Genomic DNA, 68425 nt, shown 5'->3' with positions numbered 1-68425 from the left:
GAGAGGATTTCCCCCTTTTTCCCAAAATGGGTTGGGCGCCGAGGAAAAAAGGGAGAGTACAAGGGGAAAAAATGTTCCCAACTTTTTGGGATTTGTTACTATAAATTTGAAAAACATATTTTTCCAAAATTGAAATTTTTAAAAATCTCTTTTTTCCGTAAGGGGAATTTTGAAAAAATATTTTGGTTGGGCCCCATCCTTTGGGCCCCAAAAAATTCCCCCAAAAAGGGAATGTCCCGAAAGGAAACCGGGGTCAAATACTTCCCCAAAACCCTTTATAAAAATATGTATGTAAATGAAAAAAAAAAAAAAAAAAAAAAAAAAAAAAAAAAAAAAAAAAAAAAAAAAAAAAAAAAAAAAATTTTTTTTTTTTTTTTTTTTTTTTTTTTTTTTTTTTTTTTTTTTTTTTTTTTTAAAATATTTTAAAAAATTATAATTTTTATAAAAAATATAAAAAATTTAATAATAAAAAACAAATAAAAATTTTCCAATTTCAACCACAAAAATTGTCATACCCAGATTGTTCAAAAGGGGGAAATGTGGAAAAATATCAGTTTAATCAATCTGGTGTACGTGACAAAAGCCACACAAGGCCTGTCATGTCTATAAGTTCATATGACAAATGTAACTTCCTGTTTTTGCTAACAGACAAAAAACCACAAGTGACCAACTGATGAACTTTAAAAATGTTGTAAATGCTGATCCAAGCAAATTGTTGTAAAGATGTAATGTTTTGAAATTCTCGTGCAACTAAAGTCATAAGACAAAGCTTTGCCCTATAAAAGATTTGGGACACCGACCCCTCGGGGCAGATGAAGGGCAGGTGTCCTAGGACTGTGCTTCTCTGTCATTTTACCCTTGCCTGGTGTGTATTAATAAAAGATTTTTTACTAACTTTAATTATATCTCTCTGTCTTCAGTCACAAGAAACGATACTATAGAAAAAGTGTCCACACCTTGGAGGTCAATCATCATCCGAAAGTGGACCGTAGTCGTCACATAGTATGTGTATGAAATTTCAGGTCAATAGTTCAAACTGTTTGCGAGCTACAGGGGATTTAAAATCCTGGACAGAAACGGACAGCCACAGTAGCGTATTATATAAGATGATAATTAAATCGGCCTTTATCAAATGTTCCATTCATATAAAAAATTCTTGAAGATAGTTGCCTCAACTTCAGTCCCATCTTTCAAATAAACTGTCTGAACAATTTGGGCGGCACGGTGGCCCAGTGATAGTGCTGCTGCCTCGCAGTTAGGAGACCCGGGTTCGCTTCCCGGGTCCTCCCTGCGTGGAGTTTGCATGTTCTCCCGTGTCTGCGTGGGTTTCCTCCGGGCGCTCCGGTTTCCTCCCACAGTCCAAAGACATGCACGTTAGGTGGATTGCCGATTCTAAATTGGGGTGTGTTTGTGTGTGTCCTGCGGTGGGTTGGCACCCTGCCCAGGATTGGTTCCTGCCTTGTGCCCTGTGTTGGCTGGGATTGGCTCCAGCAGACCCCCGTTACCCTGTGTTCGGATTCAGTGGGTTGGAAAATGGATGGATGGATGTCTGTCTGAACAATTTCAATCTGGTTTTCATCCTAAACACCGCACAGAAAATGCCCTGGTCAAAATTACAAATGAGCTTCTCCGGGCAGCTGATGTGGGACTCTCATTGATTCTTGTATTTCTTGACCTCAGCTCCCCATTTGACACTATACATCATCAGATGCTTTGAAATGACTAGCTAGGCCTTGTCCTCTAATGGTTTTCTTCCTACCTTATAGATAGGAAGCAGTTTGTTCAAGTAAAGAGCTTTCAATCCGAGAATGCACTCGTTACTCCGGGATTTCCACAGGGCTCTGTTTTAGGGCTGCTTTTTCTCATCTACATCTTTCAAATTGGTAATATCTTTCGACACCATGGTATTAACTTTCATTGTTATGTTGAATACAAACAGCTTTATCTATCCACTAATTCCACCTCAGTTTTCCCTGCAAATACTCTTTACAGCATGTCTCCAAGACAAAGTCATTGATGACTCACAATTTTCTCCCATTAAATAGCAGTAAAACGGAGGTGCTCCTCATTGCTTTCAAATATGCACTTCAACCATTCTTCCATTTTCATTAACATTAACACAAATATCTATTCCCAAGTTAAGGGCCTGGGCTTCATTCTAAACAGTACCCTCTCTCTTTTTCTTCCCATATAAGTAATGTTTCTCTGGCTGCCTTCCATCTCTGAAACTTTGCAGACTTCGTCCTGTTCTTACACAACGCAGTACTGAAGTATTGGTTAACGCCTTAGTCACTTCATGTATAGATGACTGTAATGCTATGCTATCTGGTATCTTTAAAAACTTATCGATCTCTTATAACTTATTCAAACTTCTGCTGCTAGAATAATTACCAGATCTAAATCCACTAAACATATTACACCTATTCTCCCACAACTTCACTAACTCCACGTTTACTAACAATATAATATAAAATCCCGCTCTGAACATTTAAAGCTCTCCACAACCTCACTGATCTCCTACAGACTTGCACTCCTCTCACTCACTCAGATCCTCCTCTGCAGCTCGACTTTGTTTCAGACTCGGTGCTATGGGAGCTCAAGCACCTCTCATAGTGCTCCTCAACTTGGGAATTCTCTTCCCTCTCATATCCATCCATTACATTCTACAAACGCAATTTAAAACTGCCTTTGCTACTACCTCTGTACTCTTATTGCTATTTGATGTTATCGTTCCATTTGTTTTTATATCTTTATTCATTGTAAGGTGACCTAGAGTGTTGAGAATGGTGCCTATTAAAATGTATTACATGAGCAAATTCATGTGTGAAAAATAGCTAACTATACGCAAAATAATCATTACTTTTATAAAAATGGATTTTACCCTTTATTGATTATTTCATTGTAATTCAATAAAAAATGAATGTTTACATTTTAAGATAAATAATAAGTTAAAATTTTTTATAACTTATTCTAAGTAAAAATACTGTACTGTGAATTGAACACATTTAAGTTAAATTTAATGACACGGCACTTCCTCACATCGATTTCTACAATGCCGCATTCAGCTGTAACATTTATCCATAAGAGAGATTTTACTACAAATGTGTAAGTATAAAGCATATTAATTCCATAATGAATAAATAGTATTTCAATTACAGACGTAAGCAGTTGTTTTCACAAAATCTTTCCCTTCATGTGGGAAACATGGCGAGCAAGGTAGCGTCTTTTTAACAACCTCCCTTGTTGGTTTGCTTTAAAAAGCAAGCACATTTCTCGGATAGTTACGTATGTTTATATATTTATCGTTTAAAACTATTTTACACAGACAAAGAAAATAACACCCTGAGAGAAGTTTGAGAACGATATGGCATTTGTCCTAAACTACGACCTGTAAACATCATAAAGAGACGTTTGCCTAACCGTCATGGTATTTGACTAATTTAGTGTTCTGCATAGGTAATGTATTTTCTGGTTAATTTTGAACATTGATTTATTTAGCGATGCAAAAAAATTGTTTTGATTTCCTACGTCTTATTTTATTTCAGGAATTTTGCTATCGCATACTGAAAAGTAGTGGAAAAGGCGGCCATTCATTTAACCGGATATGTTGCCGTAAATGCAGGAAGTGTTTAAAGAGTGGCATGTGCCTCAGGAATTCATTCTTTCAGTCCCTACATTTCTTTCCTGTTTACCTCTCATTCCTGGGACATTGGATTGAGATATACTTTTTGCGTAAGTTTAAAAAATAAATAAATAAAAACCATTTGCATTGACACTTGAATGTCAATAATTCACTAAAAATTATCCTCAGACATTTGATTTAATTTTCCTTTGAAAATACAACTACATTTTTGTTATACAGTCATTACTGTCCAGCATTGCTTTTTTTTTTAGTAATTGAAATGATAATCTGAATAAAATAAAACCATTTTTGCCACTACTTATATTTAATTTCATTTATTTTAGGTAAATTTGAGTAAATTAAGTTTACTCAATAGTGTAGTACTGTATAATTAAATCTACTCAAAAATATTGCTTGTAATTTGCTGCTTTTTTTTTTTTTTAACTTTAGTACTTTAACACATTTTCTACAGTGTGTGCTGAGCACCACAGTGGCTCGATTCACTGCTCTTTACAGGATTCTTTGAGGGGACATCTTTAAAAGCACTGCTTGCCTTTTGCCTCACTAATTGGATTAAAAAGGACATGCAGCAGTGCAGAGCTGCCATTTTTAGAGGCTCTCCTGCTACAGATGATGTCATGCCAGCTTATTCTTTTGGCGATTCATCCCTGGCTGATACAACTTGTCCAGCGCCACTGCAATAGCAATGTATGTGCAGTTGACCACTCTGATTACATTTGAAAAACCGGACGTTGCTGTGAATTGTGCTTTTGTTTGCTAGTTCAACCACAGCGCAAGAACATCTTACATGTACAAGCAGATAACACCATCTTATACAGCTGGCATGGCAGGACTCCGTGATGTTTGTGAAATACCTGATTGGTCAGCAAGTTGTTGAAAAGCTCCTGTGGCTAAAAACCAGAGATTGGACAGAATTTGCAAAGGAGCAGGTAGAGCAGAGTTCCTCAAAGTCAGCCCTTGTAAAGTTGTCATCATCTATAAATGCGCACTCTCTCCTATTTCTTCTAAAAATTCTAAAGTAGCTATGGCAGATGGAATTGTCTAGCCATTCCATGAACCATTATATTGTTACGGAATGATTACAATCAAGTGAATTAAAATTTGTAAATGATATACAAGTAATTTAGTGTATTTAATAAAGACTATGTCATGGATGCAAATATGAAAAAGGGAAATGACACAGAAATGGTGGCACAGCTTTGACGCTGGGTGCTGCCAGTTTGCAAAAACCAAGCAGCAACATGCGTACACAAGGAAGAGTGCTACCGTGAAAATGTGTGTGGCTTTACGGCAAGTTTATTTATTTTTTTATATATCTCTCTAAGTGTGCGTGGAATCGGGTGTACACAGCATTTGTGTGTACTTGCCGTTTATACATTAGGGCCTAGATTTGGTTTGCCTACAGGTGGTCAACAATCTATTCATCTCTTAGCTTTTTGCCCTCAGCCTCTTCCTGTCTCTTTAAACCACGGAACAGAGTGCAGATCTCTTTTTCTATGTAATGCCTTACTTTTCAGTTAGATTTAAGTAACTGCCCACCACCTTTATGGGCAGGCCAAGGCAGCAGTAGAACATTTAAGAGTTTCATTCTGAAATTATGCCTCCATGTGCCTGGTGTTTATAAAGCAGACAAACCCAGGTTGCAAATTGGGCAGGTACACCTTGTTGTGGTGCCAATGGCATACAGTTGCATTTACTAAAGTTTGCTAGAGCAAGTTCTTTCAGGTCATTGCCCATTTGATTTTGCGGTTGTGCTCCTGTAGGTCTGATTTTATTCTGAAGAATGTCAAAGCAGCTTGATTAAAAGTGCTCTTCTGACTCAAAACAGCACCTGTCTTATGTTTTTCAGCCCAGCTGTGGCTCTGCATATACAATACCAGGTCCTCCCTGGCACAAGCATCCAGCAAAGGTCTGTTAACTACTTTGGAATTTCACTTCATTTGGGGGAAGGAATTCAAGGTAACATACACAATTACACATTTTATTTGTTCAAGGAAAAATGCAAGAATGTTCACTCTACAGTGGCAGCCTGCATGGTGTCCAGTTTGGCCACAAAATATCAACTTGTGACTTTTTAAACAGATTACGGAAAGCAAGAAGTATGCTCAATATATCTCATGAAAAAAATTAGTAAGACATTGTATTAAAAAAAAAAAAAAAAAAAAAAAAAGAATTCAGTCATTTATACCCACCAGGCAGAGAAGTTGATGGTGAGAAGCAGCAAAGTCAAAAAACCATCAGACATGCAAGCACTGAAAGGCAACTGAGCAACTCTAAGTTGTTGACCACTTGATATTTATGGCACAGATACAGCCATATGAAGAAGTTTGGGCACCCCTCTCAGCCTTCATAATAATTGACTCTAATTTCAAAAAAAGATTACAGTGGCAGGTCTTTCATTTCCTAGGATCATCTGAGTACTGGGGTGTTTTCCCAAACAAAAATTTTTAGTGAAGCAGTATTTAGTTGTATGAAATGAAATCAAATGTGAAAAACTGGCTGTGCAAAATTGTGGCTCCCCTTGTAATTTTGCTCATTTGAATGCATGTAACTGCTCAATACTGGATTACTTGCAACACCAAATTGGTTGGATCAGGTTATTAAGCCTTGAACTTCATAGACAGGTGTGTCCAATCATGAGTGGTAAAAGGTATTTAAGGTGGTCAATTGCAAATTGTGCTTCCCTTTGACTCTCCTCTGAAGAGTGACAGCATGGGATCCTCAAAGTAACTCTCAAAAGATCTGAAAACAAAGATTGTTCAGTATCATGGTTTAGGGGAAGGCTATAAAAAGCACTCTGAGGTTTGAACTGTCAGTTTCAACTGTAAGGAATGTAATCGGGAAATGGAAGGCCACAGGGACAGTTACTGTTAAACCCAGGTCAGGGAGGCCAAAAAAAATACAGGAGTGGCATATGCGCAGGATTGTGAGAATGGTTACAGACAACCCACAGATCACCTCCAAAGACCTGCAAGAACATCTTGCTGCAGATAGCGTATCTGTACATCGTTCTACAATTCAGCGCAATTTGCACAAAGAACATCTGTATGGCAGGGTGATGAGAAGGAAGCCCTTTCTGCACTCACGCCACAAACAGAGTTGCTTGTTGTATGCAAATGCTCATTTAGACAAGCCAGATTAAATTTTGGAACAAAGTGCTTTGGACTGATGAGACAAAAATAGAGTTATTTGGTTGTAACAAAAAGCGCATTGCATGGCGGAAGAACACCGCATTCCAAGAAAAACACCTGCTACCTACTGTCAAATTTGGTGGAGGTTCCATCATGCTGGGGGGCTGTGTGGCTAGTTCAGGGACTGGGGCCCTTGTTAAAGGTGAGGGTCGGATGAATTCAACCCAATATCAACAAATTCTTCAGGATAATGTTCAAGCATCAGTCACAAAGTTGAAGTTACGAAGGGGTTGGATATTACAATACAATGACCCAAAACACAGTTCAAAATCTACAAAGGCATTAATTCAGAGAGAAAAGTACAATGTTCTGGAATGGCCGTCACAGTCCCCTGACTTGAATATCATCGAACATCTTAGTTGCAACTTTGAAAGCTCAGCAAATGATAAACAAAAATCCAAAGAATTAAGAGGGGTTCCCAAACTTTTTGATTTGTATTCACTTTGTATTACTGGGCACCATGAAGCAGAACTAAGACTGTGCCCCTCAAGAGCAGCCTTTCATATTACTCAGTACTTCACAGACCATTTCCTGGGAAGTGTACATAAAATGCAACAGAAGAGACTTAATGTCTCATGTGCTGCACAAAGGACTCTTTTTAGGGTGGTAGGAGTCATCCTGTGCTAAAAAACGTGAGGAAGACAATTTGAGAGTGCTGCAAGTTCTGCTACTGTCTGCCATCTTGGACAAAAAAAAAAAAAGAGGAGGAGTGGTACTTTAAGGGAGAAGGGTGGGCAGGTATGCCATTTCTCTAAACAAAACATGAAACTACAGGATTTTCAAAAATGAACAGACATTCAAAATAAGGCATATTGTGTAACCGACACAGTCGTTAAAGTTCTTGATTTGTTTCCAGAGTGATACACAGCACCACCATTATGTTTAAAAATGCATAGAAGCCAGACTAAAATGAAGTGCCTAAAATGCCTGCACCCCCAGTTATGAAATGGCATATTGAATGTGAGGTTAGACTTTTCAGTTTGGGGAGACTAGTCAGCATGCTTCCCAGAGACCGGAAGAACATCACATCAGCAAAATAATTTTTGCCACTTTTCAGATTAGAAGGAAAGTTTATTATATGCCTTAGATGACAAGAGACAGCAAATCCCCAACCCACAAAATGAATCAATCCAGGCATTCCTACCATGAGGATGGCCAGTCCAAAAGCAACACCCAAGACGATTATCATGTTGTTCTGCATTTGTTGAATGATGTAGTCTCCACAGGTCTGTCAAAGGAAAGTAAAATGAAACAGGTCAATTCATCACTCTGTGTAGCGTCTTTCAGAACAAACACCTCAGATTAGATAACAAAATGAAACTAATCTTAATGTTACACCATGCCACCTCCGCAATCCAAAGGAAACAAGATAACACAGGAGATTACAGAAGCATTGAAATTTGGATGGTAAACAGTTTGCTAGCAGAAACACTTGTGAATTTGCTGGGGCTGAAGTAACTATTTTTTTTTGGGGGGGGGCTGGGCCGGAAGTGTTGTTCACAACTTTATAGCTGTTTTTGAACATGTCAGCAAGCCAAAGCTTAAGTTAGGACTTTGGGATTTCAATTAGTGTACAGTATATAAAACAAGCTTTAAATGTGCAGAGACTAAGTATCACTTTCTAGTGAACATAAGGTATGTATATGAAATGTCAGTTACTTTGAATTGTATAATGTACAGTTCTGCAATGATAAAACATTTGAATCTAAGTACAATTAAATGCTAAACCTTATGATTGCTCATTTTCTTAATGTGGTGAGCATCTTACAAGAATTCTACCAGGGCTATGTAAACTTGTGAACTAACTGTGTAGACTTTAATTACACCAGTCCAGATCATCCAAATTTACTAATACCATTCATAAAAAGGTGAAAGTTAAAGCATCTGGATGTTTACTTTCCATCTGCTCTGCTTCTGGTTAATTTTGTCCTCCATCACCCATCTTAGATTCCTACTTAGTGCAACTTAATGCATTCCAGCTCCACACTTTCGGCTTCTCCCCTCTTACATTTAAACTCTACAAATATGGCTCTTTAATCTCTTAAGCTCTCAGGAGATAGTACCATATATAGAGGCACACATGTCCCTGTCCCACTTGGCACTGCCACTTTTACAAGGAGGCCTTTAAGTTTACTTCTGCTCCAACTCTTTGTGCATACCTGGGTCTGAAGGCATTAGGTGAGTAACACGGGGCTCTCGCCTTACACTCTCCACTTTCATAAATTTTCTGTCCCCTTCAAATCTTTTCTTCTTCCTTCAGCTCAGCCCAAAGAACATGTGGTATACTGTGGCCTTCCCGTAACAGTCCTCAACGACATTTCTACTGTCCACTCTAAACTTGGACCCTCAACCCTCCTTCTGCTCCCTCATTATCACAGAATTAAAGGTTCACTCTCTGGTTTCCAAAAAATCTTCCCCTCAACCAGTGTGGTTTACTTTTATATGACTGCCCTGCAAATGTTTTGCCATAGAACTTGCCCCTATGGCCTCCTGTAACCTATTCTGCTCTAAACATTCCTAGCACCTTGGTTCCCATGTTTTGAGACCATTATCCTGTCTTTTCCTTCTCGTTTTTGGTTTCCAACTGTAAGATTTTTTATCTGTTTTTCCGTTACAAGCTCATAGGTCTCTCCTCTTACATTTATTAGTGTTGTGTTTCCACACTACAGCCTAAACCAGCGTTTCTAAACCTGTATTTGCGACCCGAGTTTTCATAACAGTTTTAATCGCGCCCCCCTTTTTGAAATGTAGATGCATATTTTATTATACCTACTTAACTTTTATCGACATTTATCTAACTCTATATTTATTGTTCTAGTATCAGAATGTAGTTTAAGTTAATTTGTTTTGGTTTCAACAGATTTTTATATTTTTGATTCTTGCTTTCTTTTTTTCACATCTGCGCACCCCCCTTTTTGTTACTTCGCGCCCCCCTAGGGGGGCCCGTCCCACAGGTTGAGAACCACTGGCCTAAACTCTTATTTGCCACCATAGCACCAAATGGACTTAAAACTATCATTAGCAGTCACCCTATTCTCTTTACTTATATTATAGAAACCCTACTTTAACAAATTCATTTTAACATTATGTGTCCAGATCAACACATCATTCAGTGCTATGGATAGCAAGTGGTCAGCCAAACTCAGTTATTGGAGCGTTTGGTCTGTTAAATTTCTCCTCTCTTTTCCTATTCACAGGACTGATAAGTGCACTTTGGTAGTTTTATTAGAAAAATGGAAATTGAAATATGTGCTTCATCAAATCCGTACATAGAAAGCCATGTATATCTCACACATCTTCCGAACCTATAGGAATGACACTCCTAAAACACTTTGACATGGACTAGGAATGTATTAAGCTGAATTTACACTCCCCACACTGTGCATTTGCCCTCGAGCGACTGGTCATGGAAGTCCTGTCTGGATATTCAGATTCACTGCAGTGAATACAGACACTAGTTACATAAGTGAAGATACGTTCAAAAGGTCTTGATAGAAATGATTCAGTGCGTAATGGATTGTGCGGGTTTAAGGAAGACAAGCTACCACTGAACCAATCACCAAGCCCTCAACCGACTAGTTGGAGAGGTATGCCAATCTAAAGCATGTTCCTCCAGGGAGGTTCTATAGGCAATGGCTTCATCTCAACAGTCTAACTTACCAATGATTGAACTTTAGCAACCAGCATGTCTAATTCTACAGAACAGGAGGAATTTGGGAGTGTCCAATTTCACCTTCCTACTCCAAGTTTTGACACCTTATAAATGTTCTGAACCCTCCTCAGACTGATGCACCTTATTTTTCTCAGATTTTTAAGCCATTTGTAGGTTTCAAATAGAAAGATGGGGGTTGTGATAAAACATCAGGCAGATGAGGGGCCCTGATGCAAGCTGCAGCTCAGTTTTAAAAAGTGATCTCACAGAGGACCTAGCTATACCCAAACACAAATTAGTCTCAAAGAGGGTATACAAATCACTTTTATACATAATCATTCAGCAGGTCCAAATGCAAAGCAAGAGGTTTTAACAGGAGTCTGGGACATGACACTGTAACAATGTTATTGAAAGAGTGTTTGAGCAGCTAGTAAAGATGACCCCAGTACATATCGCATAGGGTCGGGTGTCCCACTAGATGGAAGCCTCAGGGCACACTGGAGGAACTGCACACAAAGTGAAGCCTTGGTACTGTCCAAAGAAACCACAGGCCACTTGACTCATTTACACTAAGAAATTCTTATAGACCAGGAGTTACAGAAAGTTAAACAATTTAAAAAACTTTTACCTCCTGGTCCTTCCCTTATCTTTTTTCCCCCCCCAAAATTATGCATTAACTCTGCTACTTCCGAGGTGCATTTACACAGGTTTAAAATGGAAGATTTTCATTGGCAAGCTAATGGACTTTGACATTTGCACCTCATTAACAACCTAGGACAGGATAAGAAAGCCGACAATTAAAACTTAAATGCAACCATTTAACACTGAAAACAGGCAACTTAAAATTCTGACTTGTAATAAGCAAGTTAACTAAAACTAAGCCTAGAGCAGCCCCTTCCTATAAACACATCACGCTGTACAAGTCAAAACCAGTCAGGAGTGCAGAACATGAAGTATGAAGCAGCAGCCTGTTTTGCAATTTAGAAATCTAAATTTGTCTAACTTCCAGTAAGCTAGCTAATGTTACATAAATAGCCAAGACGCTAAAGATAAGGTTTTGCTAGAGCAACAAATGGAGTAGCATTGTGTGAAACAGTCAATATTAAAACTATTAAACGGATGCTATCTGATGTTACAGTACCTTTTACATGGTTGGGGATTATTTGCACCATTAAGACCTCAAAACCACTATACGTTAAAGGATAACGACGTTAATACTCTGAGCACTTCATTTACCAACAGAGGACATTTTTGTAAATTTTACCATCACAGGCTCTGCTCGTTTACCATTTAGTTACTAACTAAATTGAACAAAAGCACGATGCAAGAAGTTTTGACATCCAAAAATTGCTCTCATCTTAGATTATCTTTAACTGTTGGTTTATTTTATTGGTAGCTAAAATGAACTAAAATCAGCAATTGCTTATTGTTATATGTGCCGATAGCCAAGAACAAAATAAATTAGATGAATTCAGAAGCATAGGGGATATATTCACATATATATTAAAAAAAAAAAAAAAAACTTTCTATATAATACGCTGCTGTAGCTGTTAGTTTATCTGTCCAGGATTTTAAAATCACCTGTAGCTCGCAATCCGTTTCACTATTGACCTGAAATTTGGTACACATATACTACGTGACGTTTACTATCCGCTTGCAGGGTAATGATTGACCTCCGATTTTTATTTTATTGAAGAATCAACTCCTGGCTGCGGCCAACAGCTGTGCCGCGCATGCATACAGGTTCCGTTCTCATTCCTACCACCATCACCGTCACTTCGCCTACCTCTTCATATCTTAAATCTGCCTTAAGAATGATTTAAGTGCCAGCTTAAGTGAAAAATGAAAGAAAACGTACTAAGTAATTGCAACACAAAACACTGATTTGATCAGTTTAAACGAGAAGAGATGCTGAAAAAAGGAGAGGAAGTGGGGCGCTAGGGTCGAGAAAAGAGCTGCTCAAGAAAGAGAAGCCATTAGAGTCCCAAAGAATAGGACAACCCCTAACAAATGTTGTAATGACAATAAAACAGGAATGAAAAAGATCCTCGAAGATTTGACAATGCAACTGCTAATGAAATTGCCATTATATTTGCTAATGAAGACAGAGCCGCCATTTGAAAGAGATTTACTGATCTATACTAGACCAACCGTAAATGATCACGCTGTGACCAAAAGAATAAATATCCTCAACCCAAAATTTAGATCCAATGACCTACCCTTTACTATTTCCAAATGGGGAAGAGGGATGGGGAACAGATTTCAAGAAGCAAAAATCATACAACGCATTACTCAAAGATTGTTACTGGCTTGCTGAAAGGTTTAACCCTATTCATAATGCTGGAAAACTGACAGCAATATATAGTGGATACTTATGTAAAGACCAAAGCAAATCGCCTGAATTATATCAGAATGAATTGGCCAAAATAAAAAGTTGACCAGTAAAATGTACTTCAAGATTATTTGGCAACCAAAAGGGAAAATGAAAGCTTATTACCAGGTAAGACTTGTATACTTCCTTCAAGTTTTGAAGGTAGTCCAAGGCAGATGGTACAAAGATACCAAGATGATATATGCATTGTAACTAAATACGGAAAGCCAGATCTGTTTATAACAATGACATGTAACCCTGAATGGATAGAAATAAAGGAAAACTTGCAACACGGCCAAAAAGTTGAACCTGATTTAGTAGCAAGAGTTAACAAAATTAAAAAAAAAACTTTGCTTGATGATTTAATTAAGAATCATGCCTTTGGATTAGTGGATGCATGTGCATGTCATTGAATTTCAGAAATGAGGACTTCCACATGAGCATATTTTACTCATTCTTGGAAAAGACCAAAAACCTAATACAGAAGACGACATTGACAAAATTGTATGTGCTGAAATACCCGATATAGAAAAAAATCCACGACTGTGGAAAGTCCTCACAAGCTACATGGTACATCGACCATGTGGAAAAGAAAATCTGAATAGTCCATGCATGTTAAATGGAAAATGCACCAACAACATTTATTTATATAGCACATTTTCATACAAAAAGTATCTCAAAGTGCTTTACATAATGAATAGAAAAATAAAAAGACACAGTAAGAAAATTAAATAAGTCAACATTAATTAACATAGAATAAGAGTAAGGTCCAATGGCCAGGGTGGACAGAAAAAACAAAAAAAACAAAAAAAAAAACTCCTGACAGCTGGAGAAAAAAAAAAAAAATCTGTAGGGATTCCAGACCATTAGACTGCCCAGTCCCCTCTCATTTCAAGAACACACTTTGCGAAAATATTGACAAATATCCTATATATAGAAGACAAGCAAGCACATTGGCTTTAATAAATGGCAGAGTAATCGATAACTCACAAATTATACTTTAAACTTAAAAATGGGTTGTCATATAAACATTGAAATATGTTCCGATTGTTAGTGTCAAATATCTGTAAGTATGTTTATAAAGGCCATGACTGTGTGAGTGTGGAAGTAAATGAGAGACATCCACAAACATCTTAACGCACGATGAGATAGACATTTGTTTACTCACGCTACATGAGTGCCCCAAAAGCTAGCTAGAGACTACGCTGTATGAAAATGCATGGTCAATCTCATACTATAGAACGACTTCCAGTTAATTTGCCCAATCAGCAACCTGTTTACTTTAATCCAGACGATGCTGGGAATTTGGAAATTGCTGTTACACGATCCGAAACCAAAAACACTAAACTCATGGCTTGGTTTAAACTCAATAGAAAAGGATCCCTCCTCACGAAAATGTAACTACATTGATATTCCAAAACATTATATGTGGAACCAAAAAAAACTAAGTGGCAGAAGAGGCAGAAAGGTAGACATTGGAAGTAATTGGAAGAATGTATACAGTAAGCATAAGAGAAGCTGAAAGATATTTTTTGCGTCTTCTGTTACTGCATGTTAAAGGCGCGACAAGTTACAATTACCTGAAGTCATTTAATTAAGCTATAAGTTCCAGTTTCCGGGAAGCTGCAATGCAACGGGGGCTTCTCATAGATGACACAGTGTGGGAAAACACACTAACTGATGCAGTTGTGTTTAATATGCCAAGACAGATAAGAGATTTGCTTGCATATATTTGTCTGTTTGGAAAACCAACTGAACCAGAGAAGCTGTGGGAAAAGTTTAAGATACATATGACTGAAGATTTTTGCATGCCATTACATAATGGAGATAGTGAATGTACGCAATGTGTAATGTATGCCCTTAAGGAGAAGCATGATATTTTTTGAAGTCATGGCCAAGAGAGTAATTTGAATTTTAATTTGCCTGATTCTCCTAGAAGTCTTTCCGCCTTGACTAGGGTTGTATGTAATGGTGAAATTGAACAAACAGCAGCAGAACAAATGATAAAACATTAAATCAAGAGCGAAGATTAGCATTTGACGAAATAGTCAGAGCCATGTCTAACGAGAACAATGCAAAATGCTATTATTTGGATGGTCCTGGGGGAAGTGGTAAGACTTATTTGTATAAGATGCTGATGCATTACATTAGAGGAAGAAATTAAATTGTTCTTCCTGCTGCCGCGACTGGAATTGCAGCTAATTTATTTATTGGAGGGAGAACTTCCCATTCTCAGTATGGACTTGGTCCGAATATTGTAGACTAGTCTATCCCTGACCATCTCATCTTTGTTTGCATAAGCACAGTACTTCACCTGTGAATATTTAGCGGCAGCGTGTCTATTGGATTGCTGCTGACGGACGGCCTTATATGGGCAGGTACTCAATTACGTGGGAGGCGTGATAATGAGGGACGCAACTCCGCCTCACACGGTGACCGAGCTGCAGGCTATGGCCATATACATGTACGTAAGTAGGTTCCAGTTATGACCGTTACATGTAGAATTTCCAAATGAAACCTGCCTAACTTTTGTAAGCAAGCTTTAAGGAATGAGCCTGCCAAATTTCAGCCTTCTACCTACACGGGAAGTTGGAGAATTAGCAATGAGTCAGTCAGTGAGGACTTTGCCTTTTATTAGTACAGAAAATACAACTTCAACTATAACCTTGAATTTGGACTTGCTCTAAATTCGATTGAAAGAATGCTACGGGAAACAGCAATGAAAAATATTCCTTTTGTAAGGTTTTGCTGATGGGAGGTGATTTTCACCAGTGCCTCATTATAGTTAAACATGGAGCAAAACAAGCAATCCTACAAGCAAATCTGCATGACAATAAGTTTTTCAAAGACTTCAAAAGGCTCACTACAAAAAATAACATGAGATCAGTTGATCCACAGTTTACTGAATGGCTAATGAAGCTTTGAAACTGAAATCTTACCAATGATTGTGACTTTGATGAATATATTATAGAAATACCAAATGAGTATTTATGTCATGGTTCGTTAGTAACTGAAATCTTTGGAGATAGTGTTATTCCTAACCATCTGTTATTAATACTAGAAAGGCAATTTTATGCCCTAAAAATTCTAAAGTCGATCGATTAAACGAGGATGTTCTTAATAAAATGTCAGGCAACATTGTAATACACTTGAGCAATACAAAATAATTTGTACAAAATTTGTACTCAATACAAAAACTGACAATGATGGAGATAACTTTCCTGTTGAGTTTTTGAATACCCTTTGCTCCACATACTCTAAAATTGAAGATCAGAGCTATTATTACGTTAGTGCGGAATTTAAATAGTAAATGAAGTTTGTGCGATGGAACACTACTTATTGTTAGAGATCTAAAACCCAATGTAATGGAGGTGGAGATTATTACTGGCTCGAGTATAGTCGATGTTGTGCTTATACCAAGGATAGATTTGATTAGCAAGGATACTGATTTTCCATTAAGCTGAGAAGACAAACAATTGCCCATAAAACTTGCTTTTGCTATGACAACAAACAAGAACCTGTTTTTCGGACATGTACTATTGAAAAGTACAGTACAGTTGTCCGACGATCACAAGAGGTAAAGGTAAAAATCCTAGATTCACAATCGCAGGGGAAGTGGATTGAGGTGTAGCGCTTTCTTTACACTTTACCCAAAGGATAGCGCCCTAAGTTCACAAACTCTATTTCCCTAAACTGATTTATGGAAACCCCATTACTTTTAAATATGTGTTTTATGGGATAGATTCCCTTAACTAATACCTACTCCCTAGTAATAAGCTGCCTGCTGTTTCACAATTAGTAACTTGTTAAACAATTCACAATACAAATATGTTCCCAAAATAACAATTTGACTAAGTTGTAAAAATAGCTAAATACCTGCGCTTGGCAGTGGAGAAGTAAAAAGAAAAGGAAACATTTTAAAAATAACGTAACACGATTGTCAATGTAACCTTTTGTAAGTAGTGCCTGGAGGATTCAGTGTGGAGAAACTGTAGAGACAGCGTGTGTATTAACTTGTTTTTCTGTGAGTATTTGGTGGCAGTGTCACAAAGTTGCTTCCGTAACACTGCGTGCGGTAGCTGCGCAGATGATGCGACTCCCCCAGCCGCCTTAACTGTCAATCCCCCACAAACACAGTCTCTCGAAGTTTGTATAAGCACAGCCCTTCACGTGCAATTTTAACTTAATTTTAAGTTACCAAGTGATCAAAACTCTCGTTTATATCCTGCGTCCTCTCATTAAACTTGTATCCTGCATTATCCGTGGGCATGACAAATGCCAGCAGCAGCCTGTCTATGAACTTAAAGTTTAGGTTTACATTTTGCTTTGTTTCTGAAGTAGCAGCACTCATGAATATGGTTGTATATGTCTGTCGCTCGCTTATTGTTTCACTGCCTTCTCAATTATATAATGCATGTTTTCTTCAGCACTTTTTGGACGTCTTCCTGGTTTTCTACGCACTGCGTTGACAGTCAGTTCACGTGATTACGTGGGAGGCGTGATGATGTCACATGAAACTCTGCCCCCCCCGGGCTTTCAAACTCAACTCCATTACAGTAAATGGAGAAAAATACCTTCCAGTTATGACCATTACGCGTAGAATTTCGAAATGAAACCTGCCCAACTTTTGTAAGTAAGCTGTAAGGAATGAGCCTGCCAAATTTCAGCCTTCTACCTACACGGGAAGTTGGAGAATTAGTGATGAGTGAGTCAGTGAGTGAGTGAGTGAGTCAGTGAGGGCTTTGCCTTTTATTAGTATAGATTATCAAGAGTTAGAAGTTTTCCAGATGTTGTTGTCAAGGTTGTACAGATTCCTGAACAAGGCAAACTGTTGCCAAACTCAGACAGAATATTTACAAGAAATGTGGTCTATAATGAAATTGTACAGAAAAATTTTTAATGAGGTAAAAAAATTGAAAATTTTACCTAAATATCTTCTTCAGATATTGTGTCTTACAGATTGTTACACAATAGTTTTACACTAAAGCAATATTAATTATACTTACTGTATTGTCATGTACGTGTCTATTTTATTTTTATTATTTTACTTTAGGCTTGAAAAAAATATTTTTGACAAAAAAAAAAAATTAAGACAAGAAACAGAATGAGGTCAAGGTCAAGTTATTGTAACGTGCTTAATGTCTAGTGTGTGATGTGAGATATCTATCGATATCTATCGAAAGAGACAGATATATAGAGATAGATAGATATATATATAATATATAATATAATATAATATAATATAATAGTGTGTGTGTGTGTGTGTGTATATATGTATATAACTGCATATAGTGAAGGCGAATCAAAATTCCCACAAATAGATTACAGAAATTAGAAAACTCACAAATTGCAGTATATTTACCCTTTACAACAAATACCTATAGGTTCAAGCAGTGCACTTAAACCTTACAAATGTACTTTTAAATGTTTGCTTTTACCAGCACTTAAAACATCCCACTGTTAAAGAACACAATAACCAAACCTATAACATGAGCAAACTTAAATCACTAAAACCTCAACTTTAGGGGCCCACAGACACACACACAAGCCAGCGGCCACCAAAATAAAATATTAACAAACTCCCCTCGTAGGCCTGGTTGACGCTCGTGAATGTGGTGGCCAGAAACGTTAAGGCTCATTCACTGTAACGTGCCAACATAAAAGGTCACAGTTCTCACAAATTAGCGGAGTGAATATTGTCCAAACACAGCTCTTCCAAACTGTGGAAAAATGGAGTTGCACTGCAGGCAGGCAGGCAGGCTCACGGCAAAACGCTGCAAACGAAATGGACCTAGTCCGTCCAAAATGGGGTGAAACTTGCTGTTTTTCCTCCTTGCCCGAGGAGCTGCCAGGCTTTCCTTTGGTCACCTGGAGCACTACTCAAAGTATCCGGTGCCTCTTCGCAGACTAACTCCGCTAGTTCGCTTCCGTCTCGCCACTCACAACCACCTTTACCCACCCCTTCCTGTCCTTGCGTCCAACAGGTTCTCGCATGAACACCACCCAGAGCTCTAAAGCCTCCGGAAACCACGTAAAACTGTTTTTAAAAAAAAAACCAACAACAACCAGTAATTATTAAGGGGGATATTATATTATATGAGCCTAGGGCTACAGAGGGAAGTGATAGAGTATTTACTAGAAACCTCGTTTATCATGAGGTTATTTGTCGCCAAGACACACGAGTGTTTACATTTAACACTGTAGCTCCCAAACCATTTCACCTATTGATCTACTGTATTTAATTTATATTTGGTATACATATTATGTGACCTCTACTGTCCACTTGGAGTGATTGACCTCTGATGTCAAAGGTCAACTGAGTAAAGTCAAATCACGTGTATTCACTGCATGGTTGTGTGTAATGTTTACAATCACTTGCAGCTCCCAAACCATTTGACCTGCACACCTGAAATTGCATACACATATATGGTCAACGAAGGTCAAGGGTCAACAGAGTATAATCAAGTCAAGTGTATTCACTGCATGTTATTGTGCAGTGCGCCGTTACTGGTATCTAAATATTTAGCTTCATTTTGACCCAGTACTTACTACATGAAGTAAAAGTTTATTAAACACGTGTAGTAGTAATGTTGTATCACATGTCACAATCAATACTGTTGGCTATATCTAGTAATGAGTAACAGCACACTGATACCCTGGACCATAATAAGGCCTTCATTTATAAAGTAAACAAAAAAAAGTTATGAATAAGTCTATGATGTGTGCACCTTTATTTATAACAGATTTAATTTGAACAATGAATATACAAGAGATTCTAATCTAGTGGATTCAGAAAGGGACAGCTGGGGCACCCCAATGTGGTTCCGTTTAGGATCACCCTGTAGCCAGGGGTGACACCAATGAATTCTAAAAGTGTGCCAAATATTCAGGAGTATAAATGTTCAAAAATGCATTCAATTCGAGGCACATAAAATCCAATTGCCAAGTACTACTGATAAGTTTGACTCAACGAGACAACACAACATAAGCTCCTTGTGCTATCCCATAGTACTATGGTGTACACATAACAGTACTAGTAAGTATCCAAGATTTTACATAAATTAAGAGGAGAAAATGTGAAACTTACCAGTTTATAAACGGTGGTTGTACCCGACGTAGTACAGTTGTTAGGCAGTTGGCACTTACAAGAATCGGGAACAGCGTTTCCCCAGTCACTAGCACCATTGAAAATTCCACAGCACTTTGCCTTGAGGAAAAAAAGCAAACAAGAAAAAACACATAAAACCATATGGATAACAACTCCTACCTTTATACCCCATATGAGGGTGCACAGTGCCAAAACAAGGGCACCAATATGTGATTGAGTTTTAATGTAGTATGTAAGGATTCTACTGCACAGAAAAATTAAACAGCAATTCCAGACAGCAATAGGAACACTTTTAAAATGGCTGTACACACTCAAAATTATATTTGACCGCTGTATTTATCCAAGGCAAGTTCAACATACATCAGAGCTGTTCACATATTTACTGCTGGAGCGCAAGCAGGATAAGAGACCTCCTCAGGGTCATACAGAGTCACAGCAAGAAACAAACTGGTAACATTAAGAGTTAAACTCCAACACCATAGGCAGCTCCAGGAATAACTAGAGCACACTGCCAGGATTCTGTCTGTCCATAATTTCTCAGAAATGTATCTACACATTATAGTGTGAACTAAACAAAGCCATTAAGTCAATTTATTTAGATATAATTACGGTTTTGGTTACAATACATTTTATAAGTGGAAGACCAAGTCAACCTTACCTCGCTTTGTAAGCTGTTCATAGCATTCTGGATATCCTCGGTCTGGCTGGTTATTGGAACATAGCCCTTCAAAGCTTCCTTCACACCGTCTTCAACCTGAGAAGGAGAAAAAAAAAAAATGCTTCAGATAAAACAAGAGGTAGAAGAATAAAGAGAGGAGAAAATGATTCTCCGACTTTAAATGATTAGCTTTCACCATTTAGTATCACTTGCTTGATTTAGTAACCAATTGTGCCAGTATTGTCAGAGGCAGGTGCTGCACAGTCAGCACCCTTCAGTGGATATCACCTGTCCCCAAACAAACACTTAATGGTATCAGGCTTAATCTTCATTTTGTAAGCCCAGTTCTTAAAAACGAGTTAGGCGTTTTTCCAAGTTGAAGTTATTCCTTGACAAAACATGGTATACAGGTGCATTTCAATAAATTAGATCATCATTGAAAAGTTAATTTCAGCAATTCAATTAAAAAAAAAGTGAAACTCATATTATATAGATTCATTACACACAGAGTGATAGATTTGAAGTGTTTATTTTCATTTTGCCGATTATGGTCTACAAGTAAACTCAAAATTCTGTATCTCAGAAAGTTAGAATATTACATAATATTTTTTAAACACAGAAAATGTTGGCCTACTGAAAAGTATGTCCGTGTACGCACTCAATACTTGGTTGGGGCTTCTTTTGCTTGAATTAATGCACCAATGCAGGGTGGCATGGAGGTGATCAGCCTGTGGCACTGCTTAGCTGTTATGGAAGTCCAGGATGCTTTGATAGCTGCTTTCAGCTCATCTGCATTGTTGACTGTGATGTCTCTCGTCTTCCTCTTGATCATACAATACCTTATTGATTCTCTATGGGGTTTAACTCAGGCGAGTTTGCTGGCCAATCAAGCACAGTGATGCCATGGTCATTAAACCAGGTATTGGTATTTTTGGCAGTGTGGCCAGGTGACAAGTCGTGGCAGAAAAAGAAATCAGCATCTCCATAAAGCTTGTCAGAAGATGGAAGCATGAAGTGCTCCAAAATTTCCTGGTAGATGGCTGTGCTGACTTTATAAAACACAGTGGACCAACACCAGTAGATGACATTTACTTTCATCTGAAAAAGAGAACTTTGGACTACTGAGCAACAGTCCAGTCTGTTTTCTTCTTAGCCCAGGTAAGACTCTTTCAACGTCGTCTCTGGTTCAAGAGTGGCTTGACACAGGGAATGCTGTGACAGTTTTAGCCTATGTCCCGGATACACATGTCTGTGTGGTGGTGGATCTTGAAGCACTGACTCCAGCTACAGTCCACTCCTTATGAATCTTGCCCAAATTCTTCAGTGGACTGTGCTTCACAATCCTCTCAAGGCTGAGGTTATCCCAGTTTCTTGTGCACCTTTATCTGCTGTCACATTTTTTCTTTCCCTTAATATGCTTGGATACAGCACTCTGTGAACATCCAGCTTCTTTAGCAATGACCTTCTGTAGCTTCCCTTCCTTGTGGAGGGTGTCAATGACCGTCTTCTGGACAACTGTCAAGTCAGCAGTCTTCCCCATGATTGTGTGGCCTACTGAACCAGACAGAGACCATTTAAAGGCTCAGGACATCTTTGCAGGTGTTTTGGGTTAATAGCCAAGTGGAGTGAGTGGGACACCAGGGGCCTCATGTATAGCACAGAAAAATCCAGATGCACAAATCTGTGCATATGCAAACTTCCACGTTCTTCCGCTACATAAATCCCGGTCAGCGTGAAAAGTAACGCACGTGCACACGCCTGCTGTCTCACCCCGTCTCGTCCCAGAATTATGCCTCTTTGAATATGCAAATCAATATAAACAGCTCTTAAGCGCAGCTTTCCGTGAAAAGCACCGTGGAAAGTAAGAATTTCAGCGAATACCAAGTGGAGGCAAAGAAAAACCACTATTTGTTGGTTTAAACAGTAGTATAATCAATAAAAGGAAGCTGACCGAGTGACAGAGAAACTCAAAAGCTCAAGTTCAAAGTCGCACAGTGCCTGAAATAAAAAACGTCACATATCAAAGTCGCCGTGAAAAGGCAAGTCGTAGCCCAATGTCTGAATGTCATATGAAAGCTTATTAGGGTACAGAGAAAAAAAAAATAGGCACACAGTGGGGGGAAAAAAAGCACGAAATGTCAACTTTAATCTTGAAATTTCTACTTTAATCACGTAGTTTATTTTGTCATTAAAGTTGATCATCATATCTTAAAATCGTTTAATTTACTAGTTTCTCAAATCCCATCGTAACTAAAGTAGCACGTTAAAAGCTTTGTTTTGTATTTGATCTCCTATGTGCTCTGTGTGAGAGAATCACTGCGTGCTTCCGGGCTTTCTCTTCCTCCGACAGAACACAGAATCCATTACATGTGTAATATTACAGCTCTCTGAATAATTAACATGCTCAGATGTATACATGACATTTTCAGGACGATAGGAGTTCAATCTTGTTATTAAACATGGGAACACGGTGGCGCAGTGATTGTTCATGTCTCACTCAAGATGCTTGCTGCACCATGCGCGACCTTCAATGAAATACTTTATTACAGAAGTACTGTCTCTTTAAAAATGTACTAACCCCTAATTCCTGTCCTTACTTTTCTTTCTCCAAGTTACCAATCGCCATACAATCAGTTCTGTAAGCTTAAAATGCCGATTCTTCATAACTTTTAAGGGACATTGAAATATCTTCATAGTATGTGTTTAATTATTCTATCCATTTATCCTTCCAGTGTGGTGTCAGCACAAGAAAGAATACAGCGCGAGGCAGGAACAAACCATGAACGGAGCACAAGCTCCTAGCTAGCACTGCGGCACCGTGTCCTGGCATGTTTAATTATTAATAATATAGATTACTGCGGTGGGCTGGCGCAATGCCTGGGGTTGGTTTCCTACCTTGCACCCTGTGTTGGCTCTAATATAGATTTAAATGAAGTTAGTTTTATCTGTATAACATTTTGCTGCATTTCATCTTAAAAATAATATTATCATATGTAAATACACGCCTTATAAATTGGCTCAGGTTGTGCATTATTATAACTGTAGTGCAAGTTTACAGGGAAATAATTCTACAAGGAGCACTTGCTTGAGTGCGTTTATAGTTCTTGGGATGAAACTCTACGCGAGGTCCTACAGGAAAGGCTCTGAAGTGTTTGCCGTGTGAGAGCAGTTCAACAGACAGCATTGCTGAGAAGAAGCAGCTATTGTATTTAAAATTTGACCTTTCCGTGGACCATTATATTGTTACTGGTTAATTACAATCAGATGCATTAAACTAATAAACAATATGCAGTTAATTTCAGTGTATGTATAAAGCCACGTCAGGATGTGGATCTGAAAAAGGATAACCACAAAGGAACAGTAGCATTGCTTTGACGCTGGGTAACAGTCTGCAAAACCGAGCGGAGAACTTGCGTACGCCAGGGTATGAGGTACCGTGGAAATGTGCATGGCTTTACACCAAGTTTAGGTTCTATACATCATGATTTGAACGCGTAAACGTTCTTACGCAACATTTTTGTGCGTACGCATTGTTCACAAGTCCCCAGGAGTCTACAATATTGAATTTTTTCACAATATTCTAATTTTCCGAGATACTGAATTTTGAGTTTTTATTACCTGTAGGCCATAATCAGCAAAATGAAAATGCTTGAAATATATCACTCTGTGTAGTGAATCTATAGGAGTTTCACTTTTTGAATTGAATTAATGAAATAAACTTTACGATATTGTAATTTATTGAGATGCACCTGTATACACACACAACAAAAATTGTTTCAAAGTCCAGCAATTTTACAACGAAGACATGGGGGTGTGAAGCACCACTAGAAAATAAAAGCCTAACTTGCTGAATACGTCCTCAGTTTTGATAATGGAACACATGCCATACTTCCAGTGCAGGACTGTGACAAGAGGTCTGAAAGTTTTTCTCATATTCCCAGTACTATTGTTTGAGGTAAGGATACGTTGTCTATACTCTTCTACGAGTTCACACATAAATACAGAAATAAACCAAAACCTATCGCATGACATGAAGAGTTTACTCCAATTTTGAAATGGGTCTAGCTGCAGACCTTGATGATTTAGAAGCTCCGTTGGAGAGCCAATTGGATTGCAGGTTTTTGTGATCAAGTTTACTTGACTCGAGTCAGGCAGCTCTGTTGGTCTGCTCGTTTCAGGAGGTTGATGCCTTTTATGTCAGTGACAAACAAGGAATACTACTTCTTCTGAGAATATCCCCAAAATGCTTTAGTGACAGGCTCATAGATCTTACTCACATTTAAGTACTTATTTTTGCCTCCAATATTTAATTGAAAAGCACACGTGTATGAACACACAAATGCATCTGAAGAAAGATTGACTGAAAGACTCTAAGCAGACATTTTTTTGCTAGAAAAACAGGAACAAGGTGTGTGTGTGAAACTTCAAGAGTGTGGTTACAGGCTACATGCTGCAGTTTACAAGGTGTGAACAAAAGAGAGAGAAACATAGGAGCAAAGACACAGATATGCAGACCCAACCTTTAAGCTATACTACTAAATAACGTGCACACAGCATTCTTCCATGCATGTCACAGAAACCCTCCACGGACACTGAAGCAACCTGGACAAAACATCACCACTTCCTTCGTTTGACAAAATAAATTGAACAAGGAAGTACATTGCCACTTTGTACTTTGGCTCCAAGACTATACTGGTTGCATCATCATAATAGGGTAGAGCCAGGGAATGTACATGCATTTGTATTTCTGGTTATTGGTATTACTGTAATTTAAATAACTTGTGAAGGACAGGTCTTTAGCTATTGAAAGTTTCTCATTGTAATCTTTTTAGTTAGCCAATAAAAGGCGTCATTTTGCTTGACTTTTCATCTTAAACAGAAAAATGAAGTTCACAACAAGCACTTTTCCTCAATTTAGAGCAGCTGGCATCACACAATGTGCAACACAGACGAACTGAAAAGGGCAGCCAGACCTTGAGAAACTTCACTCGATAAAGAATGATCTGTCTAACAAACCATGAAAAAAACTCTTATAGAAGTTTTTGAAAAGCACGTCCTGCAAGGATTAACATTTCCTTATAAATGTTTAGATAAAAAAAGGAAGGAAAGGGAAATATACTTAATGCATGCGAGTCTGCATTACTGGAGAAAGGAATCTTAAACTCTGAAACACTTTAGACGGAACTTTTCCCCCCAAAGGGAAATTTGGCTTTTTGCCGAAGCTGTTGAAATATATAAATAGATGAATGCATAAACACACAAAAAGATCTGAACGCACACACCAGAATGACTACAAAGGGGGATAAAGATAAAAAGCACACCTGACTTGGCACTCCCAGTGAGGCGTTATGCAGACATATTGCTGTTGGTATAAAAGGAACCCCCATCACGTTTCACAATGATGCTCACACTGTGAAACTTTAAAGGGAACAAATCATGCAATACATACCAGCAGAAATATGATTATGTCTTGTTGTGTAATATGTTGTGTTTTGCGTTTCCACTTTTAGAATCTCTTATAAAATCAATCATATTTCTATATTTTTGTAGTGCTGATTTGTTGCTGTTTTGCATGGATAAGATGGCATCCAATTTTGTTGTACTTGTGCAATGACAATAAAGCTATTCAAATCAAACCTTGGCACACTTCTGAATAAATTTGTTTGCCAAAAGCCTTCAGTGTTAGTGTCACAAAGGATGTGCAGCATCCTCTCATAATGGCACTCAGTTTTGTTTCAATTCTCTCCTTTGCTATGACCTTCAGGGGGTTCAGAGTGCATCTCATAACCGACCTTGCCCTTTTATTTAGCTTATTGATTTAGTAGGCATCTCTTGAAGGGATGTTACCAGCACAGCACAGTACAGAACAATGGCCATCACACAGTTATAGATTTGAAGGATGTCTCTTTCTAAGAAGAAGAAAAAAAAAACCTGCTCTGCCCTCTTATATAGTTCCTCTTATGTTCTGAAAGCAGTCCAACCCGTCATTGGACCTGGACCCCCAAGTACCTGTAGGAGCAGACCGCCTCTATATCCACTACTTGAATAGTGACTGGACAGAGGTTCTCTAGTGTGGTGAAAGTTGTAAAAAAAACCTAAGAACTGGTTATTAATGTTAAGATGCAGACAATTCTCTTTGCACTAAAACAAACCTTTCCACCCAACTCCTATACTCTAAGCCCCCCATAAGTGCAGAATAATCTCAATTTTTGCAAGTGACATGAGCGGTTATATTTATAGTCTGAGATGTACAAAGTGAAGAGAAAAAGGAGACAGGACAGTTCCTTATGGTGCTCCAGTGTTGCTCATATCAATATCAGAGATTGAGTTGAGTCTCACAAACAGTGGTATCCCTCACAGATAGTCCATTATCTAGGACACAATAGGCTCATCCACATATCTGCATAGTTTACCCCTTAACAGGAATGGCGGAGTGATACTGAAGGCCCTGTTGAAATGAGAAAAACTCAGTCCTTAAAGGAGTGCCAGTTTTGTCCAGGTAAGAATAAATCTTGTGCAGAAGAGATAATTGCATCTTCTGCTCCAATCTTTGCCCTTAAGTAAACTGCAGTGGGTTCAAGCGGTCTACCACAAAAACACCTAGATAGTCCAGGACAAATCTCTGAAAAGTCTTCACAATGCAAGTTACAAGTGCCACTGGTCTATAGTCACTAGGTGACAAGGCACCTGCCTTCTTTGGAACAAGAACAATGAAAAATGTTTTCCACAGAAAACTGGCGCTTGCTGAAGCCTTAGAGACAGACTGAAGAAGTGACAGAGGACACCACAAGGCTAGCGAGCATAAGCCTCAAGAACGGACTCCATTTGGTTCAGAACCATTTCCTGTGTGTAGCTTCATCAGTTGTCTTCTTACCTGGTCTTCAGTTATAGACCGTCTACACAGATGGTTAGAGGTGGACTGGTCACTGGCCATTCCACTAGACATGGCAGTTAGTTGTTGATGTAGTGGGGATGGCGAGGTGGTGGGCTAAGCTTGAAGGTGGCAGTAATTGGAGGGGCGGAGGGGAAATCTATTAAAATGGTTCAGGGCATAAGCATAGCAAGGGATCACATTTGAGGTGATAAATGCTTAATTGAGATTATATATATATATATATATATATATATATATATATATATATATATATATATATATATATATATATATATATATATATATATATATATATATATATATATATATATATATATATATACGTTAAATAGCAGAACAAAATATTTCCTTTAGCCCCCCCTAAAACATGGCATCATGTGAGAAGTTGTGCACTTTACTTTTTAGTAACTTTTAGCCATCTATTGGATGATTTATTTCTTGCCAACGGTCTCTCTTATCTACAGAAATGTCTGTGTAAGGGTAGCAATCTTTGTTTAGCCAGAATGGCTCAAACAGAATGTAGATTTCACTTGCAGCTCTCTTTTAGATCTATTGAATATATAAATATATATAGAACCTTCTGCAGAGTGACCCCAGAATACTGTATATAATATTTTAAGTCTAAAACAGACATCTCTTCATCTTGATTGAACTTACATTTATTTAAATAAATTTTTGTTCCAGCACCAATACTTCAGCTCTGTACTGAGATCACAGGACCAAAGTCACACAAAGAGTGCTCAGTGGTAGGCTGTTCTAAAGGTTCTTGACAAAACTCTAAAGCAATTCAATCCAGAGCAAGCTTGTGTTTCAAAGTGTCAGGAGGTCCGAAAATACACCAGAATATGAGCATCACCACGTTACAACTGCAGTGAAGGGAAATGAAGACTTACCTTGGATTTGTACACAATGCCAACAATCCCTGCAGCAACCAGCAGCAAGAAGATCAGCAGCAATCCAATGAAAAACTAAAGGGAAACAAATAAAAATTATGTCCATATACACATACACACATGAAGTAAATATGTATGAAGTGAAGGGAAAACAAAAAACATCTGGCACTTTGTCCAAAATAAACAAGAAATTTGACAAATAAGAGGCCAGTTAGTCCAACAGGCTCATTTGTTTAGCTAATAGCAATGCTGTCCCAATTAGCACAGCATTCAAAATTTGGCAAGGCTTCCTTATACATCACCTGGACACGCGTCTATTACGGCATTAGGAGGAGCCAAAATGAGAATTACATCTCAAGCAAAATACTCATTAAAGCACTCTTCTGAAGTAAAACATCTTCATGAGATAATTGGCCACAAACAGTAGAGCTCAGGGGGCAGTCTTGCAAGACCTTCAAGCTCACACTGCAGATGGGTTCACTTCATTGGTGCTCCTCCATACAAGCCACATTTCATTTTCCCACCCACTGAATTTGCAAGAATGTCTGAGAATTGGCCAAGCATGTTGGATTAACCCACATACACTTAAGTCCATATGTATTTGGACAGTGAAAATTTTCATAATTGTCTCTGTACACCACGACAATGGATTTGAAATAAAGCACTTATGTGATTGAAGTAGAGACTTTCAGCTTTAACTTAAGGGGTTTACTAAAAATATGAGTGGTTTAGCAATGACAGTTATTTGTTTTGCATAACCCCCCCACCCCCACTTCCAGGGGCTCAAAAGTTTATTGGACATTTGACTGACAATCTGTTCCATAGCCAGGTGGGAACTGGTAACGCATTATTTCATTAACTATTAAACAGGTAGAAGGTCTGGAGTGGGTTTCAAATGTGGAATTGCATTTGGAAGCTGTCACTGCGAGCTCTCAATAGAAGCTCCAAAGACGATCTAACTGTATAAAACAAAGAATTTCAAAGACTCCAATGTCTTTCCCTCACTGATGCAGTTTCGCAGAAGGTGCAACTTAAGAGAGCCAAAGTGTGAATCAGTTAGAGTTGAGCAGCATTAATACATACCAACAGCAGCATGCAGCGACTTTCTCGGATTGCTCCACAGCAGCCAAGGAATCCAAGAACCATGATGATGGAACCAATGGCGATGAGCAGATTGACAGCAGGAATATCAGAAGAAACTATCTACAATCGAAATAGTGGAAACAGGTTAAGACACTAACCAGCCCCTCACCTCTCTTGCCACTTACACAAAACCTTGAAGAAACGCACACAAATTTGCTGCTCTCTAGCTCATTGCAGAACGCAGACATTTCAGTTTTTATAAATGGGTTTTATAATTTGCACTTTTTGGGCAGCCCTGTGAAAAGTGATTTTTAAAATCAATCAAATCCACAAGTTGAGAATCACAAAGATTGTGGGCTCAATACTTTTGCCATGGTGCTATAGATATAATATAATGGCGGGGGTGGCCAACTCATATCCTGGAGAGTTGCAGTCACTGCAGGTTTTTGTTCCAAACTACTTGTTCAATTAGAAGCCAGTCCACACCAATAACAGTTCATAGCTTGGAAGTGTTTTAACTCCATCATGTCATGTTCATTCTTAAATTATATATATTTTTTTTTTTAATGATACAGGCAACATCCAAGTGATCTGCAGCCTAAAGAGGAGCAATTTTTAGTTCTTCACTTTATATTCAGTTTCCTTCCAAGTACTTTATTAAACCAAATTAGTGAATGATGAATATACAAAGGTGGAAATAGAAACAAGCTACATAGAACTGCCGGTTCCTTTGTCATTTGCATCTTATTCCTAATAATGAGCAGTGAAAACAATACAGTAGTTTAAGACTGAAATAAGCAATTAAGAGTTCAAAATCTTAACAAGCGAGTCAACTGAAATGAAGCCGAAAAATGTCACTTGAGCAATAAGTTCATCAGCAATGAATGATTTCTCATTAAGCAAATGGGGTGGAACAAAAACCAGAAGCCACTGTGGCCTTCCAGGACAAACGTTGTGCAGTCTTGATTAAAAAAGGTCCAAGGCCTTAAACAGCAAATAAATAAAATTAGTCAGTGGTAAACACTAGTCAGTAATTAAGAAAATGGTTAGAGTGAAAACCTGTAGCCACTATGGGTTTTCAGGATCGGAGTTGGCCACCCCTAGAGAGTGAGTGTGTGTGTGTGTGTGTGCGCCTGTTACCTTCTACTCATTCTGGATTATAGAACATAAGTTACACACAACTTTCTGCATACATATTATATATATACTAGCAAGATACCCGTGCTTTGCAGCGGAGAAGTAGTGTGTTAAAGAAGTTATGAAAAAGAAAACATTTTAAAAATAATGTAACATGATTGTCAATGTAATTGTTTTGGGTTATGAGTGTTGCTGTCAAGGATTTGATTATCATTATTTCTTTCAATCAGGTTAGTATTTGGAGGAAGTGTTGTGCTCAAGTTACATTCCGTGTTTGTCTAGTCTATCCCTGACCATCTCATCCTCGTTGTCAACCGTTGTAAAGATAACAGGCTTCATTCATCGAAGTGATCACCACCCAAATCGGTACTCATGAATCCAAGATGTTTAACAGGCATTCTCGGTATTAAGTTGTGGATTTGCCTGCGAATATTTAGCGGAAGCGTGTCTATGAACGTAATTTAAAACTTAAGCTTTACACCTTGCTTTCCTATTGATAGGTTTACAAAGGCTTGTTCAGTGTCAGAGGGTTGCTCTGTCCTACTGCATCAATAAACAGCTCGTCTTCCTCTTTATCTGAGGCATCACACACTGCATGAACGGGTTTACCTTTCCCAGTCCTGCAAACTTTAACGAATTGCTTCAATTTACCACATTTTTTACACTGTCTTCCTTTAGCTGGACATTGACTTTTTCCACCATGTGGTTTGTTTAAGCAGTAGGTGAACTTATGAACATGCGTTTATACATTTGTCGCTTCATATTCTATTGCTGCATCTTTTTTTGCATATGCACAGTCCTTCACCAGCAATTTTAACTTCGTTACAGCAATTTTGACTGTGTTACAAAGTGATCAAAAGTCTTGTTTATACCTTGCGTCTTCTCACTAAACTTGTATCTCGCGAATATCGTATTCGTCGTAGGCATGATAAACACCAGCGGTAGCATGTCGATGAACTTAATTTAAACTTAAGTTTTACACCGTGCTTTGTTTCCACAGTAACTGCACTTATGAATATGCTTGTATGCGTCACTCACTTCATATTCTTTTGCTGCCTTCTCAATTGTGTAATGCGTTTTTTGTTCAGAGCTCTTTGGAGCTCTTGCCTGTTCTCTGCGCACTGCGTTCACAGTTGGTTCACGTGAGCTGCTCGGAGTACATGCATCGAAGGTTCTCAGTTGTGCTTGTGCTATCTCGTGCAATCTGGCGATGTCCACGGCTTTATTTAATGTTAGCTAAGACCCAGCACTTAAAAGTATCTCTCGCACTTTCACGGAGTTTGTGCCTAACACTAGTCTATCCCTGACCATCTCATCTTCGTTTGCATAAGCACAGTCCTTCAACCGCGAATATTTAGCAGCAGCGTGTCTATTGGATTGCTGCTGACGGATGGCCCTATATGGGCAGGCAGTCAATTACGTGGGAGGCGTGGTGATGGGTGACGCAACTCTGCCTCACACGGCGACCGAGCTGCAGGCTATGGCCGTATATATGTACGTAAGTAGGTTCCAGTTATGACTGTTACATGTAGGATTTCGAAATGACACCTGCCTAACCTTTGTAAGTAAGCTGTCAGGAATGAGCCTGCCCCATCTATCCATACATTTTTTTTCCTCATTAAATATTAGTATTGAACACTTAGAGAAAAAGCCAGCAAGTCAGTCATGATGGTGATAGACTACTGATCAGTTATTTTACCTAGTTTGTAATCTAAAGTGTGATGTGGTCATCCTGTCTCAGAGGAACACAAATCTTCCTCAAAGGCACCATTTATATTGCATTTCGGGGCTCAACAATTTAAGTTTTCCCGTCTCTGGAGGCAGCCATCTTCACATCTAACTTAAAAATATCAGGAGCAACTGCTGCAGTGAATGGCATTGGTGTAACTTGATACCAGTAGCAGATTGCTTCCTTCTTTTGTGCAAACACTTGAAGTCATTTTTAGAGACATGGCTTTCAAACAATTACCACAAACATCAGATGCTACAAGATAGGTAGCATAGCAGCAAAAAAAGAATATTGTCACAGGCATAATGGGCTTTGCTACAGTAAGTTTCAGTAAATTAAACTCATTTTGTGCAGTCCTCAACTCAATTTATTTCTATAGGCTTCATTTCAATCCCAAGATATTAAGGTTGAAAAACATAAACAAAGAACTGCATTGTCTGAAATCTTATTTGAAATCTTTCAACATTTAAATGAAAGCACACATTTTAAGTCTAAATCTTTCTGACTGAAATAGACATTTGTCATTCTTCACCCTCTCAGAGGTCCATAGAAGGCTAAATCCCCAAGTAACAAAAATAATTACTGACAGGCCATAAGGGCCCATGATGTTTCCGATGCCTACGTATGGTTCTGGTTTGCCATCAAAACAGGGCCCCACCAACTACTTTGCTTGGGGGCCTATGATACTGTTAAGATAGCCCCGATTACGGACCTTAACATAGTCTAAAATGATGCCCCACATGCTCACTTCACTTTTAACTCTGTGGCTCTTAGAGTTAGGACAAGTGTATTTAAAGAAAAAAAAAAAAAAATCAAATAATTGTCATATGTGTGATCAGCAACCTTGAAATTGCACGAAAATTACACTCCAGATGCTTAAATTAACAACCAACAAACACTAACAAATTCAGTGGGGTTAGCATGCACATCTAAAATTGTTTATTGTACCTGAAGAGATACAAACAAGGGGTCTGAAGTTAGAGGATGGTAAAAGACATTAAAACACAAACTCCAGACTTACCTGATTGTTTTTGTTCACACGGAGCCATATGGACACCCCAAGGATAATGCACCCAGCAACCTTAAAAACAAGAGAAAAAACAAACATGAGTCCAGTGATTGACATCATTAAAAACAAAAAGGGGAAAATGTAATAATGTATATATTTTAAAAACAGTACACTTGAACGTTTCAAATGGTAGACCCTTGTGCAACCTCTAGGCTCCCATTAACATTTATTTGCTTAAGCTGATGCTTTTATCCAAAAGTGACTTACAAAAGAAGTCAACATAACTGAATAAATAGTCTGGGTATTGTTTGAGAGCAAGTGTTTCAGGACAAGGGTACACAGATAAACCACCACAAGTGAAGAGTGCAGAACAAATTGCAAGTGAGTTACAATTCCTAGGTTAAGAACGAACAGGTACCAGTTAAACAGAATGGGGGCCAGCATTGAAGAAGAGCAAACAATATGAAAACATCCATTTAAAAAACAAAAAAAAATCTCACGTCACTCATGTTGTAGAATCCATTTCAGTTACCAAGTCAGATTCTCAAAAGGCCCAATTTTTTTTTTTTTTTTTGGTTAGAATATAGTTAAACACGCCCAAATTCCATAATGCAGTGAACTACTCAGTTTTAAGAACAGTAATATACTGCTCAAAAGAATTAAAAGGAACACTTTTTAATCAGAGTATAGCATACAGTCAATGAAAATTATGGGATATTAATCTGGTCAGTTAAGTAGCAGAGGGGGTTGTTAATCAGTTTCAGCTGCTGTGGTGTTAATGAAATTAACAACAGATGCACTAGAGGGGCAACAATGAGATGACCCCCAAAACAGGAATGGTTTAACAGGTGGAGGCCACTGACATTTTTCCCTCCTCATCTTTTCTGACTGTTTCTTCACTAGTTTTGCATTTGGCTACAGTCAGTGTCACTACTGGTAGCATGAGGCGATACCTGGACCCTACAGAGGTTGCACAGGTAGTCCAACTTCTCCAGGATGGCACATCAATACGTGTCATTGCCAGAAGGTTTGCTGTGTCTCCCTGCACAGTCTCAAGGGCATGGAGGAGATTCTAGGAGACAAGCAGTTACTCTAGGAGAGCTGGAGAGGGCCATAGAAGGTCCATAACCCATCAGCAGGACCAGTATCTGCTCCTTTGGGCAAGGAGGAAAGGTTTTGAGCACTGCCAGAGCCCTACAAAATGACCTCCAGCAGGCCACTGGTGTGAATGTCTCTGACCAAACAACCAGAAAGACTTCATGAGGGTGACCCAAGGGCCCCATGTCCTCTAATGGGCCCTGAGCTCACTGTCCAGCAGCATGCAGCTCGATTGGCATTCGCCATAGAATACCAGAATTGGCAGATGCACCACTGGTGCCCTGTGCTTTTTACAGATGAGAGCAAGTTCACCCTGAGCACGTGACAGAAGTGAAAGGGTCTGGAGAAGCCATGGAGAACATTATGCTGCCTGTAACATCATTCAGCATGAGCAGTTTGGTGGTGGGTTAATGATTGTCTGGGGAGGCATATCCATGGAGGGTCACACAGACCGCTACAGGCTTGACAAAGGCACCTTGGCTGCCATTAGGTATCAGGATGAAATCCTTGGACCCATTGTCAGACCCTATGCTGGTACAGTGGCTCCTGGTGCACGACAATTCCTGGCCTCATCTGGTGAGAGTATGCAGGCAGTTCCTGGAGGATGAAGGAATTGATACCATTGACTGATCACCACACTTTCCTGACCTAAATCCAATAGAACACCTCTGGGACATTATGTTTTGGTCCATCCAATGCCACCAGGTTGCACCTCAGACTGTCCAGGAGCTCAGTGATGCCCTGGTCCAGATCTGGGAGGAGATCCCCCACACCACCATCTGTCATCTCATTAGAAGCATGCACCGATGTTGTCAGGCATGTATACAAGAACACAGGGGCCATACAAAGTGCTGCGTACAATTTTGAGTTGCTGCAATTAAATTTTGGCAAAATGGACTAGCGTGCCACATAATTTTTTCACTCTGATTTTTGGGGCGTCTTTGAATTCAGGGCTCTGTAGGTTGATTATTTTCATTTCCATCAAACAATGTGGCATCCTTTCGTTCCTAACACATTACCCAGTCTATAGCAGTATAGATATCCAAGAGGATTTCTTTTTCTTATTGAGATCTGATGTGTTTTCAAAGTGTTCCTTTAATTTTTTTGAGCAGTTTACTTAAACTGAAGTCCTTTGAGGTCAGCAGTCCAGTGAATGTGGGGCCAAGAGAACACAAGCACTTTTCTGCTGTTAGGAACAGAGACACAAGAGGCAGGAAGCTAACTCAAGTGGGTATATGAGCTGGGCACAATACAACTTGTGTGGGCTAAAACCCTAGTGGACTTTACATTGGCCAGCTTTAGGAAGAGTCATGGTTGTTCCAAACTTTTCATTTAAGAATGTACCCTAGGATACCTTTATGCTGCAGACTTTTGTCTCCTTCCCCAGATCTGTGCCTCATCACAACCCTGCATCCTGCAGGCAATTCCTTTGATGACATGGCTTGTTTTTTTTGCTCCAATACACATTTTCATTTGTGGAACCTTCTATACTGTAGACAGGCGTGTGTCTTTCATTATCATGTCCTAGGAAATTAAATGGACCACCGATGGACTCCAAGCAAGGTGTAGAAACATCAAATGATCGGCAGAACAGAATTAAGCTCATCCAGACGTCATGGCATGCGAAAGGGTCGGAATACTTGAGTCAGAGATTTCAGTTTAATTTAACAAATCCACCTGCCGCAACCAAAACCGTCTAAAAATCCTACTTTCACTTTCATGGATGTATTTAGTATAAAGCAACAGCATAACAAAATGTGAAGGGATCTGAATACTTTCTGAAGTCACGGATTACTTTATAACCACTACACACATACACCTCAAGCAAACAGTTGGCATATAGGCACATTAAGTGAGTCACTTACGGTCAACAGTAAGGCTCATACAGAAACTGAAAAAAAGACCTTGGTGATTTATGATGCATCCAAGTGCTGTTATCCAAAAAATAGGAAATAGGAGGTTCCAAGTCGGAAATTTAATGCGAACGCCCTTTAGAGAGACACATCCCAGGAGGACAATTTTGAAAATACAAAGCTACCCAAATTAGCAGAGAAGGACAATAATTAAAACTGTCAAGTCAGTCAGAATTGGCATTTGGATTGCATCTTTCAAACAAAATAGGATGTGAACTCAAGCTTAGTTTAATTGTATTTTCACAACAATCTAACCCACATTTGTTTAATGCAGTCTGGGGATGGGGCGGGGGGACTAGTATCTTACATTTCATCCCAGTGCAAACTATAAATTTACATAAAGCAGGAACATCAGGCATCACAAGTACCATCTACAATTATTTCCTCAGAAATGTGAATGCAAACACACCATAGAGCTTGCTATGCTCGTCAAGACTGGGTTGTGAAATTCACCCCTCTCCTCTGGTGATGCCTGGTATGAGGATCCTGAATTGTGAGCTCTATATAAAAAAAGAAAAAGAAACATCACATCTGTGGATACCAAAACACATCTGGTTTAAGTTTTACTTGAAATGAGGACCACTAAGCAGCGTTATGTGCTAAGCTGGATAGTGGCTGGGAGACTGTCTCTCACCCTGCACTTTTGAGAAAGATTTTGGTCTTTCCACAGATATTTGGAAAGATTTTTTCCAGGGGTTAGCTATTCCAGTGGCATTAACTGTAATAGATGTGCATTGGGAGGCACGGAAACACTTAAAGAGGATGAAGGGGTCAAGCTAAGAATCCACAGGGTTAGGAGAGCTGCAGTTTGTCTTGTGTGTAAACTGGGCAGTACATTGACCCAGGAGAAACCAAGTCCTGGGCCAGTTCTGTCAGACCTCCTAAGTGAGCAGAAGCTCTGCAGTTCAGGTCACCATGCAGTTCTTTCAGTGACACATTGCCAAGTTCCACAGCGGCCCTGTACCTATAAAGCATCTTGCTATGCCCAACGGTCTTACTGAAAAAGGTTCGTTTCCCCAAACTCATCATTCGGTTTGCCATCAATTCATTGAACCCACCTACTTGAATTTGGGGCTGTAGGGAGCTTGAGACCAAACTTCACAACACTGGGCACAATGCAGAAACCAAACCTTCAGTGTGCACCATACTGTGTATACACAAACCCCCACTGCAGAAGACTCCACGCTTTCTTAAAGCACATCCACAGCACATTAACCACAAGGGGATTTCAGTCTGTCACGAGTCACACCAACACTAGCCATCTGGGGGTCAACCAGCCTAATCTGCATATTTCTGGAATATGAAGAATGTTTTCTCTCTATTGATTGTGATGTGCATGTTGCATGAAAATGACCCAAAACTGCACTTCTGACCCTTTTACCTCTTATTAAATAGCACACACAAGATTCTCAAAGCCAGTTTACACACTCTGGCATCCAGTAACTATCATGGCAGGATCAAGTTCAATGTGCAATTCACCTCAGACAGGGCACCAGTCCACCACAGTACATGGGGCAAAGTTAGAAATGCCACTAAGGATTTTGGGGATGAGAGGAAAAGCAGAGCTACTAGTGCAAACCTCACACAAAACGAGTGTAAATTAAATTAAATGGGACCATGAGGACATGGGAGCTGAAACCTTACTGCTGTTCCAACATGCCAGTTTCTACTTGTATTTTAGTTTTCTACATGCAGGGAAGAAATCTATGCTCACCAAGCACTCCCAAAAGGTAAGTGTGTGCACAGCCCTTAGGTTTACGAGATACATTTTGGGAAGTCGGACACTTTAAGCAACTCCAATTAATCCAATTCATGATTAGGTAGTATTGGCACAAGGCAGAAGCCAAACCAGATGGGACACCAATCTGTTACAGCACTCTGGGCGGCATATCATAAAATTCTTAAAGTTGGCAGCTTTGAGTGTTAGGCAGAAACAAACCACGTATAGAATTGCCAGTATGTCAAAGCACAAGAAAATTATCATTTTCTAACCCACTTAATCCTGAACAAGGTGGCAGGGTTTGTCAGCACGGAGTGAAAGGCAGGAGCAAACCCTGGACAGGGTGCCAGTCTATTGCAGTGCATACACACACAGAAACTATCCGTCCCTCACTATAGCCCAATTTGTATCACCAATCCACCTAATGTGCATGCCTATGGACTGTGGGAGGAAACCCATGCAGACACAAGGGACCAGGATGCCAACCCTGGTCTCCTTACTGCGAGGCAGCAGCACTACCACTGCATCAACGTGCTGCAGAATTACAGAATATAAATACAGCAGTAAAAATAAAATAAATGTACTGCACCCCAGACAATTTCAGCAGTTGATTCAATCTCACAAAAACCACCATGTAAAGAGACATGCCTCATCATGATTTTCACACTCGCAACAAAACCCCACAGAAAATATCAGGAGCAGAGATGGAAAGTAGTTTCAGCTGCCAGCAGAGTATTTGTATGCCGCGGTCCATAAGCTACGTCACTTAACCACCAAAACTCCAGGGAAGAACAGGTAAATGACAATACAGCCCACGTCTCTGCTCCCAAAAGTAACCATCATTTGAGGCCTGCTAAAACGGGAAAAGCAGCTGGACTGCAGCCTCCACCTTGCTGGATCTCGACCTGTTTGTTGCTCACTTTTAAGGTCTCTTCCACCTGCTAAGAGTCATTTCCTCCCCTTCTAAACTTGTGCAGTGGGTTGGTGGCACTGACACCATTTGCTTCTGTCATTTAACCTTTTCATGAACTACTGGACAACACATCTTTAGCTTATATAGTACCTTGTACAGAAAGACGTCAAAGGAGTTAGCTTTGTATAAGACTGCGGTAAATTATTTATTTATTTTTTATTTTTTTACATACACATGGCATTCGCACCTACCAGGTAAAGTTTGTGGTGGGTCTGCAAGTCAGCAAACATCCGCCACGGTGCCCTCTTTCAGCATGCTGTCAAACGAACCACACGCTGTGGTGCAACGTAAAGAGGCTTCGCTTCTGATGCCAGAGGTTCTATCCCAGAGTGTGTATGCCTGATGAGCCCAGAATTAGGGCGAAACACATGTCGCGTACTCTTTGCATTATTTGAAAGTAAACTATTCAATCATTCATGTCACACACACACACCCCACATTTATTTTTATTTTTTTATTTATTTTATTTATACATACACACACAAAAGTGTGTCAAATCAAGATTTTTCCCCTCTTTACCTATGAAGTGGTGTATATAGAGGACTAATTCTATTCATTCACACTTATATTTGAAACCATTTTGGCATTATGTATAAAAGCATTGTTACAATGTACACACATTGTGCACCAGAATGCTAATCTTTCTGCAACAGACAATTAGCCATAAAACATGAGAGAGAGAGAGAGAGAGAGAGAGAGAGAGAGAGAGAGAGAGAGATCCGAGTCAGATATCCGTGTGAACTAGTAAGCAGCCTGCCACCCCAGACTTCAGCTAAGCTTGTAGCTCAAAATTTTAGCTTGAACAACCTGTTCAGCAGTCTGGTGTAAACTAACTCGCCACCTTCTGTTTTTTTTTTCTTAATACGCATTTGCGCAAAGCTGACTGACTTTGCATAATGGCCTCCATTTCATGAAAGCAGAATTCCCTTGGGTTGTCATATCAAATTAAGCCACATGGCATACTATCAAGTGACAGTGTCATGGCTGCACTAAAAAAAAAAAACAACTTTTGCCAGCCCACTTACCACCTATAATTAACTTTGTGGTCCAGCTTCTTAAACCTCTAACACCCCCAACGTAATATGCAAGTAACTGTCTTTGTGATGATTGAGCTGCCCTGTGGGACATCCCGAGGGTTCGCGGGATGCCCTCAAGGTTGCTGGATATCATGGCCGGCCTGTACACTGGTACTGTGAGTGCTGTGCAGAGTGGAGGCAGGACCTCTGTGTTTTTCCCAGTTGATTCTGGGGTTCGTCAGGGGTGTGTTCTGCATCTACTCTGTTCAATGCGTGTATGGACTGGGTGTTGGGAAGTGTTGTGAGGTCCAGCAGCTGTGGGGCCGCTGTTAGTGAAGAGAGATTCACGGATCTTGATTTTGCTGACCATGATGTGATCTTTGTGGAGTCAATGGAAGCTCTGATCAGGGCGCTTGAGAGACTGAGTGAGGAATCCAAGTGTCTGGGCTTGCAAGTGTTCTGATAAAAAGCAAGATCCAGGCCTTTAATGACCTCTTGGGCACAGCCATCAGCACTGTGTCTGTCTGCAGAGAGAGTGTCGACCTCAGAGAGGTTTACTTACCTCAGCAGTGACATTCGTGTCTCTGGTGACTCTTCCTATGAAGTCAATAGACGGACTGGGAAAGCATGGGGGATCATGAGGTTGCTGGAGAGGGGTGTGTGGTGCTCCCGATATCTATGCCAAGGGACGACGGTCCAAGTCTTTAATCCTGGTGCTCCCAGTCTTGCTATATGGTTGCGAGACATGGATGCAATCCAGTGACCCGAGACAAAGACTGGACTCCTTTGGTACTTTGTCCCTTCGGAAAATACTCAGGTACCGTTTGGTTTAACTTTGTGCTAAATGAGCGGCTGCTCATGGAGTCCCGAATGAGGCACATTACCTGCATTGTGAGGGAGTGTCAGTTACGGCCATGTGTTGCGATTCCCCGAGGATGATCCAGCTCGTACGATCCTCATTGTTGGGGACCCGGGTGCCTGGAAAAGGCCAGGGGCTCACCCATGTAACACCTGGCTGTGGCAGATAGAGGGTAATTTCCGGAGGGTGAGACTGGACTGCATCTCCACCTGGGGGGTTGCCAACCAGGGTCCGGAGTTGTTTCTTCATCTAGTGGGTGCAGCAATGCACTGTACTGGTGCATGCTCCCCAACATGACTTGTTTTTGTGACTTAATTCACTCTAGACAAGAGACAGCTAAATATAGTTCAGAATTTTGGAGCTTATGGGACAGAAATAAAAGCTTACTCTTTACTATTTGTATAGTTCACCTTGGACAGATTTTCCTCCTTGCTTTAGCAGGAGTTAGTAATTTTGGGTTTGGAAAAAATTATGTACACTTAACTCTATCCGAAAGGACTTCATGCCAGTTTCATGAAAACAAACCAAATGACCTCACACTAAATTGCTCAAAAGTATGGATACCTAGCCAGTGAATATCAATTTTAAAAGTAGTAACAATAAAGCATGTACAAGGCCTGGAGGTGGTGTCTGAATATTGCAAGTTAAAAATAGGATCTCTATTTTGTAAATTTATCTAGTCCAATACAGGGCTTTGTGCTGCCTTGCACTGGACATTGAGGATTTAGAAATTCCCATTAAGTTCCCTTAATTGCAGGGATGGTGTCAGGAAGAGGAAAGCACAGACTGTGAACAACACACACACACACACGATACCTAGATCTAACTACTGTGCTCCACCACAAGCAGGAAACAAGATCATCAATTATCCAGTAATCAGATGCTTTGCTGTGAGAGTTTTGTCAAGAAAAAGCGCATTTTATACTGTACTTCAGTGTAATGCACAAAAGGAAAAAAACTGCACTAAAAAAAAGGTATTTTCATGCACATACACATTAAAAGATTTCAAACCACTCCCTTTCCTAAATGCTGTAAAAATGCTAAGAAAGCTTAAAGTTGTCCTAGAATCTGGACAAAGGAAAGGAAATGGAAACATCACTGATGTTAAAGGGCATGTGTTTCGCCAAATAAAGGACCCCATGTTTGTCCGTTCTGAGAAGAGACAGAACTGTTAAAGTCTTCCAGAAATTACAGAATTTATTCTTCCCTTTCTCCCCTGCACAATTCTTTGGGTGTGAGAAAAACTTGGAAAATGTTGGAAAATAAAGTGCATCGGTGTCTAAAAACTTTTTCATACAATGACACTGCTAACCTTGAACAGTGTTATGGTTCACCCAGGGTTAATGCCCTGGCATAAGTTTATCATTTTTGTTTGATATTTATGCTGTTTTATAAAGCCAAGGTCACATTACACTACTTCTGGCCATTGCGTTTCTCAGACTTGCCACCTGCCAGATCACATCAATTTACATGACTGAATATCATTGGGCAGGTCAAAGCCAGTCTCGTGAGACTGTAGACTGCAATGCTAACCACCACATTGTGTAATCTTTAGTAAAACTCAACTGATTAAGAGAAAAAAAAGCCACAAACAGAATTTATGGAAATTATGGCTTATTCCTAGCAACAAACTGTATGGTTTGTACACTGCGTGCATAAAAAACGATACAGAGACTGAAATCGCACACTGGCACAAGGGACCGTACTCCTACTTAAACACTCCAGCATACCGGATAAGAACTTCACATATTCACATCTCCACAACACCGGACTGTTTCTTCCCACAATTCTAAAAGATGTGCCTGTTAGCCCACAATAAGCCAGTGTGGTCCCATGCCCCGTGAGGAGGTGGTGCCCTTTCCAAGGCTAGTTTACCACCTTACACCAATGTTGCCAAGATAACTGGAGGCACCCCGACAAGCCAGAATTGATTTAGCAGGATCCATAAGTATTAGGAGATTGGAATTTTACTTAATAGATAAAACCATAACCAAAAATCTGCTCACTAATGAACACTTTTTGGGGCCATTTTTGAGTCCACCAACCAAGTCTGTTTAGTTAACTGCATGGATCTTCTGCAGATATTCGCAAAGCCACCCTTAGGTACATTCTAAAAAAAACAGACTGCCTAACTAGGGGTTGCAGGTTTTCCTTCCCGACACTTTCTTAATTTCTGCTCTTAACTTCTTTGCCGTTCATTTTGGTTGCCTTGTTCAAGATTAGATCCTCTGAATTGTTTCTTTTCATTAAAAGGCAGCCAAACATGAGATATGAAATGATCCTACAGGTGACCAAGGCAAGTCAGGGCCTCAAAATTCCAACCAATTTTTTAATTAGAAGCCGATTCTTATTGATGATTAAACTTAAATTCCATGGCTTGTTGGTACTCTCATTCTACCATCTCACTACATTTCCCAAACTGTTTATTTCCCTGCTTGCCGAGCATTGTCAATTTTTTGTGGACAAGAGTAGATCAACATTATGTAGACCTTCACCTTTCTTTATCTTCTTATAGGATACGCTACCATGGTTGTCCGTTTGTCTGTCCAGGATTTTAAATCACCTGTAACTGGCAAACCGTTTGATCTACTGACCTTAAATTTGGTACACATTTACTATATGATCTCTATTATCTGCTTTCGCTGTGATGATTGACCTCAAAGGTTATTCCTCTTTTTATTTAAATTGTAGAATCAACTCCCAGCAGCGGCCAGCAGGGCAGCCGTGCGGCACAAGTGTACGGGCACCGTTTTCATCCCTACCACCTTCGCCGCCACTTCCCCTTCATATCTTAAATCAAAGATAATTAAAAATTAAAGAAAACGTACAAATTGCAACACAAAACTAACTTAATCAGTTTTAATGTGAAAAGATGCAGACGAAAGAAGAGAAGAAGCACGCTGCTAGGGTGGAGGAAAGAAGAGCTGCTCAGGAAGCAGCAAGCACATCAACCTCTAAGCAAATGAATGCTAAACGTACAGAGAAATAGGATGAAAACTAGGAATGCTCAAGGCAAAGTATGCAGTATGCCATTACTGGTTTTCAAATATTCTTTGATGGACTCTGATTAACCAGTTGTATTTTGGCTCATTTTGTATGTTTGGCTGCTAATTAAGGACTTTGGTTATTTAATAGCAAGCCAATTAAAAAGAATGCAAGAGATGTGTGACACCAGGGGTCACTGTCGCTCCTCCAAACCCGCAGACAACACGTCCAGACACCAGGTAAAAGTCCCAGAAATATTAATTTCTCCTATAACATGCACAAAGCACCTCCACAATATACAATAAATCAATAATAAACAAAACAAATCAATCCTCCTCTCCACCCAGCAGCTCTGTCACAATCCCTCCCAACTCCGGCTCCGTCTGCTGGGTTTCCCACAGTCCTTTAAATAGTGCTCGACCCAGCAGTGCTTCTATTCTTCTGTCCATGTGATTCCGTAGCACTTCCGGGTCAAATAAAAACTCTTATTTTTCCTTCAAAATAGAAAACCCTTTGTCCCCCTGCTGCGTCCTCCAATGGCACCCACGGCAACCAGCTGGGGTGTGAAGTCGCATTCCATCTCCCATGATCTAATATTAGAGATGGACACCTTGGACCAAATTCTACATCCGTTTTACTCCTCACTTTTTTGCCATTATGTATTTATTGAAAATCAGCTGCAATAACATTCTCAATCCCACTTAATTCAGTTTAGGGTCATGGGGGATGGAGCCCATCCTGGCAGCAACTGTTAATTCTGAAGGAGGCCAAAGTGCACTGCAGAGTTACCTCACTCCCATAGCCAACTATTAAAAGGACTAAATGCATGACACATATGCAGTTAACGACAAGAGGGCTCCAAACACCTTAAAATGTATGGGCTACTTTCAGAGAAAGAAAACACTAAATGTGACTCTGCTAAATGACCCAAGTAGGGAAGTGCAAACATTTTCACTAGTTCAGTGCTTACCATCATGCAAGTTGCTATATTAATAACCACTCAGGCTTTTCAGTGGATAAGCAATGGTTTCTGGACTAACTGCTTTTGAAATTCTTTGAGTAAAATGGGCATGACGGCTGCAGTGACATGTGCAGTGTAGTAGGCAGTGTGGTAGAGTTTATACCTGGAGGTTGTTTGTTCAGATCCCAATACTGACACCATGTAACCCTGAGCAAGTCACATCACCTGCTTGTGCTCCAATTGAAAAACAAAAGAAACATAACCAATTGCAAAGCTGCATTGGGAAGCACTCCACTGTATGAAAGAAGCTTCCCTCTTTTTAGGTCACAAATCCGAGTTATCCCTTATATAAAATATGGGGAAAGTAACTTATATGGTTAGGAGAGCTAAAAGCGGTCACCTTTTGTTGAAGTGGCTATCTGGGATTTTGGCTACAATAGTTAACTTCCCTAGGATCCTGTTTGAGACATCCCAGCAGCACTAGGTATAAGGCAAATATACTTCCTGTACACAGTGCCAGCCAATAGCACAATTCTAAACTTTATTGATTTTTATGTAATCACTTATTCATCAGCACACTGGCTCACTTAGCAAATATGCAAGTGCGAATGCCTCAGGTTAAAAAAAAAAAAAAAAGTTAAACTTGCTTTAGAAAAAAGTCGACCAAGTGTTAAAAATAGAATAGCAGCTTACACGAGGTAAGCTCATTAAATGTGCACTTCCTATTCTGAAGTTCCTCTGAATCGCCCATTTCCAAACATTTTCAGAGTCATAGGGTGGTTATTTACTTGAAGCCCATCCTGGCAGCAATAGATGGGATGCCACTCCTTTAGAGGACATAATCACACTGGCCTATTTTTGATTGTCAAACTCCCAAATCAGACAAGATGCACATCGACCCTCGGGCACGGACTTGACCATCTACTCGTTTAATGTGGACTGACTGCATTAAACAACAACAACAAGTGAGCCAACAACAAGTTACTAACCCATATTTGGGTACAGTGAGTAAGTGAGAGTCTGATGCTCTTAATGCACAAGTAGGAGTGTATGGAAGCAGCAGCTCAGATAGATGAGGGGTTAAACCATGAAGGGCTTTAAAAGGTGAGAAGAATAAATTTATATTTGATTCTTGAAGACTGGTAACCAATGCAAATCATATTGGATAGGAGTGCTGTGAGCAGATTTTTTTTAGTGTGTATAAGTAGACGAGCAGCAGAATTCTGAACATATTGTAAACTATTGATATATTTAGTCGGGAGGCCATAAAACAATGCATTGCAATAGTCCAGACAGGTAGTGAAGAAAGCATGAATGAGTGTTTCAGTATCTTTCACACTGAGGAAAGAATGCAGATGAGCAATGTTGTGAAGATGACAAAAAGCTGTCTGTACTATTGAGCTAATGTGTGGTTGAAAAGTAAGAAGCGGATCAAAGATGACACCCAAATTATGGACTGATGCTGAGGGTTCAACCAGGATTCCATTAATGTCAATTTTTACCCCACAAAAGGTGGTGGGGACAGATTTGGTACCAATTAATCAGATTTCTGTTTTATCAGGATTAAGATGTAAAAAATTATCTGTCATCCAATCATTGATTTCCCAAATGCAATCAGTCAGTGCAACAGGTGAAGATGGTGCAGTTGCACCAACACTTATATAAAGTTAAGTCATTAGCATAGCAGTGAAGCGTAGACCATACTGACAAATAATATCACCCAACATCTATATGGGAGCATATAGATGTTAGAGGATTGGACCGAAAACTGACCCTTGAGGGATACCTTGTGTGAGTGAAGTAGTGGCAGAGGTTTTCCCTAATGAAAACATAATACTGGCAATCACTGAGGTATGATGTGAACCAAGTAAGAGCAGCACCAAGGATACCAACAGCTAAAAGTTGGGAACAACAAAATGTCATGGTTAACTGTATCAAACGCTGCACTTAAGTCAAAGAGAACTAGAATAGCGGCCATCCCAGAATCTACAGTCATAAGTAAGTCATTAACTGGTTTACTTAAGGTAGCCAAAGTTATGTAGGGCTCTGAATCCAGATTGAAAAGGCTAAAGCAAGTCATGCTGCTCAAGTTAATGATTTAAACTTGCAACAACCTTTCCTGAGATCTTAGCCATAAAATGTAAGATTAGAGATTTGGCAATTTTAGCTGTAACAAATCTAAGCCAGGTTTTTTTTTTAAAAAAAAAAAAAAAGACAGGGGTTATAGCAGCAGTTTTTAAAATCACAGGTGCAGAAATTACAGTTTATAAAGTGAGAAACTAGAGAGGAAAGTTTATCAGTACAACCCTTAACCAGTAAAGAAGGGGCAGGGTCTAAGTGGCAAGTAGATTGATTTAATTTAGATATTACTTCAGCAATACAAGTTGATGTAATGGACTTAAATTTAGATAAATAAACTGAAGATTTAGAAGTAGAAACGGTCAACTGAGATGAGGAACGGTTGGTACAGAAACCTTGATATATGGTCATAATTTGACTGAAAATACTCCAAAAATATATTACAGTGCTCAACAGAGGATAAAGGATTTTTTTTTTATCTTGTGCTCCTCCAACTTTGATCACCACATTGAGGAACACATAACAAATCAAACATTTTGTTTGCAACCTAATCAATCAATGAACATTTTATTTTATTTATTTAATTTTTTATTTTTTATTTTTTTTTTTAAGTCAAGGGTCAATATTAAAGGAGGTGGCCTATGGCACCACCAAGACCAAAATTGGATGACCACACTCACAAGTGACAAACTCAGGGTAAAACCCTTCAACCTGAGTGTTAAATACACCAGCTATTTTGCAAATGCACTGAATTAGCATCATTTTGCACCAAAAAAAGCTTTACACAGTTTTTATAGAGCCTTGGTGGCAATTACTCCTAATCCATTAACTGCTTTTTGGTGTAAGCAGGATGGCATCAAAGTGCATAGGGAGAAATTGACAGTGAGGCCCGATAACACTCTACTAGCATTCAGACTGATCTGGCTTAGCTGGGAGGTTTGTAGAAAACCTCCATGGGTAAGCAACATTTTATATGATTTCAAATTAAAAAAATACAGATTTCCTTAGGGGATATGTCAAACTTTTTAGAATAAGCATGGACTCTCAGGTTATTAAAATTCCATTTAAAAAAAAATTAAAAAAAATGTCCCCATCTCTCCTATCTCTTTTTGAATCTTGTTTCGCTCATCATTGTATTTATGTTTTCACTTTGATTGAATCTTATTTTATATGATTGAGTAGAATACCACTGTCATTTTCTTCATTTCTGAAAATATAAAAAGGCACTATCATGAATTCAATAACAAGGGGCATTCAAGATTGCAGCCGTGCAATGCAGGACATCTTGAAGCAAGGTTTCACATGATCAGGGCACTGCAGTAGAATTTCGAAATTCTCAACTGGCAGACCACAGCAACTGCAAACTGGCAGTGTCACTTCCTCTAAGCTGATCCTCAACCCGAGATAATCCACCAGACAACCTCAGCCTCCTAAGTCCAACCATGCCTTCCCTCTTTGTTAACCTCTGACAATTCCAACACAATATTCCCAATTTTCTGATGACACCAATATTGTATTTCAGATCATTAAAAAAGACTTGCCAGAACACCAACATCAGCTAAACCAAAGAGCTGGTAATAGACTTCAGAAATCAGGTATTACAATGAACTCCCATCTACTTTGGATGCAGAGAAGACTAGAACTTTTAAAATGCTTGGAGTAATATCATTAACCAAACAAAATGGGCACAATTCATCTTGGCTATCAGCAAGGCAGATTACCAGCATCTTTATGTTCTCAGATAGAAAGGAAGGAAAGCCTGGAAGTCCCCGCCTATGTGCTCCAGCTTGTACAAGTACACAGTTGTTTAATGGCTCCTTCTCAGCCTAGTGTTGTAAGACACCACAGAGGATTGTGAACTCAGTGCAAAATACTAATGGAGTGCCATACAATTTTTTAAGCCTACTTGATCCTGAGCAGGTCCATGACAGCCTGGAAACCTCTCTCAATGAGTATACAGCTCCCCAACATCCAAGACCTATCAAATACAGCCTCAGAACAGCAAACTATTGATCTGAGCCACTGTTATGTTGTGTAATAATAATTATTCACATTGTGCTTTTCTCCCTACTCAGTGCTTCACATAGTGAGTGGGGAGTCACAAAACACCTCTGGATGTGTAGTATCCACCTGAATGATGTAATGGTAGCCACCACACATTAGCTGTTAGGTGCTGAAGGGATGAAAGAGATAGCCAGTTAGAGACAGAAGATGATTAGAGGGCCAGAATGACTAAGCAGTGATGGGCAATTTAGCCTACTGTAGTCATTGGGATACACCTGCTCTTTACAAAGGATGCCCATGGATCCTTTATGACCACAGCGAGCCAAGACCTTGGTTTTATGTCTCATCCAAAGGACGGCACCATATTTACAGCCCATCACTGCACCGCGGCATTGGGAATCACATAAAGACCACCAGTTAAGCATCCCTGATGGCTTCACAAACATATCTTATGGCAGCAACCCAAGTGTTTCCCTAGATGGTCTCCCATTACTGGCATAGTCCCAACATGCTTAATTTCTAACCCCTCAAAAACAGCTTTCACCTACAGGTCATTAGGCTGTTAAAATCACTGCAAGAGCATAACCAATGTGCATTTCTTGAAGACCTCATTATACGTCATAAAAAGAAATGGCAAGGCTGGGGTAGTTGTGTATTTCCACAGGCACAGAGAAGCCCAATTGGACCCTCTGGGGAGCAGAATGACTTGGTTATTAGAATCAAAAACCTTGAGCAGTTGAACAAGCATGTATATGAAGATACAAGTTGAATACAAGGTCACATATTTGGGTTAATTTAGATAGAATTAATCATCAACTGTTACTTCTATTCATTTGCTATATCCTCCCTTTTCATTTTTGACTTGGTTCCAATGTCATGAGCATTTCCCTCAGATACCTGAACTTTCTTGGAAGACAATTCCGCTCTGTGAAATGTTCAGACAGGGAACTAATTACTTAAAATGATTTAAGTTTCTCATGACTTGATGCACAAATTGGTAGAAAGTGTTTTAAATTGCATTTTGAGATGTTTCAGGTAAGAGACAGCTGTAATACTCACTTGATTAGCACATGAAAGAATTTCACTGTACTTTTGCACATGACAAAACTGACCTAATAAATAGCTTATCCAGAAATCTCTGTAAATTGAATATTTTTTCAGAAAGATTTTATTTGGTGCCAAATTAGAACTGAGGGGTGCTGAATTTGACCTGGCATTAATGGTGCCTGACAGTGTGCAGTCACTCTCAAGGTGACATGTTTTGAGCTTGTGTGACCAAAATGACACACTTTAGTCCTTAATGCTATTTTCACAACTATATTCCAGTAGTCTTAATCCTACTTAAGTTTCAGGTCTTATAAAGTGATGGAAGATAAACATGACAAAATGATGATCTGCAAAGATTTTTGGTTTATTTTGCTACATCCATACTATGAAAAAGACATTTAAATAATTAAACAATCACATTTACCTCAAAATGTTTAATACACAAGTCTTCGACAACACCATTGCTAAGAGTGGCTCTGTGCTATAGTTATGCTGCAATGTTAATCCCCATTTTATCATTCTTCTTCCTCTTCACATAATGCACAGCACCCTAGCAGAAGGCAATCATACTTGGCATCATAGGCTTCTGTTCACAACATGGAGCAACAGTGGACCGAGCATCAGTCAATGGCAGGATGCATTTTATAAAATGAATCACATTTTCACCGGATTGCACTCAAATAATTAAAACTCTTTTCTTGAGGAAACTGTCAATTTAATGCCTTCTATGCTCACATGTAGGGCAAGAGCAGTCACAATTACCTTAAATTGGTGGGTGAGCAAAACAAATGCTTGCGTTCCTTTTAAAATGAGTAGGACTTCAAAAGGATAAAGGTGTGGTCATTCTCAAAGCATCAAAATACAAATTAGAAAAGCCCATCTCTACTATTTATGTTCCTTTGGCATGAAACAGTGCCATGCCCATGGGTCACCACCCACATTAACACCCACCAAAACACCTAATAACACTGAAAATAGATTTGTGGCATCTGCTTATTCTTAATGTTTGGTAACTTTGCGCTGTATTGGAAAAATAGTCAACAGTTCACAAGTGGTTCATATCTCTGCAAGTTTGGTTTTAAGGCAATAAAGTCAAAGTCAGCTCTGAGGTGCACTACAGTATGGCCTATTTTCTCTGCAAATCAAAAACACTTAAGACTGACTTCTAACTGTGCATGTAATATGAAAGGAGCCGGACTATTTAGGATAGAGCTTGATAGCCACTGCCATCACAGAAATAGAAAGTACACCATTAACAACGGACTTTGCAGTACATCATAACATACAAAAAACACACTCACACCCAATGTTGAAAACTGAACATCTAAAATTATAACAGATCATCAACTTCATAAATCCGGGACAGTTTGTGCAATGACCCCAACAGCCCACTTCACCTAGTGCTTTAGAGTTTAAACTATACTTGACAGACTACAGTGTATTTCAGTCTGAGCTTTCTTATATCAGTAAAAGTAATAAACCAATAATGTTTCCTATCTGCAACAGGTGTGTACCTGCAACAGTTTAGTAAGTGAATGGATTGAAGTGGACTGGCATGGTCCATGGCCCAATTACTGACATGGGCAGCTGGGCAAGTGCTCTGGGTGCTGGACTCCCCTTGCATGCTTTCTCAGTGGTTGAGCCCTCACATCTGCATTTGCCATTGGGATCATAAAAATAAACACACACTCTCATAAATACATTGAACAGAGTAGAAGCTGTTCAATGCTAATATGAACTAGGTATTGGGCAAAGTCATGGGGTCCAGTGGCTGTGGGGCATCTGTTGGCAAAGAAAGATTCACTGATCTTGACTTTAGATTAGACTGAGCAAGGAGTCCATGTGACAGGGCTAGTGAGTGAACTGGAGAAAAACCAAGATCCAGGCCTTTAATGACCTCTTGGTCACAGCCATCAGCAGTGTGTCTGTTTGCGGAGAGAATGTCAACCTTGTTGAGAGGTTTACTTACCTTGGCAGTGACATTCATGTCACTGGTAACTCTTCCTATGAAGTCAAACGGTTTGGGAGAGCATGGAGGGTTATGAGGTCGCTGGAAAGGGGTGTGTGGCGCTACCAATATCTATGCAAAAGGACGAAGGTCCAAGTCTTTACAGTCCTGGTTGCTTCCTGTCTATCTATATGGTTGCAAGACATGGATGCTATCCAGTGACCCAAGATGAACTGGACTCCTTCGGTACTGTGTCTCTTCGGAGAATCCTTGTTTACTGCTGGTTTGACTTTGTGTTGCTCACAGAGTCCCGAACAAGGCACATAACCTGCAGTGTGAGCGAGCGTCAGTTACGGCACTACAGCCATGTGGCGCAATTCCCACTGGGTGATCCGGCTCACAGGACCCTCGTTGAGGACCGGAGTGGCTGGACCAGGCCAACAGGATGCCTACGTCACACCTGGCTGTGACAGATTTAGGGTCATTTCCAGAAGGTGGACCTGGACTGCGTGTTTGCCTGGAAGGTTGCCAACCAGGATCCTGGTGGTTTCATCATTTGGTGGGTGCGGCAATGCGCTGTACCAGTACATGCTCCCCAACCTGACCTGACACGCATACATCAAAAACCCTAAAGAAAAACAACAGTAACTTCTAAAGAACCATTTTGACCTGTGTTTTCAAGGGAGATGACACGGGCAAACCATTTCCGAAAGAACCATCCACGTAAAAAGTTTCCAGAAAGAACCTTTTAGATCTTTAACAGGCTCCATGAACAACAAATAAATGGTAAAGATTTGTCAAAGGGAGCTCGATTTTAAAAAGGACACTTGCGACATATAACAATTTCTTCTGTCAATGTTGTTCTTCAGTTCATTTTTAAAAGGAGACAATTATGTAATGTCATCAGGAATGTGTACCTGTTGGGAAATGTCCCTCTGTGTTGTTTCTTTGAGGAGCCAATCATGAAAATTCTCGGATGAAAATGCATACAGTGGATGGCTTTATTGCTACAACATGACAAGTCTATCCTCTGTACCATAATAGACGTTTCACAGCACAGCAGAAAACATGTGATCACCTCCCGATTGATCAATAGGAGTTGAAACACAGAATCAGCTTGAAGGAGTGCTCATATGTGACAAATGCAAGCCAGCCACAGCCATAGGAGCCCATAAGAAAATCATATCACGTTGAATGTATCTAATACCTTGCAAGAAGCGACTTGACTCTCTTGCGATTTGTGCTGACCAATTGGAGCTCACAAGTTGGCCTAAACATTGTATGGTACATGACCCCCCAAATCTACAAACGTTGCCACATTAAAAAAATAAGCATCAAATGGGTAACTTACTGTATATATCTTAGGAAAGATTTAGGGCATTGTACAATACACTGGCGTAGTGGTTAAGACTTTCAACTTCAAACCCTGAGTTTGTGGGTTCAGAACACTCTACTGACATTGTGCGACCATGAGCAAGTCACTTCACTTCTCTTTAATTTGGAACAAAAGAAGTGTAACCAATTGTATATCAACTGTTGCAAGATGCCTTAGAGAATGTCACCAAAATATAGAAGAGGATAATAAAACAGCATTCGTTACAGGCTGTGTGATGGGGCAGGACCAGTCAGAAGTGTTCATGCATTGGGTCACTGACGATTACTGTTATCACTGCACCTCCTCGATATAAAATAGGGAAACCACTGCGATTTATCTGAAAAGAACTTTAGAATTTAGAATGGAGTCAAACTGTAGAAATGAGGAAACTGGTGCACTTGTGATTGTTGACAAGAACGGGTAATTCTGATGAATAAATGCAAACATAATTCATCAGCCTCAAACCCACTTAAATCAAAGGGTCGCCTTTGGGGAACGCTTGTATCTATGTTGACAGAACTGGAAACAAGCCAGGTAACAACCGCAGTACACCACAGACCATTATTTCCTAATGATTAAAAAAAATAAGACATTAACCAATTCAAAACAATAAAAGTTTCACCCACATTCTAACACTGATTAAGGTCGCGGGGCTCAACACTGTGTCGGAAGGAGCAGCAACCCCAAACCAGGCACCAACCCATCTTGGGGTCCATTATCAATTACCTCTCTTTTATTAAATCAAGGGAGGAGAATGCCGTTTAATTCGATTCGCACAGACTCCCAATAGGCAGCGTCGCACGATTACACCTCACGGCCATGGTGCTTGCCGAGGCAGCATTGCAAACTCTTGCACCACCATGCTACACACTTATTCCAGAGAACTTTGGGTAAATTTATATAAAAGCTGCATGCCATCTATCACCAAAATAAAGTGTTTTAAAAAGTTGGGGTTGTTACCATACAGAAAAAGTTATAAAAATGGTGCTTTATGAAATGTCAATAAGGAATCACACAACCCAGTCTATAAATTAAACTTTGCGGTTCCTTATTAAAGAAATTTTTGGGGCTTTGAAAAGGTTCCTACTCTGTGCAAAGCTGACATACATAGCAAGCTACAGGATACTAACAGATTAAAATAACCTAGACTAAGGTTATTGTAAGAAGCAGGAGTCCATTTTAAAACAATAACTCGTTGGGTTCCACAAACCTGCTACCATCTGTTTACGGTTGTTTGTTGAACCCGTTACTGATGTAAATAAAAAGTTTCTTTCTATGTGGATGGTGCTTTTGGGAACCAAACTGAATCTCCCCCTACTGCATCACTCCGAAAACCCACTTTGGCTCCTTTATTTAAGTGTGAAGTCCCGTTCTTCAGGCTCCCAGTCTGAACTTGTTTGAGCTGGTCGGAAATACAAGATACAGTAGCAGGTGAATAGGCCGACTCCCGCCTCGCACGTCACAGAAGCAGGTTGTTAGAAGTACGTGCAAAACAAAGCTGATAAAATGTCGATTGCGACTTTAAGTCGAAAAGTTAACAAGACAGGTTTATTTTAAAATAACAGAGGAGTAAATGTTTATACTTTATAGCATATCTTCGGGAAACTGTATAATGTGCCTCGCCCCGAAACTATTTCCCTCTTCTCCACCTCCACAAAGCCCCTCTCCTTTCCCGTAGAGAAACCGACACCATTCTCGCAGAGTGTATATACAGTACTGTATCCAATTAGAGAGTGGACACCAGCGGGCGCTGTACACCCTGGCAACAATCCTAAAATGTTACGATTTATTCTGCCGCGTGATTACTCGTGAATTTCATATAGTATGCACACACTTCGTCGTCTTCTGAAGGCTTTTGCGGTGAAAAGAGTGAAATTGGGTCACACGAAGACCAAGAGAACCAAAAATGTCAATATTTCCTAACCGTGTCGATTACCCGAAATGAATCAGGAATCGTGAAGAATGAGTTCAAGTATGCCAGACAGTTTACATTTAGCTAAAAATAAAGGATCCAGCGAAGTCACCCCAATGGAGCTTCAAGACGCGCTCGAGGAGTTCACCTGAAAACTCCCCGAGCGCCACAAAGCGCAGTGTTGCACGTGTGTTCAGGTTTTTAAATGACTAAAACTGTGCATTACACACAATTAGTTTAGATATAGGCAGAGCATAGTAGCATTAAAAGTGTGATAGTTAATCAAACCGGCCTAAAAAATGTAACCGGTGCTTTCTTTAAAGCACCAATTAAAAAGTGTATATATAAGCACACTAACCTAGCCATTGTTGGAGCAGGCTCTTTCCTCAAAAGTTTCATATTTTATTTGGAGGTACTGGTTGTATATTTAAAGACACTAGAACCATAAGCTGAAATCACGGAGACCCCCTGTCTCACCACCAAGTAAGCTGCCACCACACCTGCGTAAACAGAGAGCGCCGTTTCGGCTTTCTGAAGAGTATAGAAGCGAGCGCGAAATGCTTACCCAAAACAAGAAGTTAAAGAAGAACATGGAATACTTCATACAAGAGCTCACTCCAGCCATGGTTTCGGTATCCGAGGGATTCTATCTAAGAATTTTGTTAGGCGTGTAACTTTTCTCAGTGCGACTTCTCCGTCTGAGGCTTCTGAAGTGAATGAAGTAGATTGTCGGCTGCTGCTGGGTGAGGCCGGTAAGTGAGTGGTTAGCGTAGGGGCGGGGCAATCGAAAGACCAAGTACAGTGCTGTATTAGCGTGTTGGCGCAGCGCGCGTTCAAGTCGACAAATCGGTGACCCGACACTTTTCAACCTGAAGAGGCGTTTCAGCGGCCCCTCGACCTTGCTCATGACAAAACGGGTGTAGAAAATGGATGGATGGAAGGAGACGTGCAGCGGCCACGATCATGGCTTGAATTCAATCAGCTGTACTTGAGTCAAACAAGCATTTAGAATTAAAAAAAAAAATGTTAGTCTATTTTTCCTTATTTGATTTTTCTGTTACAGCGTTTCATGAGGCCAAACGTTATGTTGGCAGCATTAGTCAAAATAAATAAACTGACTTGGGACAGGATTCAAGTCCACGTTGGAAACTCGTGAAAATACTCACAACTTGTGCACACCAGACCCATTGAAACTATTCTTTCGATTTTACTGATAAGGAGTGTGGAGCACAAGACAGGACTGAGCACTGGAGGGGACACCATTCCACTGCAAGATACCCTGAACAAGTGCCTAAACTGTACTGATACCTAACCCATTATTGAACCCCAATTCAGTTAATTAAGCTGCTTAACATAATATGGACACCCATTCAGCACAGTACCGTCAAACATATGTGCACATTTCCAAAATTCAATTTCCAAACCCTATTAAATGATTTCTAGGGAGGGAGGAAAAACCTAAACAGGCAGCATCACAAGAAGACAGAAACTAACCCTGGATAGAGTGCCACTGCATTACTGGATCCATCCAGGCACACACTCACACAAGACCCATTTAAAATATCCATCAGTTTGCTGGATCCATTAATACAACATTCAGACAAATCTGTATAGTATCGGACCATGTTTAAATTTAGCACTTATCTTAGTATTTGGGGAGAACCGTAAAAAAGAATCTGACTTAGGTTGACTTTCTTCTACACAGGTAGAAACTGAGAATTGAACCCAGGACCCTTCAAATTTCCTAATACTGAACAACTATCCTTCTGTCCATTTTGTAAACCTGCTTTTCCATTGCAGCATCATGAGAAGCTAGTGTCTCAATCCATATCAGCGTGAGTAACCAGATGAGAGAACGTGCAAATGCTGCACAGGCAGTCTGTAGGCCAGACCTTGAACCCATACTCAAGGAGTTATGAACTAGCAGCACTAACTACTGTACCACTCCCTCCATATTCAAGAAATATGAGTTGAGGATCTAAATATGAACTTGTAGTCAGTCCCTCATATATGACACAATCATGCACACTCTTTCAGTAGACTCTTGAATCACCATGAGAACTTTGATTGTAAGAGGAAAGGGTAGTCTTCTGAGGAACAGGAAATTAAAGTTTGGGCAAGAGTAACTAATTCCATAGAAATACAGGCTGCTTTCTGACTGATCTCACATTTCAAATGTCACTTATTCATGAGCCCTATTCACATGGATTAAGCTCACTTTAAATTTGCTCCAAGAGGGCTGCTGTGTTTCACTCAAAGTGTAGCTGTTGCCCGCTACTTAGGAAATGTCAGGGGTTGTCTACTGCATAGAAGGAACTATTAATGTACAGTATGTGAGAAGAGTGATGTGCTACTCAACCAGTCATTTAATCTTTATTTTATAAGGCGCCTTTCATAGTCTACAACATCACATAGACCTTTCCTGACTATATGAGTGTTATTTACTGTGGTAACATTCATTGCATACAGTCACAAAGCACTTTATAATCTGTCTGTGTACTGTTAGTTTATATGTTCCTTTCCATAATTGTAATGCTTCCTCATTTAATTTATACTTTATATATTGTCTTACACAGTGAATTCTATTAACATTGTTTAACAGCCAAAACGTGTTTATTTAATATAGCACTTTCACAGTAAACACCACTACAGGGACTAGGCCCCTCCATCTTTGTTATTTTTTATCTATAACGGCAAATATGATTATAAGGTGTTTTACAATCAATCAATAATGCTTTATTTTATAGCACACATACCTCAGTGCCATTGCATGGTTTTACTCAAGCTATCCATCACTCGCACAATAAATCTGTTTTGAATTGTGACTTACATAATGAATGCTTAACATGGTAATTTATAACTGAAGCATTAGGTATAGCGCCCTTCACACCAACTACTATCCATCCCTATAGACGTTTAAGATAATGTGCAAGATTACAAGATAAATGGCAGAGAAATACAGAGACGAGCCTGCAAACTTCCTGCCAGTAAATCAGAATATTAATAATAATGATAAAGGACAAAGCAGGAGAAATAATCTGTAATTGCAAGTCAACAGAGATCAGTCTCAAAAATCTATATGAGCTGTCATAGCTTTATGCTTTCAAGCACATCCTCCTGGAGCCCAATCAATAAAAGTTCTAAAACGGCAACAAGACAGATCCATTGTTTAATAAAAGCAACTAAAAGCAGCTGGAATTGGAACAAGTACATTTATAATACTAAAATAATGTGGAGTACCCGGTAGATTTCGATTCATGCAAAATTGCACCTACTTATCTGGCTGAACAATGCCTCATTGGCACTGGCACTGCCAAGACAGAGGTCTTCTGGTGAGTGTTCACATAGTGTGTGTATTTATTTATCTTTCTGTCTAGTTATGTATGTATTTACTTAAAGAGCCTATCTATTTATCTATCTATCTATCTATCTATCTATCTATCTATCTATCTATCTATCTATCTATCTATCTATCTATCTACACTCTTGAAAAAATGAAGGCGCCAGAGTGGGTCTTCAGAGCAGTGTCATAGGACAGCGTTTCTCAACCTTTAAGTATTTACGACCCGAGTTTTCATAACAGTTTCGCGCCGCCCCTAACATTTTTTTAAAGGAGCCCATTAATACCAATTTGTTTTTTTTTTAATTTATGATATATCATAGATGCATATTTTATTATACCAACTTAACTTTTATCTATATTTATCTAACTCTATATTTATTTTTCTAGTATCAGAATGTAGTTTAAGTGAAATTGTTTTGGTTTCAATAGATGTATTTTTCATATTTTTGATTCTTGTTTTATTTTTTTCACATCTTTGCGCCCCCCTTTTTGTTACTTCGCGCCCCCCTAGGTGGGCCGCCCCTCAGTTTGAGAACCACTGCCATAGGAGAACCATTTTGCTTCCCAAAACAACCCCTCACATGATTGTTTCACAATGCATGTTTACTTAATTACATCTTTAACAGACGTCATACAGTAAATAGCCATGAATAGATGGCAACAGACCTGTGAAATACCAGAGTTGTGATTTTATAAGGACTTTTAAAAAAGCCGTAATCAAAATAATCTATAGCCTGAGATATGAAAAGAATGAGGCCTTGCCAGTCTTTGTTTGGGATGCAGGAACAATCGCTGAGTATTCAGTGCATGTTTTTTCTAAAAAGGCGGCATTTAATATGAGAAGCAGCGTGATTCGCTCAGTAGAACTGTGCTGAACATGCTGAGACAGACAGTCAAATGAAATATCTGTCTGAGTTCGTTGTTTGTTTGTATTTTAAAGGATTAATAATTATGTTTTTATTATGTATACTTGGGGAGGCCTCACATTGGTGTAGTGGTCTTGGTGGCGAACATTGGAGAGGTAAATTCAGTCTTAGCCTCATTGTAAATGGATCATCGAATAGGGTTAATTTCTGAGAATGGATTTAGTTGGCTGCTACTATCATTAAATTTTGTTCATTTATGTATTGTGTGTGTGTGTGTGTTTTAAACGAGCTTGCCTTCCTTTCTTGTTGGTCATTTGTGGTAATGATCTATCTATCTATCTATCTATCTATCTATCTATCTATCTATCTATCTATCTATCTATCTATCTATCTGTCTATCTTATTGTAATTATTTAAACTGTTCATAAAATTTCCACCCTGAGCCCATAGAAACTTCAATGTTTAGAAGCAAAGTTATAAATGAGGAAACCAGTTAGAAATGTCCATCTCCGAAGTATTCCATGACATCACTTGAGCTGATGCATTTCAGAAACATTTTCCTTAATTGGAGTCTGTGAGTCAAATCACCTTAAAATAGACTGACAGTTTATATTAGTCATTTTACAAGTTTTTTTTTTTTAAATGCTGATACCTCTTCATCTGTTTGTACCTCCAATGTGATGAGCAGCTATTGGAAGCTATTGCAGTTTAAATACTGTTTATTTTATGAAGGGTTTAAATAACTGTAATGTGGTCGATAAAGTAAACTGTATAGATTAATCTGCTTTTCATATTTGTTATTAATTTAGTATATTGCTGCTTTTTTTTTTTTGTCTTTAATGAGATAGTTTGGTGTTAATATGATATATAGTGTCCTTTATACCTGTGTGTGTTCCTTTTTTATATGATGCCCATTGAGACTGTCTAACTATCTATCACATCCTTCCATCTTCCAAATCCCCGTATCCAGAGCAGGGCCATGGAGAAGCTGGTGCTTATCTCAGCAAACATCAGGTGCAAGGCAGGAGCAACACCTGGACAGGGCGACAAGGTGAACACACGCAGGCCCCTAAAGCATCGCCCTTCCACCTAACCTGTGTGTCTTTGGATGGTAGGAGGAAACCAGAGCACCTGGAGGAGACCCACATGGACACAGGGAGGACCCAGGATGTGAAGCCCAGTCAGCACAGTTTTGTTTCATATAACACCTTTTTGTGGTAAGCACTATCACAAAGGATGTTTCATTACAATTAATTACACGTGAGGCATTATCTGAAAAAAGATGAAATTCAGTTGAACCAGCACTCTCAGTTTCACATCAAGCCTTTTGCATTGAGCACATTCACCCATTGTAACTGTTTATAACATCTGTAATGACATTTCAGTGCAGGATGAGAGATTTAACCAAGGTGGAAGAGAAAGCTGAAGTTGACAGCTTATCACTCTGCATTCTGATTTTTTTTATAGCTCCTTTTGGAGTGGTGGTTGCATAGTGATTCTCCCAGCTGTGACACGGCTTTTAGACGTAGAGTTCAAAACCCATACTACCTGCATGGAGTTCATACTAACTCAATGACGAGTCATAATGAGGTATGGGGGTCTGCTTTGGCTGCTTTGGCCGTTGCCTTGCGTTTCCCATGTGCTCGGACTGTTGTCTCAAAACAAATTTTGACTCAGTAAGATTAAAAAGTTGTTGCAATTACTTTAAAACTACTTGAAACATCGATATATATTTATATCCCCACACGCCCGTCTCTCTCGACCATACGTCACACTCAGCCGCCGTTCTTTAAATCACTTCTCCATTTCAGGCACACTGGGAGGCTGAAATAAACCTAGACAGCGCTAGCACAGCACACGCACAGCACACGCACATCCTGATTCGGTATCCATACTATCAACTTTTTGTTATTGATGAAAGCCATAATCAAAATAAACTATAGCCCGAGATATGAAAACAATGAGGCCCCGCCGGTCATTGTTTTGGACGCAGGCACATAATCGTATTCGGTGCGTGCTTTTTCCAAAAAAGGCGGCGTTTAATTTGAGAGGCAGCGCGATTCGTTCAGAAGAATTGCGCTGAACATACTCAGACAGACAGACAGACGAAATATCCGACTGAGTTCGTTGTTGATTTGTATTTTAAGATTTAATAATTATCATTTTATCTTAAGCTACCGTTCATTTGTCTGTCCAGGATTTTAAATCACCTGTAGCTCGTAAACCTATTGACTTGAAATTTGGTACACATATACTACGTGACGTCTACTATCCGCTTTCGGGTGATGCTTTTTATTACTCTTTTGATTTTTATTTTATTTTATTGTAGAATCAACTCTCGGACTCGCGCAGCAGGGCGGCCGTGCGGCGCATGCGTATGGGCGCCGTTCTCATTCCCTACCACCTTCGCTAATCATTCTTGAGGCCAATTGAAGACTTAAGTGACAGCCTAAGTAAAAAAATTAAAGAAAATGTACTAAGTAATTGCACCACAAAAACTAACAACCAGTTTAAACGCGAAAAGATGCAGACGAAAAAAGAGAAGCAGCGGGCCGCTAGGGTGAAGAAAAGAAGAGCTGCTCAGGAAAGCAGCAAGCGCATCAACCTCTGAGCAAACGAATGATAAACGTAGAGAGACTGAGTCTGAAAACTATGAATGCTCAAGTCAAGTGTATTCACTGCACGTTATCGTGCAGTATGCCGTTACTGGTTATGTATATTTGGGGAGGCCTCACGTTAGTGCAGTAAGTCTTGTGGGCCTTGTCGGCTGCTATTATCCTGAAGTTTTGTTCATTTACGCATAGTGTGTGTGTGTTTTTAAAAAGGGTGCCTCCCTTTCTTGTCGGTCATTTGTGGTAATATTTAGCGTTTCATTTGTTCTTTAATCTCCAGATATATTGGCTTTTGGTGTGGGGGTTAATTTTGGAATATTTAGGTGCTTTTTCATATAATACGAAAAGTACGGTGTTGCTGTCATGTCAGTCCGTCTGAAACAATTGGGCTCCCAGTGGATCGATTTTGGTTGAATTTGACACATTTAGGTTTGTAATGCATCAGCTTGATGCTCAGGTACTCATGGTGAAAAATATTAAACATTTTAAGTGAAGATATTTTTAACAGTTTTTAAAGGTAGGCATCGGATGTGTATGTATACCTCTTATGATTCACGTTTATATTCTTATCTATGTAATTATTACTTCGTAAAGTCGCAAAATCAGACCGTATCTCACAGAATATGCAGCACAACTCCTGGCCCTGGCTTTGGTCTTGTCATGTCTGAACTATTGCAACTTCTCTGCTGGCAGGAGTACTGGCATTGTCCCCAACCCAGTAAACATGCACACAGTGGCCACGTGTGGAAAGACTATGGGCAGTGTGGGCTTGAAAACGTAATAACTTGGAGGGAGCTGCTACAAGGGGACCCCAAACAAAATTCCCCAAATGGCCCAAAATGGGTTAATCACTGACATGACAAGTCCAGTAAATCCCTCCTTGGCCCAGCTGTAATAAGGGCCCCTGTAGTTTCCTGCTTTTTAATGTTGTAGTAGAGTAGGTAACGCTGCAGACTAGTTTTCAGTGGGCTTCAGATTTTGATTGTAGAAGTATAAATAACAATTTGAATCACTTCAAAATGTGTTGTTTTTATATTGCCAAAATTTATACAATTTTGTTATATATTATTGGTAAAGTTTTCTTGCTCATAAAAAAGAGCTTTTCTGGTGCTAATAAATGGAAAGGTGTGTTGTAATAATATAGTTTAAATCAACCTTGGCATTGTGTTTTTTTAATTCCTTCTCTTATTAATTAATACATCTTCAAAATCACACATAGTTTTTACACTAAAAACAGTTTTAAGGAAGGCATGTTGCATACAGTGGTGGTGGTAGGAGGAGACTGATGTTCATGTCCCAGGTCCTCCCTGCATAGAGCTTGCATGTCCTTCCCGTGTTTGTCTGGGTTTCCACTCAAAGACATGCAGGTTATACGAACTGGTGATGTGACATTATGTGTGTGTGTTCACCCTATGATGGGCTGGTGACCTGTCCAGGGGTTGTTCCTGTGCCTGTTGCTTTGCTTGGATAGGCTCCAGTTGCCCCATAACCCCACTCTGGAAAAGCTGGTATAGAAAATGGATGTATGTACCAGTAAAGCATGTGGATTTTTTCCAGGTTCCTGATCACATTTGGCCTCCCTGGCTGTTGTGCCAATTTTGCCACGATTTGCAAAATCCTAATTAGACATTGTTGGTTGCCACATAGGACCTTCACTGGTCATATGTAAGTTTATTTGCCAGGAAGTTGCTGCAGATGATTTAAAATGCAGCAACACGCCTTGTGTTCAACCAGCTAAGGCAGACACAGTCACTGCTGTTTTCAGATTAAGTTCTACAGCGTATGGGCCACCACCTACAGGTTGGTCCAGATCTAATTATGCAGATCCAGATGGTCTGAATGACTTTGATTTATGCGGGGACGATTCCAGTTGGGCGGAAAGATGATTCTTCTTGTCATCAGTTCACACGTTTCTCGATGGTCAGGGATTTTTCGGGTGATTTTCTATGTAATAAACTTAATAAGTTATAGTTGTTAATGAAGTTGGTTAATGAAAATTGCATAATTAGATCTGAACCATACTGTACTTGTGGGGTCTCATGCTCCTTCTCATTCTCTCAGGTCTGTTGATGAACAGTGTCAGGTGCACATCAAAATTCCTAGTGTTGAAATCTTGGTGTTAGTGTTCAAAGTCTCATAGTGTTACATTTTCAGTGTTATTCAGTATGAATGCACTCCTCATAGTGTAACATAGACTTCGCCATCCGCCATCTATAAATACGCACGCCAACACCCAAACTCTGTAAGTATAAGAGATATGTAAGCTGACCTTTCTCTTCGTCGGTTACAAGATCGGTTTATGTTCCAACTGATTTGGCAGTCCCCTAACCCTATTTATTTATTTGCTTGTTTGTTTGTGGATGTATGTATATACTGTATGCATGTATGGGGCGGCATTGCATATTCACAATGAAATTATGTATAGTTTAAAGGTGAAATAAATCGGAGTTCTTTGAAGTCCACTCTGGACTGAACACCATCCAGATCTCTTCCCAAAGTCTGGAGGAAGCCCCTTCCCCCCAGCGAGCCTAGCGTGAGAGCTCCGTTACCTTCGTTAGGGCCGAGTCCCAAAGCTACTGAGGCACATTTCATTTAGCAGGCTGACGACAAACGGGCGAGGAACAAAGTAAACAGAGCTGTATTTTCAGCCTGCTTGTGGAATGCAAGTAGGGAATAAAAATAGAAAGGTGCCGTCCCACATGAGGGTGCGGTGAAAGGCGCAGAGTCCTGTTCTACTGCCCACAATACCTGGAAGTCTCACTTACAAAGAGTAAGGGAAAAAAAAAAGGTAGGCGCCATTGAAAGTTTCAGCGTGAGTCATGTCGCAGTCACGTGACCCGATCAACATTCCATCTCTTTGTAAAGAACGCGGGCGCAGCAGCCCACCAATCTGAGTGTTCGAGTGTTACGCAAGTCGCAAGAGTGGGCTGATGATGAATGAATGAGTGTAATCTGGGGGCTCAAACACATGAGTTCGTTACACCACACCAGCTACACCCTCTTCACTTTGCGCTCTTGACTGCTTTTCAGCACTTTGGATACCTGAGAAAATCGGAATACCATACAGAAATGACCGCACCATTTATTTTGTGCCCTGCATAATTCAATTAAGAATCACTGAGCTACTTCCAGCGTTGTATGCAAGGTATGAACCAACGATCGTCTAAGTGCCAGTGTGCATGACTGACTTTTTTACTTACATTGGACTAATTCAGAGTTGCTCTTCCAACTAAAAAAAAGTAAACAAATTGTATCATGTGAAATGCATAAATTCCAACAGAAAATCGTTTCTAAGCCAGAGGAATCTGCCAGGTTGAGATGTCTCTTTCACTTGACACCTTGTGTGTGCAGCGAGGAGGGCAACAAAACTCATTTGTTCTGATGGTGTCAGTTGCATAAGTGCTACTTTGTGATGAAGCAGATTGTCCAGAGCATGAGGCCTGTTTCACTGTAAAAAAATAATGTTACATTTACGGTAAAGTATATTGTCAGCTGTGGTTGCCAGAATGTTACTATAAAAAAAGATTTTGACAATATTTTTAGGTCTACGGTACACTTTTAAAAATGATATGTTTACGGTGAAAAACCGACAGCTGTGTTTGCCAGAATTTTACTGTAAAATAAGGTGACAATATTTTTAGGTCTACAGTATAACTTTGTAGTAAATATCTACTTTTTCTTTACAACACTTAGAAGTGAATATTTAACCATAACCTGATATCCATGCAGTGTAATAAATATGCCAATCAATAAACCATTATAAAATACTGCCAGGTTCAAATACCACCAGTACACAGTTTGCATCAGTAATGTAACAACAACCAATAGCAAACAAGTATTTTCTTTTTGCACTAATCTTAACTTATTTCAACATGTATCATTTAATTATATATATTAGAAAGAATTCAATGTTTAAAAAAGTTACAGCACATTGTCTGGTAGAGAAGTAAAGTTTGTTTTTGTGCTGTATGGTGTCCCGCAGGTGTGCCAGTTTATTGAATACAACCCATCATCTTCCATAACCTGAAAAAAACCTTCTTCACACAGGGAAAAATAAGTTTGCTTACTTTGTTTAAGTTTTTTCCCTGCTTTTCAAAGGTATGTGGTTCACCAAAACAATATGGTAAAAGGGGATGTGTCCTTATGTAAATATCGTAACTTCCGTGTTACTGAAACAGCGCTTTACCAATTTACAGTTGTTTACCTTCACTATTTAACAGCTTTACACTGTAACATTAAGCCATTTTTTTCAGTGTAACCGTAATGTATCGTAAATGGTATGTAGCATATTCTGAAGGTAGAAAAATATTGATTTTACAGAACTTGGCTGTAAAAAAAAAAAAATGAAATGTATTGTTTGAAATATACAGGTCATTTTTGGTAGAACATAAGGTATTTTACTTTCACCATTTACAGTATTTTTACAGTTAAATTTAGTGACATTTTTTACATTGTGGGTATAGAAAAGAATTCCCCCCTTCAAACTATTCACATTTTGTTGCTTTGCAGCTTGAAATGAAGACACATACAAAAGATATTTTTCCAGCAACATAACATCTAAGTGAAAGATATAATAGCAACAGTTCAGATAAAAGATTAAAAAATCATAAAAAAAAAAAAAACACAGAATCACTGAGATAGTTAAAGGATCACCCCTTGTATCAGTATTTTGTGGAACTACCATACACACCCCTTTGCTTTGATTACAGCCAGGAGTCTGTTGGGATACTTCTCTACCAACCTGCACATCTACACTGAGTAATATTTGCCCACCCTTCTTTACAGAACTGTTCAAGCTCAGTCATACTGCATGGTGACTGTTGGTGGGCTGCAATTTTCAGGTAATTCCACATTTCTTCAATATGGTTTAAGGCAGGGTTCTGACTAGACCACTCAAGGATATATATCTTTTTCCTCCTTCAGCTGCTCTGTTCCTCAGGTCATTGTCATGTTGGAAGGTGAACCTTCTTCCTATTGAGAACTTTCTGTCAGAGGGCAGCAGATTTTCCTCAAGAATCTGACAGTATTTTGCCCCATCCATTATTCCTTCTATCTTGACAAGTGGCCCAGTCCCTGCTTCAGAGAAACACCCCCACAACAGAATGCTGCCTCCTCCATGTTTTACTTTAGGTATGGCATTCTTTGGATGGTAAGCTGCATTAGCTTTCTCACAGAAATACCATTTGGCACTGAGGTTTAATAGTTCAATTTTGGTCTCATCTGACCATAACACCTTTTACCATTTGGCCTCAGAATCTTCAAGGTATGTTTTGGCAAAGCTCAGTCGAGACTTCATGTGACTTTTACAGTGCATCCAGAAAGTATTCACAGCGCATCACTTTTTCCACATTTTGTTATGTTACAGCCTTATTCCAAAATGAATTAAATTCATTTTCTTCCTCAGAATTCTAGACACAACAACCCATAATGACAACGTGAATAAAGTTTACTTGAGATTTTTGCAAATTTATTAAAAATAATAAAAAATGAGAAATCACATGTACATAAGTATTCACAGCCTTTGCTCAATACTTTGTCGATGCAACTTTGGCAGCAATTACAGCCTCAAGTCTTTTTGAATCTGATGCCACAACCTTGGCACACCTGTCCTTGGCCAGTTTCGCCCATTCCTCTTTGCAGCACCTCTCAAGCTCCATCAGGTTGGATGGGAAGCGTCGGTGCACAGCCATTTTAAGATCTCTCCAGAGATGTTCAATCGGATTCAAGTCTTGGCTCTGGCTGGGCCACTCAAGGACATTCACAGAGTTGTACTGAAGCCACTCTTTTGATATCTTGGCTGTGTGCTTAGGGTCGTTGTCCTGCTGAAAGATGAACCGTCGTCCCAGTCTGAGGTCAAGAGCGCTGTGGAGCAGGTTTTCATCTGGGATGTCTCTGTACATTGCTGCAGTCATCTTTCCCTTTACCCTGACTAGTCTCCCAGTTCCTGCCGCTGAAAAACATCCTCACAGCATGATGCTGCCACCACCATGCTTCATTGTAGGGATGGTATTGGCCTGGTGATGAGCGGTGCCTGGTTTCCTACAAACGTGACGCCTGGCATTCACACCAAAGAGTTAAATCTTTGTCTCATCAGACTAGAGAATTTTGTTTCTCATGGTCTGAGATTCCTTTAGGTGCCTTTTGGCAAACTCCAGGTTGGCTGCCATGTGCCTTTTACTAAGGAGTGGCTTCCGTCTGGCCACTCTACCATACAGGCCTGATTGGCGGATTGCTGCAGAGATAGTTGTCCTTCTGGAAGGTTCTCCTCTCTCCACAGAGGACCTCTGGAGCTCTGACAGAGTGACCATCGGGTTTTTGGTCACCTCCCTGACTAAGGCCCCCTCC

The 68425-nt window shown here is 39.5% G+C and overlaps 1 protein-coding gene and 1 long non-coding RNA gene across 2 annotated transcripts in view; one reads left to right on the top strand and one right to left on the bottom strand.

The window, feature by feature from the left end:
- Positions 1-7738: 7738 nt before the first annotated feature.
- LOC120534611 (tetraspanin-8-like) lies at positions 7739-56016 on the bottom strand. The gene is made up of 7 exons (XM_039762200.1): positions 55825-56016; positions 33382-33441; positions 29495-29614; positions 28412-28486; positions 20624-20719; positions 19945-20064; positions 7739-8062 (listed from the first exon to the last, which is right to left on the bottom strand). Exons 1-7 carry the CDS (start codon positions 55882-55884, stop codon positions 7739-7741), a joined length of 855 nt encoding a protein of 284 aa, XP_039618134.1. The 5' UTR covers positions 55885-56016.
- An 8966-nt stretch (positions 56017-64982) lies between these two features.
- The window catches only part of LOC120533645, a 4640-nt gene continuing 1197 nt past the window's right edge, over positions 64983-68425 (top strand). The window contains exon 1 of the long non-coding RNA XR_005634587.1: positions 64983-65225. This is a non-coding gene — a long non-coding RNA (uncharacterized LOC120533645). The remainder of the gene's footprint in view (positions 65226-68425) is intronic.

The sequence above is a fragment of the Polypterus senegalus genome, chromosome 8 (assembly GCF_016835505.1).
Source record: "Polypterus senegalus isolate Bchr_013 chromosome 8, ASM1683550v1, whole genome shotgun sequence".
In the NCBI taxonomy this organism is placed as follows: Eukaryota; Metazoa; Chordata; class Cladistia; order Polypteriformes; family Polypteridae; genus Polypterus; species Polypterus senegalus.
The sequence above is the reverse complement of the archived record's forward strand: the minus strand, read 5'-3'. Positions and strand labels throughout refer to the sequence as shown.

Excerpts from the sequence above, each read along its gene's own strand:
- LOC120534611 (XM_039762200.1), bottom strand. The coding sequence starts at position 55,884 with ATGGCTGGAGTGAGCTCTTGTATGAAGTATTCCATGTTCTTCTTTAAC. Across the intron at positions 29,615-33,381 it reads GTGTGAACAAAAACAATCAG|ATAGTTTCTTCTGATATTCC; the intron begins GTAAGTCTGGAG and ends TTTCGATTGTAG. Across the intron at positions 20,065-20,623 it reads TGAACAGCTTACAAAGCGAG|GCAAAGTGCTGTGGAATTTT; the intron begins GTAAGGTTGACT and ends TTTTTCCTCAAG.